Here is a 72,089-nt window from a genome sequence, read left to right on the forward strand (position 1 = left end):
ATTTCTAAGATAACGGAGTTAGTCCACGTGACTTCTTCTCCCAAGTTTCTCTATCTCTATGATTCCAACTCTAAGGAAAAAGCACTTAGCATCCCTGTTGGGAGGCAGACATACTGAATAATATCCTGCAAACTGAGAAGGAACTTTGAGACTGAAAAATGAAGCGAGCAGCTCCATAAAGTGCAATTATGAAGTTTCCTGTGGGTAACTTACATACAGGCATGGTAGATAGGGCAGACAGATAATCCAGAGGCATTCACAGCTGCACTGCACTGCCAAAAAGGGTACAGGGGAATTTAAAGGGGCCAAAACTAAAGTAGAATCTGACTACCAAGAGAGAAGCACGTCTGCACCAACTAGAATAGGAGTTTTTTCCTCTCCCCAGGGGCCTCATGACCATTAACCATCTATGTCAGCAAAAGGCACTCTTCCAGGTTTCATATCAGATGAAGGCAAGGGTAAAAGTTGATAGGGAACTCATCTGGCTTGGACTCACTCCTTGTAAATTAGGCTAAAGCTCAGTCACGTGGAAAGAGGAGGAGTTAGGACTGTGTGGACTAAGATGGAGCTGACAAAATGGAGTCAGTATGGTTCAGCCACACAATCCCCAAAGGCCCTCCTCTGTCCAGATGAGACAGAGGAGGGCCTTTCCCATGTGCCAAATCTGCTGAAGCAGCTTTCCTGCACCCATTTTTTTGGCTGAAAAGTACCCTTGTGCACTTTCATTCCTTAGAAGACCACCAGGAATGAACCACAGGAGCCTATTATAAACATACTGATTATATTTATTATTTTATTGCTCCATTACAAATGAAAATAAACTGTGAGAAGATGCAAAAGCATGCAACTTCATGAAGATTATAAAGCAATAGAGGGAACCATTGTAGAAAGTTAAAAGTGGCTTATCCGGTAGGGGGTGCAAAGACTACAAGCACAAAGGTCATCAACGGTTAGATTATTGACAGCATCTGCCAACTGGAATTTATGCACCAATAGAAGTTTTAAAATGAATGTCAGGGAATGTAGGCTACCCCTGACCTCTTAGCCAGGGATTATGGGTGAGAAGACATCAGAAGATGCCTAAAATCTCTACAAAGTTTTACCAAAAACAAGACACTCAAGCAATGTCGAAATTTGCTCTTGCAAGGAGATCCCCATTTTACGATGTTTGACCACACTCTTTCTCCTGCTGGATAGCTGGGGAAAAAATAAACACAAAGAAATCATTAAGAGGGTAGTTACCTAAGATTAAGTTCAGTTTCTTCCAAAAGAATTCCTTGCCAAGTAATTGGAGGCTGCCATACCTTCTTTAAGTTTAGAATGCCAAGGCACTACCCACAAATCCTTAGTCAGGTATGTGTGTGTGCAAATTAATGAGCTGAACGTTTGTTAGACTCAACTGTGTGTTTCTTTTTCCCCATTTGAGAGGTAGATTTATGCCGTTGCCATTTTTACCATGGATCACTCTGAGACTGGGGGGCATGTGAAGCACTTTCTTCAGATTTATCTATCACTATACAATTAGGAAGTTATGCCATTTCAGACAATTTTGACTAACTTTGGAACTTTCAAATAATGCTACATGACAAAACGTTTCCCTTGGCTTGGGGTTTCTCCTGCAGGCTGTAAGCGGGGAGGGCAAAATTGATCCCTTGAACCCTGGGAGACTTGAGTATACCCTATAACTGAACTGATTAGCTCACCTCATCTTGTCATCAGGTAGAGAAGGCCAAAACCACAGTTTGCATGGCTCATTAGGGATGAGATCAAAGACCCAAATAGCTAGATGCAAAAAAATGCCAAATAACAAAAATCGGACAAAACTAAGATGTTTCTAATGCTATGTCCAATATTCCAAGATTGGTTTCAATGTGGGTTTTAGTATTTTTCCACCAAAAACCAGCTTTTTAAAATTCCCCCATTACTACTGGGGCCTATTTTGTGAGAACTACTTATATAAGCAAAGTAAAAAAGGCAATTATTTGATATTTTTTAATGTTATACATTAAATAATTCATACTCTGGTTATTGCTTCCTTTGTGGTAAAATTTACTAGAAGAGTTTATTTACTGAACCTATTAGTTTTCACCATTGTTTGTCTCAGAAAGTCCCCATGACTTACTTTCCTTTGAGGGAAGAGTGTTTTTTTCTTTAGTGTTAGTTTTCTTCAGTTTTGACTTGTCAAACTTCTCCACTTCAGACAAGTCTGGCTTATCACTCATCTTGACTAAAAGACTAAAAAAAAAAAAAAAACCATAAAAAAAAACTTATCTGGTAGAACTATTATCACACTAAGGAGTAACAGCCAAACTTCTCACATTTAATATCAATGTGTATTTTACCTGCTGATTTTCAACAGGAAAACAGCAACAGATCTTAGAAAAGTCATATTTTTATTAGAATACTTTTATTACCCCACATCATTACCCCATTTTTTTTTTTTTTTTTTTTTGCGGTATGCGGGCCTCTCACTGTTGTGGCCTCTCCCGTTGCGGAGCACAGGCTCCAGACACGCAGGCTCAGCGGCCATGGCTCACGGGCCCAGCCACTCCGCGGCATGTGGGATCCTCCCGGACTGGGGCACGAACCCGTGTCCCCTGCATCGGCAGGCGGACTCTCAACCACTGCGCCACCAGGGAAGCCCATTACCCCATTTTTGATAGACAGCAAATGCCATTGGATCAGGATGCACTAGAAACCAAGATGTTCTAGAAACCGGGAGCCAATATGTCTGACTTTTAAAATCACAGCAAAAGTAAAATGGAGGTGATAGAAACACATGAGCAGATAGGGATAGAAGAAAAAATAAGGACTGGGTTTAACCAGCTAATGAATTTGTAAGGAGACAGCACTATTTGAGCACGTTCACTTTGTATTCAATTACTATGAGAGGGTGGCATTTTTCTTGGGGATTAGGGAGCAGCACACAAAAAGGGGTAGCACAAATTGGACTAGTTTCTTTCCATTTTATCTGCCCAAAGACAGTAGATTAAGGGGCTACAATAAGAGGAGGGACTAAATCCAGTCATAACTAATTACATGTCTCACAATAACTCCTTATGGCACTAGTTTGTAAACGCTGTAAGACGGCACAGCTAATTATGATCAAACCAAGAACTTCAGCAGAATGGGATAAACTAGAGCTCATTTCTATTTCACCATATTTTCCCCTCAAGAGGAGAGGGTAGTAGATGAGGCTAGGAGATGAGGTGCCATGTGATCATTCCGGGTTTGTCCAGAAGAGACAATAGGAGACCCCTGAGCCCGGAAAGCAGAGCTCTCCTGCGCGTGCCTGGCCCCACCCTGGTGGGGTAAGACACGTCTAGTGCCCAAACTAGCACTGAGAGGCCCCCAAGCAGCCAGACGTCCCCAGAATGCCTCCCTTCCGTCGAGGTCACCCTAAGACCTTCCTTTGACAAGCGATCAGCCGCCAATCTCCAGAGGGGGGAAACAGGGACTTCAGATACTAATAACAGGGCTGGGTGCATAGACCAGTTTGTTAGCAGCAATCTGCTTACATTTCAAAATAAATATCATCATCGTCGGGAGCCCAGTCCAACCTAACAGCCACGGGAGGGGAGAGAGCGAAGGGCCAGCCCCAGAGAGCCCATTCCGAGCCCCACATTCCTCATCCCCTCAGCCTCGGACTTGCAGCCACAGCGGACTGGCCGCTCTGGGGGCTCCCCCCTCGGACCTTCCAGGGACAGACCCAGGGAGGATTCCGCATCGCGCGCAGAAGGCGGCGTTGCGAAAACAAAGGCGCGGACTCGCCAGGAGGCGCAGATACTAATCGCCCATCCCAACCCCCGCCCCTCCAATACCAGCAGGCCCAAGACGCCAGCCCCGCGGCCGCCACGCCCTCCTGTCCCCACAGTCCTCTGGCTCTGGCGGGGCCGCACGTCCTCACCCGAAGGCTTGAAGACCAGTGAAAGGTAGACCGCTGAACTGAGACCGCTTGGTACACAGGACGAGGTTAGCCTTCCCATGCGGAACCCCGCAGTTTTAAGCTGCGTGACAGACTCCGCCCCCAGACCCCTCCCCAGTCCTCTCCGATTGACCAAGGGATCCTAGACCCGCCTCCTCGCCCCTCCCACCTATTTAGACTTGCTGACCTCAGTCTACTGTCTCCTCTCCACTCAGGACCTCACCCTCGCAACTGGGTGTTGATAACGTCATACCAGATCCGCCTATCCAGACCCCATCCAAGCCCACTGATTGCCCAAGGGATCAGTGGCTGGCCTACCTGCCCTGCTTCTCCCACTACTTTCATCCTGAGAGTCCACTTCCCTTCCTCCCAAGTATACTCACTCCTCCACAATAATAGGGGCCTCTACAATAAGCAGACATATTTTACCCAGTTAGCTTTGAACGTCCAAAACTCCGAGATCCAAGCTGAAGGAGCCATAATCAGGTACTCTTGGCTTTTTATATTCAAAGGACCCTAAGTATGCGGTGACAACGAGTGATGCTCAATGTCTGTTCTGATCCTTGGCCGGGTGTTGGAGGAGGGGTGCTCATGGAAAGGGTGGGTAGTTCAGGATCATTCACTCCCACAACGGGGCATTTCTGTGACAGTGCTACGCTCCTATGTAAAAGTCACATTTTCTAATTTTTCAGCCACTGAACATGGTAGCAGTGTAATCAGAGGAGAATCTGCTGAGGCTATTCATCTATATATCTCTAATCCCGAGCACCTTGCTTGGTCTACAGTAGACACTTAGATAAATACCCGTCTTTAGATTGAAGTAATAAATCCAGGATAGAGCAGAATTTTTGGACAGCAGCACCACCCAGTGTCTATGTTGGGAGACAAAAAGGAGACTCCAGTAGTTACTTGAAAGAACTAAATATTCAAGGTCATTTTCTGGATACTCACCCAGAACCTTAGAGCATTAAGGTAAAATGGAGATAGCACTGTGTCTTTAGCTTGCACGCCATATTTTCCATACGGCTCATGTATGGTGGTAGAGATCTGCATAGATCAGCAATTACTCTCTCCTCAAGCATTTCTTAGGCCTTCCCCACTTCTCTCCATTTTCTTTTCTATGCTCTTGTAGCACGATGTGCTAACTTGAGAGTTTTGTATGTTCATTGGAGGAACTGTTAATACAGAAAGGCACACTCATTCAACAAATAACATTCACTGAGTAGCTACAACGTCCCAGGCATTAAATATAACAAACACCAGTGTTTCCACCACTCAGATTTGGATGCTGTTATATTTAGGTATATTTACTTTGTCTTTTTTTAAGGAATAAAAACATTACAGAAAAACTGAGGTTTCCTTGACCTTCACCCCATTTCCATTCCCCTCCCACTTCCCCAGGGTTATTCCTATCCTGAATATGATATGTAGTTTCTAGCCCATTTTTCTTTCACTACAGATTTATGTGATCTGTTTCCAGGAGCAACATGGACCATTCTGTGGACCAGTGCTCCAGGTGTAAGACTGAATTTCCATATCTCTTGGGGTTGACAGCAAGCCTCAGACACTCACCTCCCCACACCTAGCTGAAACTTCAAAGTCTATCTTGAATCTATCTGCCTCAAATCCATCAGAACTCATCTCATCAATGTCCAACCCCACTTGTGTCAGTCACCACAAGAACCCCCATATCCCCGTGATACCCCTCAACTCCCACATTCTAACTTCCATAAGGCTGTGACCACATTCTCTCTTTAGCTCACTTCTCACACCCCTTCCTTACTCCTAAAACACAATGCAACCTCAATAATTCCTCCATATCGCCACCCTCTTCTCTGAATGTGCCTTTCATTGTCTTGCCCTAACAGAAACCAGGCTCTTCCCTGAGGACTCTGTGTCCCCTGAAGCCCACTCAAGAGAAGTAGATGATTTTTCTCTCCCATCACCATTGTACCACAGAGCCTGAAGCTCTGGTAAATGTCTTCCTTGCTTCTCACTGCTGCCTTTAGAGCATTCCTCTCCCACAACCCTGAAAACCTCCAGCTTTTGACAGCTGTGTCACCAACTAGACTTCATTGTCATCATCTACCAAACCTCAGTGCTCCTCTCCCTTATTTCTCAAAGATTTTAGCTCCTGGAACTGTGCCATTCCCAACGGTAGTAGTCCTGTCTTAATTCCTGGTGAGCTCAAGAATGATCATTCTGATACACTGGCTCCTTCATTTCTCCTTCACGACATCGACCTTGACCCCAACTCAGCTACTCATTTGCATGGCCATACCCTAGGCCTTGTCACAGCAATTACAGCAATCCCTGCATAATCTCAATTTCAAACATCCCTCTTTATGACCATCACCTCTTTTTCCAACTCATTCCCTTTGGTACCCAGACCCCACTATCATTTTTTTTTTTTTTTTTTTTTTGCGGTACGCGGGCCTCTCACTGTTGTGGCCTCTCCCGTTGCGGAGCACAGGCTCCGGACGCGCAGGCTCAGCGGCCATGGCTCATGGGCCCAGCCGCTCTGCGGCATGTGGAATCTTCCCGGACCGGGGCACGAACCCGTGTCCCCTGCATTGGCAGGCGGACTCTCAACCACTGCACCACCAGGGAAGCTCAGACCCCACTATCCTTTAACCTCACAAAAATCTCCAGTCCATTGGTTTTGCCAGATTTCACCATCTCTCGGTCCCTTATTGTTTTCTCTCCCCTCCTTCCCTAGCTCAAATGTCATGCTCAGTCTTTATAATCACTCATTGGCATATACCCTCCAGTCTCCTGCCCCTCTCTCACTTTGTTTGCTTCCCTGGCAAAATCATAACTCTAGCTAAGTCCAAATACACCTCAAGGAGCCTGAACTCACACAGCTAAACCTGGCTAGAGGAAAATACACAACCACAAACTTTTGAACTTTCCCCGAGCTATCAATATGTGGTATGATACTCTCTTGTGATGCTGGGCAGCAGCAGAGAGCTGCAGCTCCCCGTCAGCCACATGATTATGGGGTAAACAACTCATACTGATATACTTCCAATCATTCTGTACCCATTCAACCATTCTGTTTTTCACTTTCAGTACAATATTCAGTAAATTACATGAGATATTCAACATTTTATTATAAAAGAGGTTTTGTGTTAGATGATTTTGCCCAAATGTAGGCTAATCAATGTAAGTGTTCTGAGCACGTTTCAGGCAGGTTAGGCTAAGCTATGATGTTGGGTAGGTTAGTTGTATTTAATGCATTTTTGACTTATGATATTTTCAATTTACAATGGGTTTATCCAGATGTAGCTCCATCATAAGTTGAGGAAGGTCTTTAGATCTCTTTCTCTCACACCAGTTCAACAATATCACTACCATCTCTCACCCCTTTATCACCACCATCAATGTTGCGCTCTCTACTAGGTTGTTTCTGTCAGGATACCATCATGCTGTTATTTCTTATCTTCACGTAAATACATTCTCATCATTATATATGGAATATATATATATATATATATATATATATATATATATATATATTCTCTTAACTCCACTTTTGCAACTGCTAGCAACCTATTTCTTTGCTGCCCTTTGAGGCACATTTTTCTTTACAGATGTATGTAATATACACCTCCACGTGCAATATTTGAACATGAATATTTGAAGGCATCGTTTGAACCAGTTCTTGGTCTAAGACCACATTCCCCTAGGCTTTCTACCTACATCAATCTGGTGTCAAGAGGGAGCCCCAGACAACTTTCCTTCCATAGCCCCCTACCCTCTCTGCCTGCTCTCCACCTCACTCACTCTGCCACAACCATGGTCTCTCTGCTGTTCCTCAAAAAAGTCACAGTCACTCTTGCCTAGGGCTTTTTCAATGTCCATTCCATCTGTCAGGAACATTCTTCCCTCAGATATCCACTTGGACTACTCCTTCACCCCTTTGTGATAGTTGTCTCTATTCAGTGTTTCCAATTTTTCTCCTCCTTCCTATTCTCATTTGAACACATTCCAATCAGGGGTCCACCTCCACCACTCCACTGAAATTGCCATCCTCAAGGTCACGACTAGTTTCTACATTGATCAATCCAATGGTCAATTCTTAATCCTTACTGGACCTATCAGCAGCACTGGCACAGCTGATGAGCCCCTCCTCCTCAGTTCACTGTCTTCAGTTGGCTTCCAGGACCCCACATTCTCCTGGTTTCCTCTGACCTCACTGGCTGCTTCTTCTCAGTGACCTTTACTGGTTCCTCTTCTCCTCCCAGACCTCTTAAAATGGGAGTGCCCCCAGGCTTGGTCCCTGTTCTTCTCATTTCTATCTACACTCCCTTGGTGATCTCTTCCAGTCCTATGCTGTAAAACACTTTCTATACTGATAACTCTTAAATTCAAGTCTGCAGACCAGATCTGTATTGCTGCCTACTCAGCACCTCCACTCAGATGTCTAATAGACATCTCAAACTCAAAATGTCCCAGATTAAATTCCTAATCATTTCCCCCCAAACCTGCTCCTCCTACAGCCAGCCCCATCTCAATTGATGGCAATTATATCAGTCCATATGCTCAGGCCAAAAGTCTTGACATTATCTTCAATTCCTCCCTTTCTCTTCCACTGTACATCCAACCCATCAGGAAATCATTTTGGTTCTAATTCAGAGTGTACCCAAAATCCAATCATTTCTCACCATCACCATTGCTACATATAAGGTCTAATACACCATCTTCTCTCATCTGAATAACTAAAATAGCCTTCTAAGAGATCTCTCTGTTTTCATTCTTGATCCTCTATGGTTTATTCCCTACACAAAAAAATTAAGTGATCATTTTTAAATATAAATGAAATCCTTGTACTTCTCTGCTCAAAATCCTGAAAAGATAGCCAGTTCCATTCAGAGTGAGAACCAAAGTCCCTACAAAAGCCCTACATTTTCTGCCTCTCCATTATATCTCTAACCTCCCCATCTGCTCTCTTCCTTACTCACTCTGTCCCATCTGTGGCCTCCTTACAGTTCCACTGAAAAGCCAAGCTCACTGTTGCCATAGGGCTTTTGGAGTGCTCTTTTCCAAGTTATCCATTTATTTAAATTCTCTCACCTCCTTCAAGGCTCAAATCTCACCATTTCAATGAAGACTATCTGAACTATCCTATTTAATACTGCAACCTGCCCATCCCTATTCTGTCTTACCCTGCTCTGCTTTCATCATTCTCTAACACACTATACAACTTATTTACTTGCTATGCTTATTGCTTTATTTCAGTCTTCCTGCATTGAAATGTAAAGTCCACGAGGGCAAGATCTCTGTTTTGTTCACTGATTCTAAGTACCTAGAATTGTGCACAAAATGAAGATTTGTTAAGTGAATTGTTTTCTCATGATTTTTGCTTCATGGTAAATTATATCACACTGTGTGTAATCATCTACAACTTGATTTTTTCACCCATTATGCTTTCTAGATTTATCCATGTTCATGCATGTTCATGTTCATATGTACATCCTTTTTAACTGGTATATAATATTCCATTGTATGAATAATTTCCTTATGCGTTTCCATTCTTGTGGACATTTAGGTTGCTTCCTTTTTTTCTATTACAAACAGTGCTTCAATTAATATTCTTGTTATAGCCTCCTATTACTCTATAAATGTGTTTCCTAGAAGTGGAATTGCTAAATGACAGAGTATGTTCATCTTCAACCTCACTGGACATTGGCAAATAGCTTGTCATAGTAATTGCACCAATTTACACACATATCAGCTATAGAAGAGTCCCCATTTCCCCCACATTCTTGCAGATAAGTATTTTAAAATTTCTTTTTACCAATCTAAGAGATGAAGATGAGCATCTCCCTAGTGTTTGAATCTGCCTTTCCCAGATTATTTCATGACATGAGCACTTTTTATAGGTTTTCTGGCCAAACTCATTTCTTCTTCTGTGAATTACCTTTTGATAACTTTTACCCATTTTTCTTTTGTTTGTCCTCTTAATATTGCTTCTTATGGATGCTTTACATATTCTATATTCTAATTATTTGTCTGTAACATGTTTTGCAAAATTTTTTCTGCAATCCTATTTTGTTGGTTTGGTTCACAAACCATTCCTATTTGGTTTACAACAAGTGTAACTGGAATAAACCTGTTTAAGGAAAGAACAACTTTTGGTGAGCATGCAACTCTACTGGTGGGAAAGTATCCTATTAGGCAGGTGTTGAAAAGGTTTTACTTAAGTATAAAATCCATACAGAAAAGTGGACATATCTTAAGTGTGCATCTTGATGAATGTTCACAAAATGAAGACACCCATATAACCAACCCGCAGATCAAGACCATCCTTTATCCATCAATTATCCATCCTTTCTCCACTCTTTTGCAGTGCCACATCCTTCATAAATCAATTTCCTGTATATGCCATTTCCAATTTTGTAATCGATTGTCAAGTTCCACAAAAATAGGCCTGTTAATATTTTGATTGGAACGTTATTGGACTTATGGATTAATTTGAGATGAATTGCTAACTTATTGACATGAAGTCTTCCCATGCATAAATGCAGTATTGTTGGGAGACCCAATCCACCATGGGCCCTGAGCATCCCTGAGTTTTATTGCTGAGTATGCCAAAAATGCAAGTCCCTGAAGACTGTTTATCTGAGCCATTTCTCAGGGTCATGTTTGCAATAAAGGATGAAGAAGTATCTCCCCACAGACAAAGAGCAGGCTTGCTTCTACTTTTCATAAAATCAGTGGAGCTTCCAAACTCATTGTTCCTCTCCTGTAATGCAATCCACTATGTGTGCAGCCATCTATCATGAGTCCTTTACATCATCCTTGTGGGACTTGGGGGAGCATTAGGAACAGATGCAAACCAACATGAAGCTCTGGTTACTGCTTTTGTTGTCAATAATAAAGTTCTTTGTCTCTCACCCAAGAGTCTCATGTCTTATGCCAGAATCCATGAAACTAGGGCAGGCTAATGTCTTAACTTGTATATAGGCAAAATCCCAGACCCTGTGCAGGTCTTGACAAGTATATTTCTTCACTTTCAGATATATTTTAAATGTCCTTTAGTACAATTTTATACTTTTATGCGCAATGGCTTGTTCATATTTGTTAGCTATCTTTTTAGCTGCCTTATAGATTTGGGGGCTACTGTGAATGGGTTATTTTTTCTACTGAATCTTCTAATTGGTTGTTGAATTCTACATCCTTTTTAAACATCACTAGTGTAGCTATTCATATGGAATAATGTATTTTTCCCTCAACAGACTGTTGGCTTCTCTTGAGAGCAGAAACCATGTCTTATTCATGTCTGTATTTTTCCAATGAAATATTTAGTTAAGTTAACATTTATTGAACATCTACTATGTATCAGTTGCTAAATAAGGAGTGAGAGGCATTTAACCATCAATAAAACAGGGTACCTGCTCTCAAGGAGTTTATAAAATGTGAAGAAGACCAAAACATCCACAGACTATTACCATTAAGAAAGTTATATTATGCATGATAGCAGAGATATAAACAAAGTACTATGGAAGTAGGGGCAATTCAATGTGATTTGGAGGATTATAGAAGTTCTCGTACCATATGGTGTATTTGAGTTGAGCCTCACAAGGTAATCAGCATCTGGACTGGTACAGATGGAAAGCAGAGGAAGGGAGATGACTTCTCATACCATGCCTGGCATTCAAAGTCATCCACAATTTAGCCCCAAGCTATTTTTCTGAACCCAGATGTTTAGTCTTCGAGGAGATAGGAACTAGCCTCTTATCTGTTAGCCCTTTCCCAAATTCATAATATTTGAGTTCCACCTGTTGCTTTACATTGTAACACACTGATTAAAAGCAGAAGATTTAGAATCAGATAAACTTGGATTCTGGCCCAGGCTCTATAACTTACTGACTATGAGATCTTGGGCAAATGAAAACTAGTAATGGTGCTTATCTCACAGGATTGTGTGATAGATTAGATAATTCTTGTAAAGCTTTGGTATAGTTCCTGGTACAGAGTATGCACTCAGTATACATTAACTGTTATGAATGGTAAATCTATTTTATCCATCCCTCTGGTATTAATTCTCAAGTCAATCAAAACACACTTATTGGGCTTCCCTGGTGGCGCAGTGGTTGAGAGTCCGCCTGCCGATGCAGGGGACACAGGTTCGTGCCCGGTCCGGGAAGATCCCACATGCCGCGGAGCGGCTGGGCCCGTGAGCCATGGCCACTGAGCCTGCGCGTCCAGAGCCTGTGCTCCGCAATGGGAGAGGCCACAACAGTGAGAGGCCCACATACAGAAAAAAAAAAAAAAAAACACACACACTTATTGTATATCCACAATGTGTAATAGATTGTATTAGATATCATGGAGAACACAAAGATGAATAAGACCCTTCCTCTGCCTTCAGTGACCCGTCAAGTAAAGGATATAAAATGTGTACACAAATAATCATTAGGCAAGGCAAATTAAAAGACCTGGATTTTCTCTCTGGCCCTCCATAGCATGAGGAAGTTGGAACATGATCACCAAGATTACTTCCAAGTCTAACATGATTGTATGACTTCTATGACTGTAAGTGCTACATCAAGGTTACTAAGTACCAGGGGAAAGTGGAAAAGAGGTTAAACCTGATTCTACCTGGGAGAGTCGGGGATGCCTGCAGAGAGGAAATGACATTTGAATTGTGTTATAATACACGGGTATCATTTGGTGAGGGAAGAAATGGGAGGAATGGAATTCTGTGAAGAGAGAAAAATAAGAACAAAGGGAAGTGTAGGGCACACTCAGGGAATACCCAGTAGTCTTGTATGGTTGGAACATTGGGATTCATAATGTTTAAGTAGGGAAAAATATAGTGGAAGTAGTAAACTGGTGTCAGATCATGGAGAACCTTGAATGTCATGTTAAACCATTTGGATTTTATCTATAAGCTGTTCACATTGGAAGCTGTTAAAAAAGAGTTGTGGCAATTGTTCAGGTGTAAAATAAAAAGGGGCTGAACAAGGGCTGCGGGTCTAATAATAGAAAAGAAAGGACAGAAATCTTTCAGCATTTTCTTTTTTTTTTTGGCCGCACTCCGCGGCTTGTGGGATTTTAGTTCCCGGACCGGGGATCAAACCTGGGCTCTCAGCAGTGAGAGAACAGAATCATAACTACTGGACTGCCAGGGAATTCTCTCAGCTTTTTTCATATACTACTTTGTGTGTATTATTGAATAATTTTTAATCAAACATTTCTTCAGGGCAGGAACCATTCATTCAATCTAGAAATATTTATTGAGTACCCACTATATGCAAGCCACTCTTCTGGGCACTTGAAATACAGTGGTGAATGAAAGAGTCAAGGTTCCTATATGTTAAGACTCTTTCTGTTGAAAGTATCAAAAAATGATGATACCACTGGAAGTGAGAAGACTAGGTTCAGGTGGGTAGGGGAAAATAGAAAGTTCAATCTTTGACATATTAACTTTGGGATGCCTACAAAATATCTCAGTGGAAATGTCAAGTAAGCAGTTGGATATAGATACCTTGAGATTTTTCTGTGCTCCATCCCACAGTTTTCTCCATTAACATAGTAATTTGTTTAAGGTGAAATGTTTACTTTTTGAAAACTTGATGAATGATTGGCATCTTTATAGATAATACTATATTATATTAATCAATATATATTATATTACAATGACTATGTCAATATGAGGGAGCAACACATATAAACTGATTTATTAACACAAGATATATATTCTTGCTTAAAACAAAACAGAAGAGCATTACCTATAAGAAACATATTAAAATCCCATTCCTGAGAATCCTCTTTACTGTTAGCAATTTTTTTTAATTCAGCAATTAGTAAAAATCCAACAAAAGATATGTTAGACACTATGAAAAATACTATGAAACTTTGAGAAACATTAAAATTAGAGTCTTAACCATTATTTTTGCTTACATTGAAACTCAACAGTTACTCAAATTAAAACAGTTTGCTCAAATTAAAATCTCAACAATAATTTTTGTAGAAAATAAAATCTCAGCAACTATTTTGGTAGATATTGATAAGAACAGTTAAGAAACTCTTGAAGAACAAAAATGAGGTGCGAAGACTTTCCCTATCAGATAGCAAGACTCATTACAACGTTACAGTAATTAAGGCAATGCCATATTGGCACAAGATTAGACAAATAGATAAGTGGAACAGAACAGAGAGGCCACAAATATTCTGAAGAATATATGAACACTTGATATTTGACAGACTTGGCATTATGAATGAGTGGGGAAAGGAGAGATTTTTCAACAAATGATATGGGGCAATTGGGTATTTGTAAGGAAAAATAATGAAATTGGACATCAATTCTCACACTCCATACAAAAATTAATTTAAAGTATATTAAAGTCCTAAGTGTAAAAGGCAAAATTAGAGAAATTTCAAATGTTAATAAAGGAGAATATTCTCATGATGTTGGGATAGGGAAGGATTTCTTTGAAAAGACACAAAAAGCACTATGGATAAAGAAAAAAAGATTGATAACTTTGAATATAGTATAATTAAGGACTTCTGTTTGTTGAAAGAAACCATCAGGAAAATGACCAAAAAATAAGAGACAAAGTGGGAAAAGATATATGCAACACATATAAAGGACAAAGAAATAAAGTTAGAATATATAAATAACACCTACAAATTAATTTTTAAATGGCACACTACCCAATAGAAAAAAATTGGCAGATGTATTGAATAAATGCTTCAAAAAATAATAAATCCTAACGTCTGATAGGCTTATGAAAAGATGCTCAAGAGAAGAAAAAGAAATAAAAGGAATCCAAATCGGAAAAGAAAAAGCAAAACTGTCACTGTTTGCAGATGACATGACACTATATAGAGAGAATCCTAAAGATGCCACCAGAAAACTACTAGAGCTATTCAATGAATTTCGTAAAGTACCAGGATACAAAATTAACGCACAGAAATCTCTTGCATTCCTATTTCTAACAACAAAAAATCTGAAAGAGAAATTAAGGATACAATCCCATTTACCATTGCAACAAAAAGAATAAAATACCTAGGAATAAACCTACCTAAGGAGACAAAAGACCTGTATACAGAAAACTATAACACACTGATGAAAGAAATTAAAGATGATACACACAGATGGAGAGATGTACCATCTTCTTGGATTAGAAGTATCAACAACGTGAAAATGACTATACTACCTAAAGCAATGTACCGATTAAATGCAATCCCTATCAAACTGCCAATGGCACTTTTCACAGAACTAGAACAAAAAAATTCACAATTTGTATGGAAACACAAAAGACCCCAAATAGCCAAAGCAGTCTTGAGAAAGAAAAACGGAGCTGGAGGAATCAGGCTCTCTGACGTCAGACTACACTACAAAGCTACAGTAATCAAGACAGTATGGTACTGGCACAAAAACAGAAATATAGATCAATGAAACAGGAGAGAAAGCCCAGAGGTAAACCCACACACATAGGGTCACCTTATCTTTGATAAAGGAGGCAAGAATATACAATGGAGAACAGACAGCCTGTTCAACAAATGGTGCTGGGAAAACTGGACAGCCACATGTAAAAGAATGAAATTAGAACACTTCCTAACACCATACACACAAATAAACTTAAAATGGAGTAAAGACCTAAATGTAAGGCAAGACACTATAAAACTCTTAGAGGAAAACATAGGCAGAACACTCTATGATATACATCACAGCAAGATCCTTTTTGACCCACCTCCTAGAGAAATGGAAGTAAAAACAAAAATAAACAAATGGGACCTAATGAAACGTAAAAGGTTTTGCACAGCAAAAGAAACCATAAACAAGATGAAAAGACAACTGTCAGAATGGGAGAAAATATTTGCAAATGAAGCACCTGACAAAGGATTAATCTCCAAAATATACAAGCAGCTCATGCACCTCAGTATCAATAAAACAAACAACCCAATCAAAAATGGGCAGAAGACCTAAATAGACATTTCTCCAAAGAAGATATACAGATTGCCAACAAACACAGGAAAGAATGCTCAACATCACTAATCGTTAGAGAAATGCAAATCAAAACTACAATGAGATATCATCTCACACCAGTCAGAATGGCCATCATCAAAAAAATCTACAAACAATAAATGTTGGAGAGGGTGTGGAGAAAAGGGAACCCTCTTGCACTGTTGGTGAGAATGTAAATTGATACAGCCACTATGGAGAACGGTATGGAGTTTCCTTAAAAAACTAAAATTAGAACTACCATACAACCCAGCAATCCCACTACTGGGCATATACCCTGAGAAAACCATAATTTAAAAAGGGTCATGTACCACAATGTTCATTGCAGCTCTATTTACAATAGTCAGGACATGGAAGCAACTTAAGTGTCCATTGACAGATGAATGGATGAAGAAGATGAGGCACATATATATAATGGAATATTACTCAGCCATAAAAAGAAACAAAACGGAGTTATTTTTAGTGAGGTGGATGGACCTAGAGACTGTCATACAGAGTGAAGTAAGTCAGAAAGAGAAAAACAAATACCGTATGCTAACACATATATATGGAATCTTAAAAAAAAACAGGTTATGAAGAACCTAGGGGCAGGACAGGAATAAAGATGCAGACATAAAAAATGGACTTGAGGACACGGGGAGGGGGAAGTGTAATCTGGGACGAAGTGAGAGAGTGGCATGTACTTATATATACTACCAAATGTAAAATAGATAGCTAGTGAGAAGCAGCCGCATAGCACAGGGAGATCAGCTTGGTGCTTTGTGACCACCTAGAGGGGTGGGATAGGGAGGGTGGGAGGAAGACGCAAAAGGGAGGAGATATGGGGATATATGTATATGTATAGCTGATTCATCTTGTTATAAAGCAGAAACTAACACGATTGTAAAGCAATTATACTCCAATAAAAATCTTAAAAAAAAAAAAGGAATCATGTACCACAATGTTCATTGCAGCACTGTTTACAATAGCCAGGACATGGAAGCAACCTAGGTGTCCATAGATAGATGAATGGATAAAGAAGATGTGGCACATCTATACAACGGAATATTATTCAGTCATAAAAAGAAACAAAATTGAGTTATTTGTAGTGAGGTGGATGGACCTAGTGTCTGTCATACAGAGTTAAGTAAGTCAGAAAGAGAAAAACAAATACTGTATGCTAACACATATATATGGAATCTAAAAAAAAAATGGTTTTGAAGAACATACAGGCAGGACAGGAATAAAGACACAGACGTGGAGAATGGACTTGAGGACACACGGAGGGGGAAGGGTAAGCTGAGATGAAGTGAGAGAGTGGCATTGACATATATACACTACCAAATGTAAAATAGATAGCTAGTTGGAAGCAGCCGCATAGCACAGGGAGATCAGCTCAGTGCTTTGTGACCACCTAGAGGGGTGGGAGGGAGATGCAAGAGGGAGGGGATAATGGGGATATATGTATATATATAGCTGATTCACTTTGTTATACAGCAGAAACTAACACAACATTGTAAAGCAGTTATACGCCAATAAAAATGTTAAAAAAAAGAACAAGAAAAATCATTAAAATCAAATGAGAGGCCATTTTACACCCACCAGGTTGGCAAAAATTTTAAAGTCTGATAATAACAAATGTTGCCAGCAGGTGGAGCAATGGGAACTGCTAGTAAGTGTAAATTGGTACACAGCATTAGGAAAAGTTAGTCATTAGGAAAATTTAGGCATTATCCAGTAACATTGAAAGTCCCCATACCCTATAAACCAACAATTCCACTCTTAGGTAAATATCGTAGAGATGTCTGTAGTTATATACACTACTAAGAATATTCATGGTAGCACTGTTTTGTAACAGTCAAAAACTGGAAACAAGCAGGATGTCCCTAAAAGTTTTCATGGATAAATTGTGGTATATTCACACAATAGTACATACAAAAATAAAAGTGAAATAACCAAACAACAGTGAGATACCACTATACACAAACTTGAATGGCCAAAATTCATAACACTGACAGCATCAAATGCTGGCAAGGATGTGGAGCAGCAGGAATGCTCATTCATTGCTGATGGGAATGCAAAATGGTATAGCCACTTTGGAAGGCAGTTTGGCAGTTTCTTACAAAACTATACCATATGCTTACTATACAATCCAGCAATTGTGCTCCTTAACATTTATCCAGAGGAGTTTAAAACTTACGGCCACATAAAAACCTGCACACGGATGTTTATAACAGCTTTATTCATAACTGCCAAAGCTTAGAAGCAATCCAGATGTCCTTCGGTAGGTGAATGGATAAATAAACTGATAAATCCTGATGATGGAATTATTATTCAGTGCTAAAATGAAATGAGCCACAAAAAGCCATGGAGCAACCTTAAATGCACATTACTAAGTGAAGGAAGCCCATCTGAAAAGGCTACATACTGTATGATTCCAACTATATGACATTCTGGAAAAGGCAAACCTATGGAGATAGTAAAAGGTCAGTGGTTGCCAGAGGTTGGGCGGGGGTCAGAATAGGCAGAGCACAGAGGATTGGGGGGTGCAATGAAACTACTTTGTATGATACTATAATGGTGGATACCTGTCATTATACATTTGTCCAAACCCATACAATATACAGCCCTAAGAGTGAACCCTAAGGTAAACTGGACTTTGGGTGATAATGATGTATCAATATAGATTTGTCAGTTGTAACAAATGTACCACTCTGGTGTGGGAGGGTGATAATTGGTGAGGCTATGTACCTGTGGCAGCAGGGCGTATATGGGAATTCTCCCATACCTTCCTCTCAAATTTGCTGTGAACCTAAAACTTCTCTTTAAAAAATCTTTTTAAAGTAAATTTATCACAGTTTAGAAAAATGAAATAACTACAACTACCTGCAACAATATGGATGAATCTCACAAATAATATGAAAGAAGTAGTCACAATTCCAAGTATATAAAGTATATAGAGTTCAAATATCTGTAAAATAAAACTGTGCTGTTTAGGGATGCTTATACGGAATGTTAGGGAACCGTTGACTGAAACTGCCGTCCCTGGCCAGGCAGGATAATAACTGCTTGCATGAGTTATCTCACAACAGGAGGTCCTGATAAGGAACATAGAACTGACAAGCTACAGCCAGCCAGAAGAATTCAGGAGGGGCCAAAAGGAAGGAGGAAATGCCAGCCCATAATATGTTCTGCCAACCTCCCAGAAACCTTCACGGTGGAATCCATCTTGGCTGAGAGATGCACACGCTACCAGGAAGGACCCTGAGTCAGACTAAATATGGGCACAGACAAGATGACTGGCCAGAGACAACCCGGAAACTAACCCCACCACCATAAACCCTGAGACTGCGAGCCATGTGGCAGAGCAGTTCTCCTGTGTTTCCTTACCCTGCTGCCCAGGTGCTCCTCCCCAGTAAAGTCTTTTGCTTTGTCAGTATATGTGTCTCCTCGGACAATTCATTTCTGAGTGTTAGACAAGAGCCCACTCTTAGGCCCTTGAAGGTGTCCCCCTTCTGGTAACAAGAAGATAAATCTATAAAGAAAAGTAACGAAATGATATCATAATAGTCAGGATAGGAGTTATCTCTAGGATGGGTGGAGGAAGGTCATCAGTGAGGGGCCTGGAATGCAGGAGGACTAGGGGTGGGGGTTATCAAGATGTTGCATTTCTTGTCTTGGATGGTCATTACATGGGCAATAGCTTTATAAATGTTCTTTTAACTGGCAGTTCTCTTCTGAATGCTTCTCTTTTCCTAATGAAATAGAAAGTAAGGTCATGAACTGGGACTGAGGATGGGGGAGGAGGTGTTGAAGATTTGAGGAAAAGGAAGTTGGTATGAAAGAAACAGAGAAGTTGGAGAGTAAACAGAATAGGGAAATACAGTATTTTTTACCTTATTCTTTTAGGAAAACTTTTCACTTTTTTCCTGAGTTATCATGTTTTTTATCTCCTATACAACATTATTTTATTAACTTTAATATACTACACTATATGCAGTTATCCCAAACACATTGTTAAATTATAATGCTGTTTAATGTTTAAAACTAAATGTTAAAAGCAAAATTAAATCTTCATGAACCATATACTTATGATAATAGTTTTAATACATTAGTTACTCATTATTTCACCTTGAGCGTTAGGAAGCTGATGTAGTTTATATTTAGACAAAAATACACAGAGCTCAGACAGGGATTTTTATTCTTTTTCTTTCAACTTTCTGTACCAAGTAGCTTTAGTGTCAACTTCTATATTTTATAAGTTTTAAACAGACGTAGGTTTTTATTACCTCTTTATTTTATTGATCTCAAGTCCAAACGCCATTTTTTAAATGTCAGAAAATATAATATTAACACCACAAAACTAAATATTGATATTTAAAATTACTAGAAAACCATTACACTCTTAAATTTTACTTAGAAGATTTAAATGGGGAAAGTTGATTGGTCTATATAATTTTAGAATTTTACCTAGGTTTTTATATGAATCAATCTGTAAAAATAAACTATTTCAATTATAACATGATTTAGTTGTAAATTCATGTTTATAATTGCATAGCTTCAAGTATTAACACACATAATGTAAAGTATTTAAAAAGGCAAATATAGTAAATTTAAACAATTATCACTAATGTAGCTTTAAAATATGCCATGAGTTTTCATTTTCTAATATTCTGTAATAACTGTGCCAGTGTCATAGAGATAAAGCTCTTAGTCTTTTTAAAAGAATTTGAATCTACAAATACTGAATCTAGAAATATTAAAAATTACAACTCAGATAGTTCAGGAAAAACTACCATGTGTGTGTAGACAGAGAATGAGTTCTCAAATAATAAAGCAAATGGTTTATGGGTATTCTTTAAACTCTACTTATGCTGGCAACTTTTCTAGAAGTTCAAAATTATTTCTAAATAAGAATTTTAAATGAAGAACTGACACATGGACTGACACAGTGACATAAGTGGAAATGGACAGTGTACTTGGAAATAAATGCATCTCTTGAAAGAAAAGTGGGGGAGTACGAGAGTTTATCCCCTTCTTTTCAGCTTAAAAACCAAAGCCATTAGCTAAGTAATGATTTTTGTAAATACTTTTTTTCATTCTGAAAGCTAGCCTTTAAATAGAAATAGCTGCTCTTCTACTTTTCCTTCCCTTGTACAAACTCTGTGTTCCCCATACTTGAATCTGCAAGCAGAGTACTGTCCCACCCCATCTAAGTCTGCACAGGGATCAGACATGGGAACTCATCTGCAGCGATTCTGGACCAGCCATTTTCTGTTGACCTTGCTGGCAAATGCTTTCTGATCTCATATTGCTTATAGCTGTGTCTTTAATTTCTTTGATATTCAGTGAGGAATCCCCACAGCTAGGATCTACAGTCAGATCATTATAAATGGTAATTTTGGTTTGGTAAGGAGGTGCAAGTGGAGATCATTACATGATATCATCTATAAGGGAAAAACTGCAACATATGTCATCTTGGAAATCCTCAAAATTCCAGAGTTAAAATGAATCGGACCATTAGGCAATGTCTCTGTGAAATTTCAGATCCTACAGTGCTGTCAACAACAAACATGTCACCAATAACACAAACTCATCAAATGTCCCAGTTGAAAGTCATCTTTAATTACTGTTGTTACTATTATCATCTGCAGCAGCATCATTATCATTAGCACAAAACTAAATCCACTAATAAAGCAAAAACCACACCCCAAAGGCAGGTCTTAATGACAGTGAATCAATAACATTATCTTCATGTACAAGGGACAGCACCCTGAGGATAAAGACCATATCACAGCTTGATAATCAATTCAATAATTCAGCCAACATTATTGAGCACCTAAGCACAATGGGAGATTTAAAAATGTGTACAAGAATCCCTGCTTTCAAGGAGTTTTACAGTCTAGTAGGAGGTATTGAAGAACATCAAGAACACAGCCCACATGAAATCAGTGACATAATGGAATCAGTGCCACATATGAATATTGGAGAGGGGCATCACACGAGACTAATGTCACATTCAGTTAGGGGCAATCACATTCAGTTAGGGATAATCAGAAAAGGCTCCTTAGAGAAGGTGGCATCTGAGCTGGGCTTTGAGAAACCAGAAGGATTTTGGCAGACTGGCATGTGGAGAATGGGTATTGCAGGTGGAGAAAATAGTGTGGGCCAAAGCATGGCCATGGGAAAGCTAGTGGCATATTTGGGGAGGGAACAATAGTCCAGTTTGGCTAGGATATAGGATCTATGTAAGTGGGAATGGTGTGATAAAATGCTACAAGTTTTATGAGGACCATATTTTGAATGGCTCTGAATGACAGGCTATAATTTCAGATCTTTAACTTATGTCACAGTAACTATATTTATCCACAGCAATAAAATATGCAATTATTTATGAAGAGATATAGTCATTCCAGTTCCAGATTTCTTAGGGAACCTCAAGTGGTTTCTAGGCAATGTTATTGCCTTGCTATCAAAAATGTCCCAGCATTTAACACCAATCAACCTATAGTAGAATTATCTATTCTGCATGCAACTAAACCTATTCCCTCAAAGTCTATTCTTCCCATCCATCCAGGGACCACACTTCTTCCCACTGCCCTCAGTTCTTGTGGCACATGATCAGTTGAGGCAAGTCTAACTCAGGATTTCCAGCCATAACTGCTACCCTGAAACTAGTACCCATAGCCTTGAGAAGTGAGAGTGGTGGTGGCAGGAGTAGTGAACAATGTCATGAAAATGTAGCCATCTGAGAAAGTCTATGGAATCCCCATCCTAAGAGTCAAGCTTAGTTCTCTGAAATTGGAATTCCTGGTCCTCCACTCAGTTTGGTCCAGAGGACAACTGGAGGGGTCCCAGAACTCACAGTGCCTAATTAAGGTCACCTTTTAGAGTTTCCTCTTATTCATATCTTTTAGAGTCAGTGAATTCCTTAAAGGAATGACATTTCATGTGGATTACCAGTTACTTAAAGGCTTCCTGGGTCTGAGCCTGTTGAAGCTGTGGATAGACCGGGGTGAATTTCTTTTGCTAACCAAGGAACACTGTTGGCTTTGTCTTTGCCCAATAGGCTGGTAGTTGGGAACTTCTCGAGTGCAATGACAGTTGAAAGATGCTAAAGAATAGTTGTATTAGGTGACCAAGCTAAAGAAGTAAGCTATTTAAACCAACCCAGGAAAGCTTAGAATAACAAGTTGCCATGGCCACACTGCCTGCAGCTAGTCAGTCTTTCAGCTCTTTCCTGGAACGATACCTCCTCTGGAGGAAGTCATGGATAGCAGTAGTGATGCCCCATGTCACGCTGGACCTTAGGATGACCAGGGAACCTCCACGGTAGATCAGGAACACCTTTCGGCCCCGAGTGTCCCACACGTCCTGGGCAGAGGCCCACAGGCTTGGCATGCTCTGCCAGCCAATATGGGACTGCATATTGGCAACTAGCACAATCAGAGGATACAGAACTAGGCAGGTGATTGTTCCATTGACACTCCCAGACACCAAGGCAGGAACCCAATGGGGCAGGCCTTGCTCTGCCAAGCTATCCTGAATGGGATCCTTGAAGGAGAAATACAGAGCACTCCCCAGGCTGTTCCTGAGAAGGACAGGCCAGAAACCGCGATAGTAACCCAGCGACAGCCGCCCCCAAAGCCCATAAGAGTGGAATTCCTTGAGAATGCTGAAGGTGCTGGGAAAGCGAGCTTGCTTGCGACCATCCTGGAGCACATTTTGCACCCTTTCAAAGGGGCTGAGTGCCACAGCCTCCACTACACCAGACATGAGCCCTGCAGCCCAGCGGTGTCCCAGGGAGTGTGGCCCAACAGGGGAGAGACAATACAGCAGGCTATCATAAGTCCCAAACAGCAGAGTCCCTTGCAACGTCTTGGAGAGAAGAGGCGGGTAGATTCCCCGGTAGAAATATTGAGGGCCTTCATGCCAAAGCTGCCGCACAGCCTCTGACACTGCCACAGCATGGATCTGTTGCCGGAACACAACCTTATAGATAGGAAAGGTCAGAAAAGTAGACATAAAGTTGGAAACGGCCCCAAGGGCGTAGGCCTGGGAGTGCCAGCTTCTCTTTCCCGGAGACTCTGTTCGTGTCCAGTGCTGAAGCTCCTTCCCAGGAGAGTGGTTCTGTTCCCCCATGCTGAAGATAACTGGGTGCAGAGGGAAGAGACTGGCAAGAGTGGAAAAAAAAGAGGTTAGACTGACCAATGAAATCTGTTAGTGAGCATTTTCACTGCTTAGTTAGAAACAGAGTTCCAAGAAACTCAGCTCTAAGGGAACAAGCAACTTGGGGGGCCAGTTTCTGAGAAACAAGGGCATTCTTAAGAAAGAATTCATCCACTTTAAATTAAAACAAAGGCAGTGAGTTTTGCTGAACAGAGACACCTCTACAGTGTTTTTCTGATCCAGCAAATACTCTCATATTCAAAGAAGGTTGAAGGTTGAAGAAAATAAAATTGGGAAAGGAGGGCTCCGAAACGTTACTGCATTCACCACATGAAATCTTGCATTTGATAAACTGTTAAAATAATAAGTTGCTATTCTCTTTCCAAAAAGTGGCACTATCTTGTAGAGACAGAAAGGCATTCAAAAGTTGTAGTCCAGTACTTTCTCTAAAAGTTGGTAGTAAATTGAGGGAGCGGGGAATCTCCTTGCCTCTCTTTCTGCAGATTCCTGACAATGTGGTAGCTGTTTCATGGCAACACCCCGCCCCCCTCTCCCAGTTGAGGAACAGAAAGATTAGCTGTTCCTGGAAGTTTAGCATGAAAAGGCTCCGTATCTGACAGTTTCCAAGCTTAACCTTGTAGATCTGTAGCTATATAACAGTGCAGGGGTTCTCAGCGTACATGCTACTGACATTTGGGGCGAGATAATTCTTTGTCGTAGGTGCCTGCCCTGTGCATCGTGCAATGTTTATCAGCATCCTGGTCTCTACTCACTGGATGCCAGTAGCACAAGTTGTGACCTGCCCAGCTCTGACAGACAAAAATATCTGAAAACATTGCCATATGTCCCCGGTGGGTAGGGAGGAGGTAAAATTGCCCCTGGTTCAGAACCACTAGACTAGATGGAAGAGGCCATTCAAGGATTCCAGAATACTGCTCCTACCCTAGAATGGTCTGGGAGCAGATGGAGTTGTATGAAAGGTAACTGGGGAGCCAGGGTCCATGAAGGAAATTTGGGATAAAGAAGAAATGAATGTTCAGTGCAGGTCTGAGAACCTGAGGGAGTTTGTCAGGAAGGAACTAGGGGTGAGAGGACCGGGTGTGATGTACGGGGGATGGTGTGTGGAGGAGAGGAACAGGAAGCTGTGTGGGTAGGGGAGGCGGGGAGTGGGGGACAGGCATGATGGTCGGGCAGGGGACTCACATCTAGATCGACAGGAAGCCTGGTAGGAACTGCAGACCCAGAAGTTTCACACAGAACCCTGGGCTGTGTGGTCCCAAGAGGAGAGGGGTGTTGAGGCTCTAATTACACTAGCCTGTTCAATAGAAACAAAGGGGGGGTCCCCCAGGCTGAGGCACTGAGGGAGGGCTAGGAGCCACGCACTGCAAGAAGCCCACTGCAGGCTTCCCTGGGCTGCCGCACTCAGAACCTGCCTTGAAGCGCTTCTCCTTCCAGAATCGCCCCCCTTAAGCTCCTCCCTGGTTCTTCCTCCTGCTCTGTCCATGACTCCACAACTGACCTTACAATCCACCTCAGCCACAGTCTCTCTAGGTGGAGGGGGTGGAGCACAGTCTCCTGTGCTCTGCCTCCACCCCTCCCCCACCCCCAGCAGTCCAGATGTGCCTTAAGCCTCAGCTCCTTAACCCTCATGGCCAGAAGGAGGCTGGGAGAGTTCCTCTGCCTTGGACCCTTTAGCTGAGAACTGGCCAGGAGCAAAGGCTCAAGAGGCCCACTCCTTGCATCCCTCTGGGGCACTTCTGGGCCCCTGGCAGCCACCTCCATCTCTCTGGAGCCAAAGGGGACCCCTCCCGCCTGCCTGGGCAGGAGGTAGCTCCAGTCAGGCCCTCAAAGCCACAGGGGCGCCTGATATTACCCAGCATTCCTACCAAGGATTTCTTCCCCAAGTTTTACCTGCACCTACGTAAGGTCAGGCGGTGAGGGAAACGTTTGTCCCCTCTTCTATCTCAGAGTGCAGTAATGTTCCACTTCCTCCCCACATTTTCCTGAGTAACCTGTAAATATGTGTTGATTGACTGTATAGGGAGAGCTGACTTAGCAGAAAGAAAACTGGGCTAGAATTTGGCAGACCAGAATTCTCAGTGCCAGTTCTCTTATCAACTTCTTGTGTGACCTTTAGAAATATATTGACATCTTGGAGTGTAATGCATCTTGGAGTGTAAAATCAGCAGACAGGGAGGAATGCTCTCTAGGCATCCTCGTACTGTGCATGTGGCAGGCGGCTGATGTGGGGGAAATCAGGCCAGTATTTGATAGAGGAATTGTGCTTTTTCCATCACTGGTTCCTTCTGCCATTTTTGCCAGTCATTTTCAGGGATTAAAGCTGAACAATAATTTAGAAACAATTTACCTTAAATATCTGTCATCATTTTATAAATCTAATTCTTCCTGTTTTATGGGGGAGGGGGAGTCTACTTTACTCCCATGTGTTTTTCCGTTAAAATGCCAGCCTTTGGGGGCAGACAGACCTGAGCCTGAATTCTCCCTCCACCACTTGCTTAGTTGTGTGACCTTAGGCAAGACACTTCCTCAGTCTCAGTTTCTTCAGCTACAAACTAAGGACAACAGACCTCCCTCAAAAGGTTGTTGCAAAGATCAACAAAATAAAATGAGATAAAGTGGTTGACCATCCATGGCATGGTGGCCTCAGTAAACAATATTTTTTTTACAAAAGATGCTTCCCGACCTCATCGTCTGTGAGGATGCTGCAGACACTCCTGCAGGATACTCAGAACAAGATGAAGTGGTATCTTGTGTTCACATGAGAGGCAAGGAAGATCTTTCTTCTGTGAATGCAAAGGTGTTATATAAACCATCCAGGACAGCCTGGTCCCTTAAACAAGAATTTCTAAATAGAGGCCACAGAATGAGTCTGGAGTCAGCCTACAGCAGTTACCCCCTGGACCCCATAATGTGTCTCCTATGTTTACAGCCTAGTAAAGTGAGCCAAGGGGATTCTAGACTCCCCTGGCCAGTCTAGCCCAGATGCACGGCTTGCATGACTGCGCCAAGATCCAGCCCTACATTTCTCTGTTCATTCCGGCATCCTTCAGCCATTCCTTTGGCCAGCTCACAAACACATATTGATCATCTACGAAATCACTGTAGGTAAGTCACTGTGGAGCCAGAGGTGAACAGGACTTGGTACCTGCCCTCGAGGGCTTGGGAATCTAGTGGGGGAGACAGGTCAACCATGAGCTAAACTATACTGGGAGGTAAAATAAAGCGTACACTAATCAAGGTCAGAGCAAAACGTAAGAGCAATTTATTTCACCTAGGATAGGAAGCAGCCAAAAATTTCTCTGAGGAGGGGCAGCTGACTTGATCCTTAACCAGTGAGCAGGCACTTGTTAGGTGGAGGAGTGACAGCAGGAGTTCTAGGCTGAGGAAGAGGCCTAAGGCACAGATGCCTAAAACATGAGTGGTACCTGGCTCTGGATACAGGCTGTGGGAAGAAGAGAGATCTGTGGGTGACAGAGGCAAGCTGATGTAAAATGAGGGCCTTGTTTTCCCCACTGCAGTGCATTATAGCATAAAGATACAGCCTCTGGAGTCAGACAGCCCCGGGTTTGAATTTCTCTGTGCCACTTCCTAGCTTTATGACCCTTGCCAAATCTCTTCCACTCTCTGAGCCTCAGTATCCTTATCTGTAAAATGATTGTCATGAAGGTTTCATGTTATGAAGTATATAAAATGCTTAGTGCATTACCCGGTATACAAGTTGGTCCATAAATTATATTAGTAGCTTGATTTTTAAAAATGAGATCCCAGGGTTTCCCTGGTGGCGCAGTGGTTGAGAGTCCACCTGCCGATGCAGGGGACGCGGGTTCGTGCCCCGGTCTGGGAAGATCCCACATGCCGCGGAGCGGCTGGGCCCGTGAGCCATGGCCGCTGAGCCTGCGCGTCCGGAGCCTCCGCAACGGGAGAGGCCACAACAGTGAGAGGTCCGCGTACCGCAAAAAAAAAAAAAAAAAAAAAAAATGAGATCCCAGTAATATAAGTAAGATTACAACAACATTGTTTTAAAGGCTGAAATCAGTCTAATGCACTGGGTCATCTGCAGAGTACATTCTGAATTGTTTGTTTGAAATGAACCTATCTGTGAAACTGAAACAGAATTACGGACATAGAGAACAGATTGGTGGTTGTCAAGGGGGTGGGGATTGGGAGAGGGATGGCGTGGGAGGTTGGGGTGAGCAGATGTGAGCTTTTATATATAGAATGGATACACAACAAGGTGCTACTGTACAGCACAGAGAACTATATTCAATATCCTATGATAAACCATCATGGAAAAGAATATATAAAAAAGAATGCATATATATGTATAACTGAATTACTTTGCTGTACAGCAGAAATTAACACACCATGGTAAATCAACTATACTTCAATTAAAAAATATTGATAAAAAATAAAATGAAGGAAGATTTTTTTTTTCATTTCTTGTTTGTAAGACAACAGAGAAGCGTCCTTCATGGGCTTTGCAAAATGGGATAACAATGCCTGTCTCAACAGTGTTGCTGAGAAACTTAAATAAGATAACAGATGGAAAGTTCCTGGCACAGAGGAGCCAGGCAGCCAAGGGCAGCTATTGTTGCTTCAACTAATAGCTTTACCTCTCTAACCTTCAGGCTTTTTAGGTTTCTTTGTCGAAATTGGAAAATGTGGTCTCATTAGAGCCATGAATTAGAACACACTCCCACACACGAGGCCAGAGATCAGGGATGCCCTATATCTAATAGGAGCTAGCTTAGCAAATCCTCCTCCCAGTCTTGCAGGAAGAGACCCTCACTTTGTTCTAATGGCCCAATCCAGGCACCTGTACACAATCTGTTTCCTTCCACTATTTTTTGTCAGAGCTATAAGATCTATTCTTTGTCCTGTTTGATCCCACACCCACCAGGTCCAACTGCAGATCACCTACTTTGGCGATGAAGCCAATTTAAACACAGAACAAGAATCTGCAAGAGACCCAGGGTCAGATGTCATGATATTGGGGAGCAGAAGCAAGAGTCTGAAGGAAACCCTAGAGCTGCTGCTAGCATCACCCCTGATTGTGTGAAGCGAGTCTTCTCTTTACTTCCTACACCCTCCACCCTCCAACTCCCCACACTCTTCCATCCACGAACAAGCCCACAGTCCTCAGATGGAAGGTGCTTCATCTCCAAATGTTCATTGTTTACTCCAAGGAATTCTAGGTATTGAGGTAGTCAATAAGAAAGCAGAAAGGAGAAGGTGAAGTATGCAGGTTGAAGACAACCCAACAGCAGTCGAAGGGTATCAGATTGTTCACTTGCTTCAATGCATCAGGAGTCAAGAACAAGCCCTGAAAGGGGCCTCCTAACCACAATCTACCTAAGGGAAGTAAGACCTGCTCTTCAAGAACCAGAAATCATGGAAAATGGTACAGATTTCTCTGCCACTGATTTCACAGCCCATTCACTCTGGACAGCCCTGCATGCCGTTTCCATGGAGTTGCTCCTTCTCTGGGGCCAGTGATGCCAAATCCAGCAAAGGAGAGGTCCTCTCAAGAGCTCACAGAAGGGCAACCTAGCAACGTGTCCTCAAGCCAAGAAATGAAAGAGCTATTATCAGCGGCAGAGAGCTGTAGTTCGGGGGTTAGGTCAAATTGTGTTTCATTTCTCACACTTCTTCCTCAAGTACAAGTTGAGAGAGAAAATGTTAGGAAGAAAGATTGTAGGGGAGTGGTCCTTAACCATTTCTGGGCCACAGACTCATTTGAAAATCTACAAAGCTAAGACTCAGAAGAATATACAGAGTCCAACTTCTACTCTTTGCAAACAATTTCAGGAAGGACCCTAGATAGGAAACTCTGCTCTGGAGTTACATTTCACGACAGATATGGTATAGACAGATACATTGGCCACAGCCCCATTTACTTATTACCACCAGCATAACGTGGTGTCTCCAGCAGTTGTTCACAACCTCTCTACACCTCAGAATTAACTACAGCACTGGTTAAAAATATAAATCATCCTCCCCAGCCCTAGTCCTAGTAAATCCGAATCCCCCAGAGGTAGAGCTTAGGAATCTACATTTCTAACAAGCTTTTCAAAATGATTCTGAGGCAGCCAGCCTTGTACCCATACTTTGGTTAACAGCATGGATTCTGGTGTCAGGGAGACGGGATACAAGCTTTGGCTTCACCTTGTAATTTCAGGCAAGTCATTTCACCTCTCTGAGTCTTATCTCCTTTGGGGGTCATAAGATGTAAAAATAACTTTTTACTTAAAGAAAAAGCAGGCAGCTTGTTGTAGTGTAAAAATGAGAAAGAAAAGTGCTTCAGTTTCCTCTTCTGTACAATAGGTACCATAAAAGTTCCCTACCTCTTCCCCACTGCCCTCTTCCCACTGCCTCCCCAAGCCCTCTCTCAGCACTACCAGCACACCAAGACTGCTGTTGAGCTGGTTTAAGACCACCCGCTTAAAAATGCCCCCAAGGCAGCTAAGCGGGGCAAATCGTTGGCATCTGGAGAACAGACTTGGGTGTAAAACCGGATGCTGATACTTACTTGCTGTATGATGTCGGGCAAGACGCCTAACCTTTCTATGACTGTTTCCTCATTTGCAAAATGGAGATGATAGTCCTTGCTCACCAGTTCTATATAGTAGTTCCAAGTGGGCCTTCCCATCTCCACTTTGGCTTTGGCTTTTCTCAACTAACCCTCAATCTGAGAGTAGAGAGGAGTGTTTACAAGGGGCAGCCTTTGAAATCAGTCAAGTCGACTTGGGTGTGAGCTCGTAGCTCTGCATTTCCTAACCATAGTGACTGGATGTTTAAGTCCCCTCTCTGTTAAATGGGCATACTGCTACTCCTTCACAAGGCTGCTGAGACGAATAAATGAGATGTCCGTGCAAGCGCGTTTGCACGCAGAAAGCGCTCAGTAAATGATTTTCATCCCTTCCCCCTATACAAAGGTGAGGAACTCTTATTGTTCACTTGATTTCTGTCCCACCTCGTGTTGAAGGCATCCGGTCTCAAAGCGCGGAGGACCACAGAGGTGTAAGGGGAGAAGGAGAAAGGAAACGAGGGGGAAGCAGCAAACTCACGGGTAAAATGCAAATCGGCCCAGTCCGAGAGTCCGAGCTGGACTTGACACCGCACCGGCTCCCGCGCCTGTGTGCCGCAGCCCCAGCCGGCCGTCTCCCCCCTTTTGCTAGCAATGGCCTCGGGCAGGAGGCTGCGCGGGGAGGCCGCCCCCTCGCCCCGTTGATTGGCCGCGCCGCCCGACTCATCTTGCTCTTTTGTCTCAATGGGCAGAGGCTAAAAGAAGCGGCGGCTGCTGGGAGGGCTCAGCGGGTGGGCGGGGGCGGCCGCTGCTGCCTTGGGAACCGCGCTGCCTCGACTCGGCTACCCTTAGCTGGGCGAAGCGGCTCCGTCTGGCGGCTCCGGGTCGCTTAGCTGCTTAGGAGGCGTCATCTTTTTCCCCTGCAGGGCCACGGTGACCGGCAGGCGGCATCCACAGCTGTCCACGCCGGAGCATGGGCTGTCCACCAGCCCAACACAGGTAAAGAAAAGGGGCGCGATTGCCAGGCCCGGAGAGAGGAGAGTAAAGCCCCATCAGGACTGGGCGGCTCCCCGTTTGTGGAATCGGGGACTGCGAGGCAGGGGAAGGAGCACTGCCGCGGCCCCGCTGCGCTGAGGAAGGAGGTGGGTTCCACTGGATGCTGCCGAATGGGTAGGATTTGCCGGGATTGGCGGGAGGGCGTTTTCAGGGGGTAGTAATGGGGCGGGAAGGGTGGGGGGAATCGCAAGCTGTCTGCCTTGAACCCTCTTTGCATCTCCTGGTCCCTTCCTGGTGAAGGATATGTGGGTGTGTGTGTCCAACTCCCATTCCCTTTCTCCGTGGCAGGCCATCAAAGCCGAATCCGAACTTGAATTCTGTGCGGCTGATTGCGGAGCTGGTAGGCCAACGATTTCCCGGAATGGGGTGTGGGGAAGTCGCTTTGGCTTGTATTCACAAGGTGGGAGAGGGAATTTTCCGTCTGGCTACAGCAGAGGAGGGGTCGAGGGAGCAGGATGAGGGGTGAGACTGCTTCTTCCCTTCCCTTCCCTGCCCTCCGTGATGGTCCTGAGGACTGGGATCTGCAACCTCATATGGACAGAGGTAGACCTACCTCGGAATCGAGCTTTCTCACGGAGGCACCTGTTGCAGAGACTGAACGTGAAATGAAGGCGCGCACTTGTTTCTGAGCTCATATAAGAATCTTGAGAAATAACAGGGCAAACTTTGAGAAGGGAATGTGGTTGAGACGTGAGACCATGAATTTAATGGAGATCTTACTTGCTACCACAAATCTGTGAGACTTAGACCATTGCACTCTATTTTGAGAGCCCAATATCGGCTCCACACACTGACTATTTCACCTAGAATTCTAAGCAACAGTTGCTCTCCCACCTGGAGGCCTGGCAGGAGGGGATGGTTGTAGCTCTGAAAAGCACTCTGCTAGCACGGGGACACCCATTAGCTCCTGAAGGTTGTAATTGCCGGTTTCCTGCAGGATATTTTCCAGGCAGTGGACAAATGGAAAATGTACCTCAGGGCGTTCAGGAAGGTAAAGAAAGCGACCGCAGACTGCTTTCCTGCAGTCTACTACCTTACTGACCTTTCCCACCCCCTTTTCTTTACAGTTCCTACTGAGATAGAAGGAAGGCAGAGCCCAGAAACTTTGCTTTGGGGATTTCTCCTGCAGATTAGGCTTTTCTAAAAAGCCTGAGCATTTTGTTATATTCAGATAGACGATCATCGTCCATCATGGCTAGCATCATTGCACGTGTGGGTAATAGCCGGCGGCAGAACACACCCTTGCCACCTTGGGCCCATTCCATATTGAAGTCCCTAGGGAGGAGTCTTGGTCCTTTAAGGGTCAATATGGCAGAAAGAAACATGAAGTTGTTCTCGGGGAGGGTGGTGCCAGCCCAAGGGGAAGAAACCTTTGAAAACTGGCTGATCCAAGTCAATGGGGCCCTGCCAGATTGGAATATGTCTGAGGAGGAAAAACTCAAGCGCTTGATGAAAACCCTTAGGGGCCCCACGCGGGAGGTCATGCGTTTGCTGCAGGTGGCCAACCCCAACCTAAGTGTGGCAGATTTCTTGCGCACCATGAAATTGGTGTTTGGGGATTCTGAAAGCAGTGTCACTGCCCATGGTAAATTTTTTAACACTTTGCAGGCACAAGGGGAGAAAACCTGCCTTTATGTGATCCATTTAGAGATGCAGCTCCAGAATGCTATTCAGGCAGGGATCATAGCTGAGAAAGATACGAACCAGACTCGCCTGCATCAGCTCCTTTTAGGGGCTGAGTTGAATGGGGACCTGCGCTTCAGGCTGAAGCATCTTCTCAGGATGTATGCAAATGATCTGGAGCGGCTTCCCAATTTCCTGGAGTTAATCAACATGATAAGGGAGGAAGAGGATTGGGATGACACTTTTATGAAACGGAAGCGGCCCAAAAGATCTGAGCTAATCATGGAGAGGGCAGCAAGCCCTGTGGCATTTCAGGGCTCCCAGCCAATAGCCATCAGCACTGCTGATTGCGACGTGATAGAGGTAGATGATACCCTCAATGACTCAGATGAGTATGTGATCCTGGTGGAGTCTCAGAACCCTCCACTTACATCCATAGGTGCCCCTCCCCTCAGAGTCAGGGCCAGACTTCAGGCTCAAATACTGGTCATCAATTCCCTAAACAGTTCTCAGGCTCAATCTCCTTCTACCAGTGGTGGTTCTGCATATAAGAATGATGGTCCTGGAGATATACGTAGAGGCAGGAAGAGAAAATACACAGTCCGCTGTTCATACTGTGGTGAGGAGGGCCACTCAAAGGAAACCTGTGACAATGAGAGCAACAAGGTCCAGCTGTTTGAGAATGTGATCATCACCCTGCAGGATCTGACACATACAGAGGAGAAGAAGTCGAAAGAGGTCCCTGGTGAACACAGTGACCTCTCTGAGCCACAATAAGGAGCTAGATCCTGCCCTAAGTGAACCCTTAACTGTATTCAGAGACTGGTGATGGGGAAAACAGGGGAGGGGGTGGGGGAGGATTCTAGGTGCATGAATTAATCCACAAAGTGACTTTCATTGGGGAAGAAGAGGTTGTGAATAACAGCAAAATGGAGAGGACAGCCTGACCTCTGTCCCTGCTCCCCCCTCCATCTGCCTAAGGATCTATTCTGTGTGTGTGTCTATTTCCTTGATGACTTTATTCTTTTTGTGAAAGGAATATAAGTCATTGTTAAACCTTCAAAAAGTGAATGAAAATACAAAACTAAAGTAAAAATTACCTGAAACTCTCCATCCTTGTATAACCATTGTCAGTCCTTGGATAAATGTCCTTCTCGATATTTCCCTATTCCTGTGTACCAAGATAGATAATAGATAAAAGTGATCAAATGTAAGTGCTTTTCTATTCTGTGTATTTTTTCATCAAACTATGTTGTGGATTTTTATGTCAATTAATATATATAATCATCAAGTTTACTGTCTCTATGTGTGATATTACTTTTAGGAACATAGAAGGAAAATAATAAGAAAACTACATATAGAAACTATAAATGGGGGAAGCTCATACTGTGAAGTGGTGGTTTATCAACCTCATTTCAAGATGAGGAAAAGAGAAGCTGAAAGGAGCTATCTCGCAAAGAGTCCCTTATCACAACTGACCTTTCCCCTATATCACAGAGTCAAATTTGCACCCACTAGTTAATAATGCCCCAATGCTTTCTTAGCTAATGCATCTTGAGAAATCTGATGACAGGACAGGGGTGGGAGCAAAAATGAGAAATGGGTATTTCAGGGGCTCCATTCCTGTTCACTTTGGAAAGGGGTGGCTCTCCCTTCCCTGTGCAGATTCCCTAGATTGCTGCTACTACTGCTTCTGGACACCACCTGGTAGCAACAAGACTGTCCTTTGGGTTGACACTACCCTCTGGCTCCTCTCCAATTACAGAGAAAGCAGCTACTTATGAGAGTTCAGTACCAGGAGGCTTGGCACGGCCCAAGCCTTACCCTAGCTACATGCTAGGGGACACCAGAAGCCCAAGGACTCCCAGCTAACCTCCCTCTGACCTAAGAAATGGGAATCACCAGGGAAAGATGAAAAGCAATCTGGATGCCAGGGCATGTGAAAACAGGGGAATTAGAAAGCCAGAAAGCCCACATAGCCTTTCAGAACTGAGGGCATTAATAGGGGAGACACCTTCCTGGACACCTGATCCTGCCCCATCTCATGGCTTCAGATTGGAGATGATTTTTAAAAATGACTGAAATGACCTCAGTCCTTGAGGGTCCCATGTTCTTTGTAGATATATCATTAGTTCCTATCCTTGTGAACAGGACAAGTTGGTAGGGGGATGATTTCATTTAAGTCAGGGTGTGGAGTGAAATGAATGCAGACCTGAGGGAGTTTGTTAGGAAGGAACTAGGGGTGAGAGGACAGGGTGTGCTGTGCGGGGGATGGTGTGTGGAAGGGAGGAACAGGAAACTGTGTGGGTAGGGGAGGCGGGGAGAGGGGGACAGGGCATGATGGTTGGGACTCACATCTAGATCGACAGGAAGCCTGGTAGGAACTGCAGACCCAGAAGTTTCACACAGAACCCTGGGCTGTGTGGTCCCAAGAGGAGAGGGGTGTTGAGGCTCTAATTACACTAGCCTGTTCAATAGAAACAAAGGGGGGGTCCCCCAGGCTGAGGCACTGAGGGAGGGCTAGGAGCCACACACTGCAAGAAGCCCACTGCAGGCTTCCCTGGGCTGCCGCACTCAGAACCTGCCTTGAAGCGCTTCTCCTTCCAGAATCGCCCCCCTTAAGCTCCTCCCTGGTTCTTCCTCCTGCTCTGTCCATGACTCCACAACTGACCTTACAATCCACCTCAGCCACAGTCTCTCTAGGTGGAGGGGGTGGAGCACAGTCTCCTGTGCTCTGCCTCCACCCCTCCCCCACCCCCAGCAGTCCAGGTGTGCCTTAAGCCTCAGCTCCTTAACCCTCATGGCCAGAAGGAGGCTGGGAGAGTTCCTCTGCCTTGGACCCTTTAGCTGAGAACTGGCCAGGAGCAAAGGCTCAAGAGGCCCACTCCTTGCATCCCTCTGGGGCACTTCTGGGCGCCTGGCAGCCACCTCCATCTCTCTGGAGCCAAAGGGGACCCCTCCCGCCTGCCTGGGCAGGAGGTAGCTCCAGTCAGGCCCCCAAAGCCACAGGGGCGCCCAACATTCTCTGACTCTTGCAGGTTTGTAGCCTCCTTTGTAACCTTCTCTAAATCTACCCTTGGAGGGAATCTGCCCACTCATTTATCCTAGATTAAAATATTACTCTTTCCACTCACCTTTTCTCAATTTTACCCTATAAACACTTGTTGAATGATTTACCCAAATAAAGTTTATGCTGTCATAATTTCTTTCTGGGACCAGGTAGAGTAAAAAGAAAAATAAATAAATGCTACACCTACCAGGGCCTTCCTTTTCACTGGAGTTAGCTCGGGGGTTCAGTATAGACCACTGCTTTGAAATCCTCTAATTCATTCCTTTTTCTTCCCGCCCCAGTCCTTCTCTATGTCATATAAACTTGAAGTTGTCTAAATTTTTATTTCACAAAATGATGCATACCCGATATTTTATTTCACTTTGTGTGACATTGGCTTTTCCTTATTTGGGAAGTATGTATTTTCCCTATTTGGAAGAGATGGGAGACCTGGGCATTCAGATCAGTCTGAGGGCTATAGCCAAAAGAAAGCTTTTAAATAATTTTGTGTCTGATAGCCTTCATTTAAGATTATGGGTTTTCTCCCTTCCTTTTTCCCTTCTGTCTCATTAGACGCTAAGAGATGAAATGAGTCTTTTGTCAGGAGAAACTAGCCATTGAATGACCTTCTTTTGCATTATCTCCCTCCTTCTAGATACTATCTTTCCTTGGTTTCCATGACACCTGTCTCACAGCTCCCCCCCAAGATCTTTTTTTTTTTTTGTGGTACGCGGGCCTCTCACTGTTGTGGCCTCTCCCGTTGTGGAGCACAGGCTTTGGACGCGCAGGCTCAGCGGCCATGGCTCACGGGCCCAGCCGCTCTGCAGCATGTGGGATCCTCCCGGACCGCGACACGAACCCGTGCCCCCTGCATCTGCAGGCGGACTCGCAACCACTGCGCCACCAGGGAAGCCCTGAACAGTTTTATGTCTTGACTGTGGTGGTTGTTACACAAATCTATACATGGGGTAAAACTGTATAGAGCTACATGCAGTCATGAAAATGAATGCGTGTAAAAAGTGATGACAACTGAATATGGTCTGTAGTCCAGTTAACAATACTGTACCAATATCAATTTCCTGGACTTGATATTTTATGGTAATTACATAAGATACTGTCATTGGGGGAAGCTTGGTGACAGGCAGTTGAGCCTCTCAGCACTGCTTCTGCAACTTCCTGTGAGGCCATAATTATTTGAAAACAAAAAGGGACACTTTGCTGGTGGTCCAGTGGTTAAGACTCCAGGCTTCTAATGCAGGGGGCGTGGGTTCAATCCTTGGTCAGGGAACTAAGATCCCACATGCCTCGTGGCCAGGAAATAATAATAATAAATAAAAGTATATAAAATGTAGCATTAAAATGTTTTAAAAAAATAAATAAAAACAAAAAGGTTTCTTTAAAAAGCTACTGTGGGATTTCCAGAGTTTCAAAAAGTAGCCTTGGTGACTTTAATTACTAGAATCATTCTGTGCTAGTTCCTTTTCATGCATAGCTGGAGTAGTTTAAAAATTCCTTTTCCTTTTGGCAAGTTTTGCAAACATGTGCTCAAAGGAAGTGCACTAGTGCTTCTTTTTAAAATTCTGACAGTTTTTTTATAATACAGTTTAAAATAAAATTACATGCACATGGTAAAAAAAGATCCTACTAAAAAAAAAAAAAGATCACTACTATGTTTTTAGACCCTAAAGACTTTTGCTTATATAGGTTATAGATCTACCAATGTTTACTATATTCAAAATCAAAACTGAAAATATCTAAAAACATTTAGTAATTCATTAAATAATAATAAACCCACATGTTAACATAAACAACATATTTTATTAAAATAACTATTTTCCAAAACAAAAACTAATTTAGAAATATTTTATATTTTTGAAAATCCCTGTAATGTCTGCCATAATACAAGACAGCTAGACTCTCGTATTTGCTTCATCATTGTGTTATGATTGTGGTTATTTTGGTTGATGTGTATGAAGAAAATCCAACCTTATGGAGATATGTAGTGGGAAAAAGGAGGATTTCCCAGAACTTTGAATGCGTCTCAGGTGTCAGGTGTCTTCAGGGTCCCTAGACCACATCACACTTGGAGAACCACTGTGCTGGAGATACATACTGAAATATTTACAAAGGAAATGTTAGGATGTCTGAAATTTGCATTAAAATACTCCAACACACACACATACACATATACACGTCAATTCTTGTTATACATGGTAGTCATGTTTAATAAAATTACCTTGAGCAGTGAACTAGCAAATGCTGAGTCACTGCTCCTAGCAGACAGGGTAAGTTTCCTGCAAGCCCCTGGTCACATTCTCATCAACCAATCAACATATAACCTTGTTTCACTTGTGTTTCTGTTTAAAGACACCTTATTTTATATTTCTTAAAATAGTTATATGCACTGTTTTTTAAAAAAATTTATTTATTTATTTATCACTGCATTGGATCTTCATTGCTGCACGTGGGCTTTCTCTAGTTGCGACAAGTGGGGGCTACTCTTCATTGCAGTGCACGGTCTTCTCATTGCAGTGGCTTCTCTTGTGGTGGAGCACGGGCTCTAGGCACATGGGCTTTGGTAGTTGTGGCACACGGGCTCAGTATTTGTGGCTCACGGGCTCTAGAGCACAGGCTCAGTAGTTGGGGCACAGGAGCTTAGCTGCTCCGCAGCATGTGGGATCTTCCCGGACCAGGTCTCGAGCCCGTGTACCCTGCATTGGCAGGTGGGTTCCTAACCACTGTGTCACCAGGGAAGTCCCTGCACTGTTTCTTTATAATACCAAGAAGGGTCTAACATTTTCCTGACCCAGGTAACATGACCTTAAATTTCTTTGGCTCTCAGCCTCACAAAAATGTCGTTTACTATGCTTTGTAAAGTTTGGCTGTCATCTTATGAACCTACAAATTTAGCTGCTTTTCCATCTTTGCCATAGCTTCATCGCACACAAATGGTATTTTAGTGATTTCTGGAGTGGCGTCACATATAGGTCAGCAAATTTCCTCTTCCCTTTTCTGGATGTACCGTATTGTTAAATCAATAAATTGAACTCACAGTCAACATCACTAACTCATGCCTGAATGAAGCTTATCCAATGCATGCATTTTCTCTGTAAGGTACATCACAGCCTTCTTGCTGTGTCAGCTTCTGAACTCTGTTCACTCCCTTATATTCATTGAGGGTTATGGCATCCCAATTAATTTCTTCTTTTCCACCCCTAAGTTTTTCCATTACCTAAAGTAATTTCAAGTTCCATGTTTTTACTCATCCAACACCCTGGCCTGTCACTCCCTTGATCATCTTGTCTCCAATGACCTTCTTTCATGGTCATACCCTGAACTTTGTGATCACCTAGAATTCTTTAAACAGTGAACTTTAGTTTACTCCTGTCTCTCCAGCTCATTCTCTCTCTTATCCCCACTGCACTAACTCTTCAACCTTATCAAGACTTCCTTGATCCATCCATTTCCTCCCAGCATGGCTTCCCATTTCCTTGTTTTTTACTCTATATCTCACAATCAATCGCTTCTATCTCTCTGACCAATATTCTCATCAAATCTTGCCCCCCAAGATATCAGCTCTGAATCCACACAAGGATTGTCTTTTCTATCTTATGCCATGTATTCTAAGAACTGATAATGAAAATATCATGGGTATAATGATCAGTACACTCTCATTTTGGTGGTTTTTCAATCCAATACCACCTGGAAATCCTCCCACAAAACTTCAGTCAGTTCCTGCTCTCACTTCTCACAATAGCTCTTCCAAATCTTCATCACTATCCTCAAGCCCAATACCTATTCCTGCTCCCAACAGTCTCAGTACACAGAATAAACTCTTTGTTAACAGGAAAAATAGAACTAAGGATATGAATTCTAGTCACTTCCTGGTCTAGGTAAAGTGAGTAAGCAAAAGAAAGTACCACAGTCAACCAATTCTTGCGAGATCCATTACTGTCCAACCAACCTTCATATACTCTCTTATGTCCAGTACATGGGAAAGCCTGAGATTTTTAAAGATCCAGAGGAGGGAATACATCTCCTGTTTTAGAGATTGAAGTGCCCCACTACCCTTATGTCTAACATCAGCTCCTCTATTGGAGTTTTGGATCTCATCCCTTCCTTTCTCAGAAATCTCATGCCTCAGTCATCACCTCTCTCTTCTGTATCTTCAACCTTCTCTGTCTCCTAGCTCCTGCCCCATTAGCTGTAAACATTCTCAAGTCCCTACTATCTTTGAAAAAATCCTACCACAATCTTATGAGACCTTCCAGCTGCCATCTGATCTTTCCCTTTCCAAGCTTATTGGAAGTATAACATGCATTTACAATCTCTATTACTTCAATGCCCAACGTTCCAGTTATACATTGCTGTGTAATAAACCACCCGCAAACTTGGGACTGAAAACAATAATCATTTTATTATTGCAATGAATGGGTGGGTGAGAAATTTGGGCAAGGCTTACTGGACAGATTTTCTGCCCCACGTGGCATCTACTGGAGCCACTCAGCGGCATCCAGCTGGTGGCTAGGTTGATCTGGTGGAGCCAAGATGGTTCTGGTTTCCTTCATGCTTGGCGTCTTGGTGGGGATTTCTGGAACCCTGGGTGCAGCTGGACTTCTCTCTCTCTCTCCATGTCGTCTCACAATTTTTCCATGTGGTCTCTCTAGTAGGGTGATCAGACTTCTTAAATGATTGCTCGGAGCTCCAAAAGACCAAGGCAAAAGTTACAAGGCTTCTTATGACCTACTCTCATAAGTCAAGCACCATCACTTCCCTGCATTCTATCAGTTAAACTTATTTAGAGACTTTACCAGATTCAAGACTAGGGGACTATACAGGAGTATGATTACTGGAAGGAATGGTTAACAGAAAACACATGTTAAAGTCTACCACACCCATGCACTCCTCAAACTGCAATCTGGCAACACTCCTTGCCACTCCACCGAAATTGCAATTTCTGAGGTAAAGACCTCTTAGTTGTTAAATCCAATGCCTGTTTTTCAGTACTTGCTTTGCTTGCTTTTTCTGCTGAACTGGACCCTACTGACCACTAACTCCTTCATGAAATTCTCCTCCCCTGACTTTTGTATACCACCTTTCCTTGTTTGTCTTTAATTTTTCTGTTTCTCAGTTTCCTAAAGTGACTCATTTCTTATGCTCTCCCCTTAACTACTGGGCTTCGTTATCAGTTCTCTTCTCACCCTGTACATGCTATTTGATTACATTATCTAGACCTATGGCCTCATCTATCACTTATCCACTGGAGATTCTCCATCATACATCTCCATCCCAGATCTCTCTCCAATCCTCAGACTCAGATGTACTCTGACTGGATGTCCCACAGGTACCTCAAACATGGCCAAAGCTGAATTCATCTTCCCCCTTAAACTTGCTCTCTTTCTTACATCCTCTATTTTGTATTGACCATCCTTCCAGATGCCCAAGGCAGAAATTTGGAAGTCATCCTTAACTCTACCCTCTAATTCCACCTCATATACTTTGTCACCAATCCCCAACTATTCAACCTGCTAAAAAGTTTTGCAATTTATCCACTCTTCTCCATCCCAGATACTAGATCTGGCAGAGGACTGGGTAGGGGCCTTGGCCTCTCATTCTGATCTATGAATTATATAGAAGTTACATTTATTACAATAAACTCAGATAATTTTTTTAAAGATGAGGTGACTAAGAGATATCAGGACAGGGGATATTTAAAAAGTGAATCTCCTTATGGAAACAGGCACTCAGGTTTGTGGCAGCAGGACCCTGCCTGTCCAGAGTGAACTCATTTTAGCTCATGGGAAAGCCCAGGTGGGGGCTTATCAAGCTTCTCATACCTCCAAACCTGTCATCCTGAAACTTCATCACATTTAGCTTATCTGGTTACAAAATTGCCTTTTTCAAGTCACATCATTGAGAGCTAAAATCTGGTTATAATCTGGGTATAATTTCTTATTACCTGACTAGAAGAGTCTTGCTACATTGGCCACAGGTTATACAATAGTGACCAGGCAGGTTCTGGCTTCCAGTAAATGACCGAGTAGCTTCTATCAAGCCGCCTTTCCTTCAGATATAACAATATACTCTGGACAAAATATTTAAAAACAACTACCTGAAAGTACTGACAAACAACCTGAAGCATGCAGAAACTGGAAAAGAAACTACAGTTAAAGGATAGGATTAGAACTAGGTGAGATTCCCAATTTTTAAGGCTTTTAGCCACAGAGCAGGCCCCAATCAGTCACCGGATAGGTGGTAAAACTGAGTCTTTACCGGAAGACAGAATTCAGGATTTCAGCAGCTGGAGCCTATGGAGGCAAAATACTGGAATGGAGAGATCTTGACAGGTGGAGCCCTAAATTCTGTGTATAAACTCTGGCCAACTCTCTGGCCAACCTCTGAACCATGCACGCACAGGGCAGTCTCCAAATAGCTCAGATAAAACTAAAAGAACTAAATAGAAATTTCAGCTGGTACTTACTGCAGGGGAAATTGAGTATGGAGTTTGAGTTCTGTCAAGTTGACCACCTGCTAAAACAAAAAAATCAATACTCTTCAGAGGGACACAATGGAATCCAGATTCTCTACAACATGTCCTCTGACAAATCCAAATGACTGGGCATATCGGAAACAGAAAAATGTGACCCATACCGAAGAAAAAAGGTAATCAATGAAGACTAGCCCCCAAGATGACGTAGATGTTGGAATTAACAGAGAGGAGTTTTTAAGCAGCTATTATACCTATGTCCAAGGATACAGAGGAAAACATGCTCAAAATGAACAGCAACCTGTTGCATTCCATCCAGGTAGAGATGATCAATATGTAGATATGGGCAACTGATTCAAGGTGTAGAAGAGACATGGCAAGACTGGCCAGGAGCTACAGTACCCACTGACATCCCCTTAGTTCAGATTCTCATTGTTTCTCATGTAGACTATTAAAACAGTCTCATAAATTATCTTTCTGCTTCTGGTTACTATTTACTATGACCCCCCCCACAAACCCTAAGCACATCTACATTGATTCCAGAATTAACTTTTAGAATACAGCTTTAATCAGGACTTTATTGGTTGCAAGTGACAGAAACACAACTTTGACTTGAACACAAGAAGGAATTTATTGGAAGTCTCACATAATCATACAAAGGACAAGGATGTGGATGGGCCTCAAGGACAAGACCAGAGACTTGAACACTAATAGGAATTTACAGCTCATCCTGCATGCTGACTGCATTTTCTCAGACAAGCTTCCTCCCTGGAGTTGTAAAAGGGCCACCAATAGGTCCTGGCCACACATCTCCAAGCTGTGCCACAAAAGTGGGACACAATACTTTCCCCCATTTAAGTTGGTTTAAAAAAAATTGAAGCGAAGGATTCTGATAGTTCTGATCTAGATCACATGCCCATATGCCAACCAATCAAATCAACTGAGACTGGGGAGATGATAGGGTACTTGGAATGGAAACACCAACTAGAACTCCATGGCTGGACAGGAGAGGAGCAGCACTCCCCCTGAAAAAATAGGGTTTTGTTTCCAAGGGAAGGGAAAGACCCTGGGTAAACAAACAAAAATAATAAAGGTCCAACAGGTTTCCTGTACTCTCTACCTCAACTCCTGGTAACCCCATCCTCCTTGCAATCACCCATGGCAGAGTTCTGGAACTTCTCTTATAGCAGAGACTACCAGTTGTCCCAAGTATCTGTTCTTTCCTTCTCTCTACCCAGCATTTTGCTGCTTAGAACATGAACGTGATGACTAAAGCTCTATCTTGTACCATGGGGACAAGTGTCACACTGTGGAGATGACAGGCCATTAAGCCTTCTAGGGTTTAATGAATTTCTTTCTTTAATGAAAGAGAAATGAATTTCTATCCTGTTTAATCCACTGTTATTTTGGATGTCTGATAGCTCACAGCTGAACCTAATCCTAACACCCTCACTCCCCACATCTAATCAAGGCAAAACAATCTAGAAGTTAAGAGTGGCATTCAGAGAAACAGGTTAGAGTGGGTTAGAACCAACCACCTGGACTTAAATCTAGGCTCTGTGGTTTACCCGCTCCATGATCCTCCACAAGTTGCTTTATCTCTCTGTATCTCAGTTTCCTCAGGCATAAAATGAGGTCAATAATGTTATCTACCCCATAGATTGGTTGTGAGAATTACGTGAGATAATTCACATAAGCACTGAGAGTAGCGCCTGGCACATAATAAAAGCTCAGTGAGTGTTAGCTACCGTTTTCAATGCCTGCCAATTTTACCTACTAAAAGTCCTGGAAGACAGTCCATACCTCCACTGCCTAAGTGCCACTTTATTCCACTCCAAGGAGCCCTGCCTCCAGTCCTATTCCTCCACAGCATCCTCCACACTGCCTCAGCCTGATTTTTCTAGAGCACCCCGATCTGACCAGGTCACTCCTTTTTGAAACCTCTTGATGACTCCCCATTAGCTACAGAATGAAGTCTTAACTCCACAGCTGGGTGACCAAGGCCTTTTTGGATGAGGGACCAACTGGCCTTTCTAGGCTCACCACCTGCCACTCTTCCACCACCGACCACACCCTGGCTGTAGCACTGAGCTATCCTCTACCACTACTTCCTTACCTGCCTCAAGAGTGTCAACCACTCCCTCTCCCTCTCTCCTGAACTCTTTCCTCTCTTGGCTTCTGTGGCACCACACTGTCCTGATTTTTTTCCAGTCTCCCCAGCTGTTCCTTTTTCATCTCTCTCACGGGCTTCTCATTTTCCACTCCCTTGGTAAGTGTCAGGGTTCCCTCCTTAGTCCACTCCCTGTTTCACTGCATGTCCTCTCCCGAGTGATGACATCTACCGTCAGGCTTTCAAGCTCCACCTACACGCTGTGATCCCCTGATCTTCACTCCTGACCGCCGACCTGGGCTCTGGTCTCACACATCCTCCTGAAGATCACATGGACACAACCTTAGCATGTCCAAAGTGGAGCTCATCTTCCACCCCAAACTCGCTTCTCCTCTTTGCACTGAATCTACTGGTGGCACCACCATTACCCAAGCCAGAAACGTTCATTCTCTACATCTAAGAAATTACCAAATACTGCCAAATTCACATCCTCAGTAACTCTCCAGTCTGTCTTCTCCTCTCCATACTCACCGTCATTGCTTTAGTCTGGCACTCCTCCTCTGTAGCATGAACTCAGCAATAGCCCCTTCTCTGCCTCCAATCCAAATGATGACGTGTGTCACCTACCTACAGTGATAACCTTATCATGTCACTGCCCTGCCTGAAACTCTTCACTGGTTCCCACTGCCCAGTCAGACAAAATTATTCCTTTCCCCATAGTTGTTAAATATCTACTATGTACCAGGGACTACGTTAAGTATTGGGTTGGCCAAAAAGTTCATTCGGGTTTTTCCGTAAGATGTTACAGATTACAATGTTGACTATGAACTGGCCCCTGCCTTCTAAGGAATTTGCCACCTATCTGGGAAGACAGATACACAACCACATACTAATAACATAGTGTATTAAGTCTTGTGATAGATATATTCACAGAGCATTACAGGAGCATAAGACTGAGTTCCTTGAAGCAGAGACTTGGGTCTTCCTAATCTTTGTATCCCCAACATCTGGTACCAGGTCTGATTCAATAGAGAATTGTTTTTAAATACTGAACTGATGATCCTCTCTGATCCTCAGTTTCCCTCTATGTAAAATGGCTCACAGCTCATATATCAAATGAATTAAATCTATGAACTTTGATTGAATCCAGATTTGAATGAAACAAATACAGTTTTAAAAATGAGACAACTAGGTAAATTTGAATACTTGGTATATATTTGATAATGTTAGGATATTATTGCTTGGGTTTTTTTAAAGTGTTATAATGATACTGTGGTGTGTTTAAAAGTCCTTACCTTTTAGAGGAATGTAAGAAAGTATTTAAAAACGAAATTATGCAGTGAAAAATTATCTGGGATTTGCCTGAAAATAATCCAGTGGTGTTGGATGGGGGGGTATAGCTGAAACAAGCCTGGCCACGCCTATGTTAATAATTGCTGAAGCAAGATGATGGACAAAATAAATTACAAAATTAATCTCTCAGGGTTCTGTGGCAATTCAACAACATGATTATATTAAGTTTCTGATACAGTGCCTGCTGTCTCAAAAAATGTTAGTTTTGCTTCTCACCTCACTCTTTTAATTCCATCCAGGGCATAGCAGGAGAAACAAGTTGGTGGTGTGGGAGTTAGAAGCCCAACATGCAAAGAACTGGAAATATACTCAGCATGGTTTCTCTCCTCTGCCTGGTAAAGACAGAGCGGCTTGAGCGCCAGATGACTCCCAAGCAGCCTTGGGTAGGAATAGCAGTGCTCCAAAACCAGCAGAACAAAGGGGAAGAAATCATGGCTTGAATTTCTGTGGAGAGGAGAGAAAAACAGCGTCAGACATAAACATGAACTCTTGGCTGGAAAGGGCTCCTCTTTTCCTCTTCTACCTGAATCCCTGTGCAGTACTGCCACCTGGTGACTCTCTAGCATCACTTTACCTAGTTCCTGGATGCTGTTGGCTCTCATAGATCTGACTGCACTGAAAATTCTAGAAGGGAACAGCCCCTCTCAACCAAATGTTCCCTGAATTGCTCAAAGTTGAGCATAACATATCATATCCCTCATGTCCTGCAAAGTGCCTTGTACTCAAGCTCTGTTATAGTACCTCTCACTACATTAGGATTGTTTACCAGTGAACATGCATTCACCTAACAAAATTACTAGGCATGGGAGATACAGAGTGAACAGTTGAATTCTGTTTAATTGAGCATATAAACAGAGTTAAACATGTAAACAGAAAATTAAAATAATCACCTTCCCACCCACTATAAAATTAGTTACATTTAACATTTGTTGAACATTTACTATATGCCAGGAACTTGTCTAAGTCCTTTATGTACACATGTATTAACTCATTTAACTCTTACAGTAATTCTATGAGACAGATATTATCCTGCAGAGGCACAGAAAGGTTAGGCAAATTGCCCAAGGTCACAGAGCTAGGAAATGTTAGGGCTCAGATTCAAGCCTGACCTGGGTCCAGAGCCCCTGCTCTAGTTAAAAAAAACTACCACTGTGCCTCCACCCTCCCCAGTGCCTGTTTGATGAGTGAATAAATAAAAATCTTGGACCTCTGAAACCCAAAGAGAGAAAAGCTCAGGTAGTAGAATCTACTCCCAGGAGGTTAAGCTGATCAAGGACTTGATTCCATCCCTCTGAATCTCACCTAGGCCCTGGGGGTTCTCTCTGTGGGATTCCTGCCTCTATTGCAGTGCCCTGTTTAACGTTCTGTCTCTCAAACATAAAACAAAAAACACTCCATACAATTCTTCCTAACATATGGAAACATGCTGGCATTTTCAATAATATGTTACCAAATTCTAAAGGTGAACTGAACAGAAATAAACAAAGCAATTGCAGGAAGCATTTAAAAACAATTTCAATTCTGACCATACCGACATGGTTTCCAGCTTTGTGCATTTGGTATCTGGATTCGTGGCTGGACTCAGATTAAAAATCTGGCTGCCTTAGGGATATAATGTACAACATGATAAATACATTTAACACTGCTCTATGTTATATATGAAAGTTGTCAAAGAGAGTAAATCCTAAGCCTTCTCATCACAAAGAAAACTGCTTTTTTCCTATTTCTTTAATTCTGTACCTATATGAGATGACAGATGTTCACTAAACTTATTATGATAATCACTTCATGATATACGTATATCAAATCATTATACTGTGTACCTTAAACTTATACAGCAGTATATGTCAATTATACCTCAAAACTGGAAGAAAAAATTATATGGATGTCTTTTGGTGAGCACTTACTCTGTGCAAGGCATTGTATTTTGCACTATTGATGCATTATCCCATTTAATCTTCTCACCAAACCTGTGAGGCAGGAAAAAGGGGGACCCTATTTCACAGATAAATAGGGTCAGAGAGGTTAAATTGCCCAGGATCATACAGCTAATAAGCATATAAGCAGAAAGTCTGGGATTTGAACTTAAGCAGTCTGACATCAGAACCTGAATTCTTGACCATTATGATATACTGCCTCCCCCATTTTTTTGATCATTGCCTAGTCTCTGGCTTTCTCCCAGGGATAAGCCTGGGATATATTCTTACAGTGGCTCAGTGAGGGGAATTAATTACAGATATCTCAATTGGTTGCATTAAATTTAACTGCTTTCCTACTCACCACACATTTTCTTCAACTAACCAACATGCACCCATTCTTGCAGGATCAGATCAAACCCGTGCCTCCTTCAGGAAGCCTTCCCTGATCTCTCCAGCCCACTACTCATTGGTTCATTCAGTAAGTGTTTGTTTCCCCCTTTTTAATATTATTCTCTCCCAAATTCCTTCTCAAGGAAAGGTCCAAGTCCAATAAACTTTCTGGGGAATGTGGTGAACAGTAAAGGGGAATTGGTGGCCCATCTCTGCAGAAGTTTGGCTCAAACATATCTCCAGGTTTTCAGATGCCTATGAGCACAGAAAGAAACAACCTAGTTGGGGAAAAAACAACATTATCTCACTGGCTGCCCATAGTTTTCACCCACTGTCCTACTCATGATCGTAGCCCAGCCTCAGTCCAGGACAGTCTTTTAGAGTCCTGAAGACACAGAAAGAGGCCATCTTCAGCATTTTCATTGTTAGTCCAAATCCTGCCCACTGCTAAGAAGTTCTGACCCAAATATCCATACAAGATTGTTATTTTAGATGGAGATCTGATTGTACCCTAAACAGAATAAAAATCTGTGAGGAAGAGCTTTCAGAATGGCACAGTAGGAACCTCTGAAGATCCATTCTTGCAAAACAGCAATGAGAACACTGGCAAAAAGTGTTAAAATCAACTTTTTCAGAACTATGGACATGATTCAAAAGTTTGCAGACAATCTGAGGAGCATTTATTCAAGAAAACTACTTAGTCTTGCTAAGAACACTGATCTTTGGGGCCTTTTAACTTGCCCTATTTCAACCCCCTCTCTCCTGTTCAGTGGTAGCCTTGAAAACCAGCAGCCTCACACCCATGGTAAAAGGCCATGAAAGCCAGCTGCCTAACAGTCACTGGTGGGGGCAGAACAGCCTGGAGCTCCTCAAAAACTCCCATCCTCAGAGCACTATGACTATTTGATCTGTCAGCTCCCTGAAAAAGCCTCTTTCCCATGGCTTGTAGTTATTTGACATGACTCAGCAGGGCGTGAGAGAGTGGGAAAAGCCCTATTTACAGGGCATTTGCCAAACATTATCAGTGGCAATTGTTTAACATCACAGCTGCCTAGGCCATGATACCTGTTGGGAAAAACGAAAGACTGACCATAAAACTTAAAAGGAAGATCTGGAGAATGAGATGTCCAAAAAGGTCTTTGAAAAGCTACAATACATTCCTGAGGATCTAAAAGTACACACACATTAAGGGCTGTGCACATGCCCAGGAAAGACATTAGAAGGCTCCCATGTCTCACCTCTGGCTAACCTTGAGAGTCTGTGAAAACAGGAAGTGAAGGCTAAGGCATAATTGTGAACCGCTTACCAGAGCACTGACGGTGTACCACAATACACGCAGAGCCTTTCTGCAAAAAGTGGGAGGGTTACTGGTTCAAGACACTTTAGAAAACCTCTGACCAATTATTAGCTGACAACTAAGCCACAGTGATATAACCGGGCAAGACTTCAGTGGCTACACACAACAGGAAATACAGACTTTACAGAATTAGTCCAAGAAAGACACTAAACAAAGAGCAACAACAAAAAACAGCAACAACAACAAACCCTTGCAGTGTGAATGTGATTTCCAGAGTTGCCACAGTATTCAAAATGTCCACGTTTTTTTTTTTTTTTTTTGCAGTACGCGGGCCTCTCACTGTTGTGGCCTTTCCCATTGCGGAGCACAGGCTCCGGACGCGCAGGCTCAGCAGCCATGGCTCACGGGCCTAGCCGCTCCGCGGCATCTGGGATCTTCCTGGACCGGGGCATGAACCCGTGTCCCCTGCATCAGCAGGCGGACTCTCAACCACTGCGCCACCAGGGAAGCCCCCAAAATGTCCACTTTTAAACAAAAAAATATGAGACACACGAAAGAAAGAAAGAAAGAAAAGAAAGAAAAAGAAAGAAAGAAAGAGAGAGAGAGAGAGAAAGGGAGGGAGGGAGGGAGGGAGGAAGGAAGGCCCAAATACAGGAAAAAAATCAGTCAATAGAAACTCCCTGAGGAAGCTGAGACATTAGACTTACTAGACAAATGCTTCATATAACCTATTATAAGTATGTTGAAAGAACTAATTAAATCAAACCATGTACAGAGACTTAAAGTATGATAAGGATGTTTCACCATACAGAGAATATCAATAAAGAGACAGAAATTATTAAAAAGAGCCAAACAGAAATTCTGGAGGTGAAAAGTACAATAAATAAAATATTCACTGGAGGGGCTCAACAGCAGACTTGAGCTGGCAGAAAAAGGAATCATCAAAATTGAGGACAAGTCAATTGAGATTGGCCAGACTGAGGAACAGGAAGAAAAAAGAATGAAGAAAAATGCACAGAGCTTCAGAGACCTTTGAGCATACCAACACACATATAATGAGTCCCAGAAGGAGAGGAAAAAGAGAAAGGGACAGAAAGTATTTTTGAAGAAAATATGCTTGAAATTCTCCAAATTTGATGAAAAACATTAATCTATACATCCGTGAAGCTCAACAAATTCCAAGATAAACTCAAATGAATTCACACCTAGACACATCATAAGACCAGAAACAAGACAAGGATTTCCATTCTTGCCACTTCTATTCCACATTGTGCTGGAGGTTCTAGCCAGGGCAATGAAGGGAGAAAAAGATATAAAAAGCATCCATGTTGGAAAGAAGTATTCGTAGGTGGCATGATCTTTTACATATAAAATCCAAAGGATTCACAAAAATACTATTATAATTAATAAAATCAGCAAGGTTGCAGGTCAACATACAAAAATCCAATACATTTATATACAGTAGCGATGAACACTCCAAACAGGAAATTAATAAAACAATTCCGTTTATAATAGCATAAAAATTACTTAGGAACTAATTTAACAAAAGAAGTGCAAGACTTGTATACTGAAAACTACAAAACAATTTTTAAATAAATACAAACAATCCCGTGCCCATGGATCAGAAGACTTAATATTGTTAATATGGCAATACTCCATAAATTGTTCTACAGATTCAATGCAATCCCTATCAAACTCCTTGCTGTCTTGCAGAAATGGATGAGATGATCCTAAAATCACATGAAAATTCAAAGGGTCCAAACAGCCAAAACAATCTTGAAAAAAAAAAAGGAAGAAGTAAGTAATAGGACTCAGAATTCATGCTTTCAAAAATTACCCCAAAGCTATAGTAATTAAGACTGGTACTGGCGGAGGATTAACATACAGATCAGTGGAATAGAATTGAGAGTCCAGAAATAAACTCAGACCTTTATTTTCAACAAGGGTGCCAAGATCATTCAATAAGAAAGAATAGTCTTTTCAACAGATGGTGCTGGAACAACTAGGTATTAACAGGCAAAAGAATGAAGTTGGACTCCTACTTCACGTTATATGCAAAAAGTAACTCAAAATTGATCAAAGACCTAAATGTAAGAGACTAAAATATAAAACTAGAGGAAAACATAGGTGTCAATCTTCCCAATCTTAGATTAGGCAGTTGTGTCTTAGACATGATTCCAAAAGCACAAGCGATGGCTTGTAACTGAGATTTGTTTTTAGTAAAAGATTAAAACAACCAAAATAAAACTCCTGAAAACACTCTCTTAGATATAGCTCCTTAATTCTTTGGGTCTGTTCAGCATGTTTGGCTTCCCTAACACCTATTTATTACATATGTGGGGTGCCACTCACGTCTCCCCTTAGGCTTCTGATGGTACATACACACAAGGGTCTGTTTTAATAATTTTAATAATAATAATAATGACAGATATAACACTTAACATTTAAACAGCACTTACTGTTTAAACATGGATGAATCTAGACATTATCATACTAAGTGAAGTCAGAGAAAGACAAATATCATATATCACTTATATGTGGAATCTAAAAAAAAATGATACAAATGAACTTATTTACAAAACAGAAACAGGGAATTCCCTGGTGGTCCAGTGGTTAGGACTCTGTGCTTCCACTGCAGGGGGCACAGGTTCGATTCCTGGTTGGGGAACTAAGATCCTGCATGCCGCGCTGCACAGCCAAAACCAAACAAACAAACAACCCAAAACAAAACAGAAACAGACTCACAGACTTCGAAAACAAACTTATAGTTACCAAAGGGGAAAGGTGGGGGAGGGATATATTAGGAGTTTGGGATTAACATATACACACTACTATATATAAAGTACATAATCAACAAGGACCTACTGTATAGCACAGGGAGCTCTACTCAATATACTGTAATAACCTATATGGGAAAAGAACCTGAAAAAGAATGGATATATGTATATGTATAACTGAATCCCTTTTCTGTATACCTGAAACTAACACAACATTGTAAATCAACTATACTCTAATACAAAAAAATAATAAAATAAACAGCACTTACTGTTTGCCAGGCACCATCCTAAGTGCTTCACCTATATTAACTCTACAAATCCCCCTAACAACTCTCTATTTTACAGATAAGAAAACTACAACACAGAGAGGTTTAATACCTTGCCCAGAGTCATCAAAGCCTATGGGGTGTGGAGCCCAAACTGCAACACAGGCAATCTTCCTCCAGAGTCTGTGCTCTTCATCTGGGCAAGCTCCCTTAACTCCTCAGATGGAGAGTTTTTTATAAACCATGTGGCTTAGGACTAGACTGAGGCCAAAGTGCATTTCCTACTCCCACTGCCCCAGATTTTAAATCTTACAAACTGTACCTTCAGGTACCACAGATAAGGAGATACTTTTCCTATATAAATTTAGTCAAAATCACTTTGGCCCTGGGTGTGGGAATCAGGAAGAAGAAAGATTGGAGTAGAGCTAAGGAAAAGATACCTTTTTCAGAACCGAATAAGCAAAGGCAAGGAAACAAAAGATCACTATGTCAAAGGAGGAAGAATTCAGATTGGGAAGGGAAAGCATATGGGATTTTCCTTAGTGAGATTTGAGGTAGGAGTTATCGGGATGATGACCACAGGCCAGTAAGTACAGGGGCTAAAATGTATATGGTTTTATCCATCCTATTTCCTGTTTTTCAGCCACACCTATGGCCTCCATTACCTGGGGTCAGCTCTACTGAGAGAGCAGGACCTCTTGGGCAACCATAGACTCCAGCCACATTGTCCCACTGTGATGCCCCCAGCAAGGCCAATAAAAGGCAGCCATTAGTAATGAGCTCTGCTTTTTTTTTGCTTTTAAAGAAATACTAACTTTCCCAAGGTTTTTACATAAAATGACATTTTGTGCCCAGTGCATCATATTTTTCTTTTATCAGAACATTAATGCAAGAGTTCAGTGGGAGCTGTCTCAGATTCCTCAGAATTGCTACCAGGGAAAGATAAGTGGTGCAAGAGAGCAGTGGAAAAATACAAGCGCAGGAAAAGCTGGGGTTTTCTGGCTTTGTGTTTCTCCTTTCATGCATCAAAGCAATGCATGAGATAAGAACTTGTGATAAGTAAAAAATACCCATGCCCCCTAAGGTCATTGTTATCATCCTTGTACATGAATGCTTATTTACCCCAATTGCTTATTATTTCAGTAAATATTTACTGAGTGCCTACTATGTGCCAGGCACTGCTCTAGGCACTGGGGAATGCATTAGTGAATGAAACAGATACCAAAGGTTTGCGCTCATGAAGCATACTACTTCCTCCTGCTTTTCCTCTCCCCCGCTTCCTCTTCTTCTCCTTCATCTAGTGGAAAACATCAAGCTGTGAATTAGGAGACCCGGGTTCTGGCCCTAGCTCTGCCACTGATTGGATATATGATGTTCATTAGCATCTCCAGGCTCAGGTGTCCTCTCTGCAGATCCTAAAGATGAACAAAACATCCCTCTTGGAGCTGTGAGGAACCCCCAAATCAATCTAATATAGATTCTGTTTTCCAGGGGCTCACAGACTGGTAGGAGGGCCAGACACATGCCCAGATAACTATAATGCAAACTGAAGGTGGCAGGAAAGAGAAACAAGGAAAGGTTATGAAGAGGAGAACATGAGATCTAGGTTTCCAAACAAGTGGCGCTCACTGACTTTGGGCCTTGAGTGTGTGAACAGACAGGAATACTTTTCGAGGAAGAATGTAGAGGGAATAAGAAGAACCAGCAGTAGGAGAGGGGTGATCAAGGTTCAAATGGGGGAGTTCAGTGTGGCTGGAACACATTGAAAGAGCCAAACACCAAATTCACAGGAATTTTTACAAGGAAACAAGAGACTGAGACATTCTGTACTTGGCCAATAACCATGAGGTCAGTTGGTGGTTGTACTCAACATTTATAACCAATACCTTTTGAGTGCTCACCGATTACACAATTCCAATAATAGTACTAGGACTTCTATTCTAACTTACAGATTGAATGTCTTACCCAGCAAGAGCTATTCGTGTGTGTAAAATATAGACACATATGGAGGCTTTAAAAGTGAACCATATTCTGCCAGATTAAAATAATAAAACTTCTATACATGTCATTGGAAATAACACTGTGATTTCCTCCAACCTCGTACAATGATATAGAGGAGAGTATCGTCCCTCACCCTCTGGTTATTAAATACTGTTAATTAGGGTCACTACTTGTTTCCTTATGGAAAAAAAACCCCACATACTTCTGTTAATCAAGATGTTCAATTAAAGAAATAACTAAATAGTTCCAGATCTTATTTTAAAAGGAGGTGCAATTATCTACAGAAGTTTCATTTAGTGTACTGGATAACTTCCCTTTCCATTCTTCCCTCTTCTGTCCACTCTGGAATCAAAGAGCTCAGCAGCAGCAGGAGCAACAGCAAAGCGAAATGCTTTGTCCCTAGCCTGTTTTCCCTCTTACAATTACTTGCCTTCCTTGCTCCTTTCACTCCATTTCTTCTGTGTTAACCAACATTTCTACCTCTGTTTGGGTTACTATTGCTTTGTGCTAAACCAATCCAAAACTCAGTGGTGCAAAACAATCATTTTATTTTGTTCTCGGAATCTGTTCAGGAACTCAGTATACAGCAGGGATGTCTTGCTTCTACTCCGTGATGTCTGGAGCCTCAGTTGGGAAGACTCAACAGCTGGGGGCCTTAATCATCTAGATGTGTCTTCATTAACAGGTCTCCTGGTTGATGTTTGCTATCAGCTGGGATTGCTGACCAGAGGACCTGTAGGTGGCCTCACCATGAACTTGGGCTTTCTCAAAGCATGGCAGTCTCAGGGTAGTCAGACTTCTTACATGGCAGCTCAGGACTCTAAAGGTCAATGTCCCTGCAGATAAGGCACAAGCCACACTGCCTCTTACGGCCTAGCCTCAGAAGTCACAGAGTCTCATTTCTCCCTATTCTATTGATTTAGACAATCAAAGTCTGCCTAGATTCAAAGCAGAGGGGATGTCAACCCGACTTCTCAATGGAAGGGTGGCAAGGTCACATTATAGAAGAGAGCATGGGATGAGAGGTACTGTTATGGCCATCTTTGAAAAATATAATCTGCTATATTCTCCCATCCACTTACCTTGCTTAAGTATACTCTTATGATTTTTTTAAAGGGAAACAATCTCAGGAGACTGCTATTTCTCACTGAGGCTCCTAAGTTCTGTTAGAGGGTAACCAGATGCTTTAATCCACACCCAGCCCTCAGTCTTTCCTGTTCAACACATCTAACCATTTCTCTGCTACATATGGCTCCTGGCAGAAAGGGAATTTGGTCTCCTACAGGCTGCTGGACCTGGCACTGATCACTCTGAGGAGAAAAGCAGCCACTGACATATGGGAGCTGTCCTGGCCCTCACAGCGAGGCCTTGTTGTTCTCCTGATGAGCGTAACCAATTTCACAGACCATCAACATCAGACAAGGCCACTCTGTGACAAAAGCAAGACTACTGCATAGTCATGTCTGAAAAGAGACAAAACATGAACTTTGACCAAACCACAAAATAAGCAGACGTCCTCCTATCCTGGCTAATAGCTGCTACTTTACAAATTGGCCTCCTTCTAGTCTATCCTCCTAGATAAGATTCATTAAGATACCCAATCATGGGGCTTCCCTAGTGGCGCAGTGGTTGAGAGACCGCCTGCCGATGCAGGGGACACGGGTTCGTGCCCCAGTCCGGGAAGATCCCACATGCCGCGGAGTGGCTGGGCCCGTGAGCCATGGCCACTGGGCCTGTGCGTCCGGAGCCTGTGCTCCACAACGAGCGAGGCCACAACAGCGAGAGGTCTGCGTACCGCAAAAAAAAAAAAAAAAAAAAAAAAAAAAAAAGATACCCAATCATGGAATTACCCCTATGTACAGTCTGTTACTTCCTAACAGAATCCAATCCAGAGCAAAGCCTCGCTTCTTTAAATCCTCCCCCAAATCACCTAACACAAGTCCAAATCCTATAATAAGTCCTTTCTAACACCCTCTGAGACATTTCATCAGTTCCCCGTGGTGTGCATTCTCCCTCAACTCACTAACTAATCAACCCAACTTGTTAAACCATAGATATGTTCCTGGTGGACTTTGGCTGCAGGGCACTGGAACTCCTCTAAGGACCTTGAAATTAGAAAACACATTTCTGATCTCCTGAACTCCAGCTTTCAGTAAGACTTTGGATTTGGCTCTTTTACATGCAGTTTTGGAAGACAATTATATGAATTCCTTGGATCTCCAGAGGCTATTAAAATGCTTCCATAGTTTTAAAAAATACATATTTATACGAGATTAGGTTATCAGGGTTTCTCCATTGCCTTATCAAGTGCAGAAAAGTTATGATAAATAGCGGCAATAGCTACCCTGTCCCCAACAGATCACAGGACCTAAGGGGAACCTGGCTGCAGGCACATGGGTGTTTAGGCCTCTATTGTGGGAAAAGCAATAAGTTATACACCCAGCAACTGGCTCATCAGTTGCAGATTCCAGATTCTAGAATATACTTCTGCCTCTTCTTCCTCCTAGTGAGTTCTTCACTTTTATCTAATCTTATTTTGCAAAGAAACGTGATATTAATTATGATAATTACCCTTCTCCCCTCTACTTTATAGTTCTCACTCACTTGATGTAAGAACTCTCATCCTCAGAAGAACCATTCCAAACAAAACAATGACATCCATAGCCTTGTGGTTAAGTGCCAGACCTAAAACCCCACTCCACTCCAGGTGAGAGATACACACTGATTTAAAGTTGTTTAGGGAATCAGCTGTAACAAGCAAGAAGTCTGAATCTGCTGAAACAGATTCAGGACTGCAAACAATCCTGTCTGAATCTGAATTCTGGAGTAATCATGTGTTTGCTGCTCTGACACAGATGGCCCCAAATTCTCTTCAGCATCCATCTGTCTGCTCACAGGGTCCATAAGCTATTGAGTGTTCAAGCAACAAAATTAAATCATTCCTACTTAGGAATCACTTAGGACACAGTGATACATAGTTCAAAATCATAGGTTTATTTTATTCCTTTTTATCTCCTCATATTTCATAGAAAATTATACTGTCTGTAAGACTAAGTGCGAATTAGGCAGAGATGAGGACTGGTGAGGAGGGGAGGAGTCAGTGCACAAGTATAACTGAAAGGCTCACCAACCATAAGTGAAATTTAATTGATATTCAAGAGTCGTGTGTGTGACTGCCGACAAGGTTCAGAACACGCTACCCCAAAATATGGCACCGTAGCACACTGAATATTTTAAAGCTGAAGGAATTTGAGTAAATGGCAGAAACAAGGACACTTGACCTCTTGCCCCTCTTCTCCCCTGAGACAGGTCATAAAACCCTCATGTGAGAGGTTCCCTCCCTATATCCAGAGGAAAGGAGAATCTTTATCTCCAAAAATACAAAGGGATGTAGAGAAAAATCCTAACAAACAGGACTTGTTAAGTCTCCCCCAGTTTACTACACTTCCCTCATACTCCTTAATTTGTCATATTTCTCCATGACTTCCCAATCTTCGTCAAACCTAGCATAAAATACTCAGCTCTGTTTCTCTGGGTCTTCATTTCCCTATGCCGGCTCCTGTGTCATGGAAAACTTACATTAAATACATTTGTATGCTTCTCTCTTGTTAATCTGTCTTTGTCAGTTTAATTTTCAGACCCAGCCAGGGACCCTAAAAGAGCCAAGGAAAACTTTTTCTTCCCCTACAGTGTCCTGCTGACTCCCTTGCAATGTGGATATGACAGACCCTTAGATTTCTGAAACATCCAGGGTACTGGTCATCCTAGCATCTTGCTGGCCCCTGAAAAGGCTCACAATAGACCAAGGCCAGTTTATTTGGACTTTTTTGTGTGTTTTATGTGGGTCTGCATGTTTGGTTTTGGGGCTTGGTTTGGTTTTGTAACTGGCCTGTGGGGAAATTTGGGATCCAACACTGACAGGTCTAGAATGAGTGACATTTCTAAAAATCTGTCCTGGCCTTTTTCAGGCTCATGGGAGGGTATGGAGGGTAGGCAGAACTGAGGACTGCCACCCTCCAGTAGGCTGTTTAGGTCAGTCCCTCAAGGAAGGTTTCAAGTTAATCTCTGGCACAGTAAGAATTCTGGTCCCTTCTGTGCTTTACAGTGAATAAACTGATTATTTCTTCTGAAGAGGAAGGGGTTTCATTGAGGGTGGAAAAATAAATAAAACTACTTATCACACCATCTCAATTCTGGCTGCTTATACAAATCTTTGTGTTGAGTAGATTGTCCCAACTGTCTTTTCATGTTTTAACTTCAAACATAATTTATTACCAGAAGTTAGAACACCTCATTTGGGGGGGGGTGATGACACAAGCAGGGGTGTGAGTTCTGTAAATAACTAGCTACTTGAATATAACTCAGAAAGGGATCTGAAAAGGAAATAACTACTTTGTTTTTTAAACAATTTAAGGAACTCTGAACCCCATGAGTGAAGAAAAAGCTGATGCAAACCTTACTTTGTTTAGTTCAGGAAGATTCATCTTTGCTCTTCCATTCAAAACATACAAATGAACAACAAAAACACATCCGTTTTATTTCATATCTACCATGACTTATTTCAGACTTGTCTAACCTTTAGAACTGTGCCCAGTCTTCCCTAGAGATGTCCTTTCTGGTTTACTAATCTCAGTTCTGTTGAGACCAGTACTTCTCCAAGTGTGGTCCCGGAACCAGCAGTATCAGCATCTCCTGGGAACTTGCTAGAAATGTAAATTTGGGGGCCTACCCCAGACCCACTGAATCAGCAACTCTGTGGTGGAATCCAGTAATCTGTGTTTTAACAAGCCTCCCAGCTGATTCTGATGCACAGGAAAGTTTGAGAACCATTGACTTGGACTGTCTGCTATACTGTTTTTTCTCTGGTAAACAAAGCAGCAGGTTTGATGATTCAAACTTTTAAAAAGATTGCTTAGGATTCCAGGTAAATTCACAATTCCCTGCTATGAACTGAGTATGCTAGAAAACCAAAGAGCTGGCACAGAAGTGTTTCATATGGTTAAGGCAGAGAGCCCTTGAGTTCTGCACTCTGGTCCTACCCAGAGCTTGCAGGCTATGCGTGCAAGGGGAGGCCTTGATCTCAAGTTAAGAGTGACTCTCCAGCAGGGGTCCTGGAAGTGCCACTGTGATGGACAAATGCTCTCACCAGGAATAAACGAGTTTGGGCCTTAAGTGCTACTCAGTCCTCCAGGTAGCTGCACCTGAGCTAAACAGGGAGGGAACACGCTTGGAGAAATTGCACATAGTTTTTCCCTGCTTATTTTATCTTTAAAATGTATGTCAAATCACCACATCAAAGATCATCCCAGATGGCAACCTCAGGAGAGTCTGTGGCACCCAGTAGGTTATCAAAACACTTGGGGTATCTCTATCTCCTTGTATTGTAATTGCCTGTCTCCAAATGCATATAGTAACTGACAGGCTGTAAGTGTCGAGGATAAAAGCTAATTCCTTTCCTCATACAGAACTTCTAGTACAGTACCCAGCACAGAGCAAGTACTTGGTAATTTGTTAAAGGGAGTCAAGCCATCAAAAGTAGAATCTGAAACCAGGAGCCCAATAAAATCACTCCAAAGTCATCCCATATAGGTACGATTCATATGTGCTGGTGTCCCGCCAACAACACGTTTTCACCCTGCTGATTTTACCCTCCATTCGTCTATCCGCCACCTCTCCCATCCCAAAAGATTCACACAACTCATCACCTACGTAACATATTTACACGCCCCCTTCCGACACCCACGCCCTCAATTTTCGCCGCCGGGTCCGTCACTCTGTCAGTTCCCCCGTCTCCTCACCCCCTCTCACTTCCGTTCCCCTGTCCCAGCGCGGCTGGAGGCAGGACATGCCTACGCCTTCAGCCCAAAACAAGTGCTACAAACCTCCGCCTCGTCCGCCCTCCCGGTGGCGGCCGACGGCCCATGCCTTCCGGCCTCTGAGAGCAGCTGCGCCGGCAGTGGCCAGACCCAGCCTGCCGATGGCCCTTACTTAGGGTCGGTCATAATAGAAACGCGCACTGGATATTTCCCAGGCGCCCTGGGGCGACGTACAACGGAGCTCCCAAAATCCTCTTCGCCTCCGCTCGGTCCACCCCCAAACTCCGGTATTAACCCCTTCACGTCTATGTTCATTGGCCCATCGACGCCCCTGGCACGCAGATTGCTTCGTGGAGATTTCGGACACTTAATTGGTAAAATACATAAAAGACCGGGCCTGTCCCTTAGTTATAGTTATCTATTGAAGATTTTCTCAACTTGCTTGTAAGTTGACTTGTAAACTTACTAACTCATTTTTAAATAGGAGCTTAACTTGTTGACGACATGAACGGTTTATAATGATGCGTTTAAGCTTCCGGACCTACCGAAACTCTCAATTTCCTGTTTCTAACTGTTCACCTTGAACCTGTGCCTTTTCTACCCTCCATTCCCCATCTCTTTTTGGTTCTTGACTGATTATTTAACTGCATACCTCAATGGTTAAGGGCACAGGCTTTGTAAACCTGACTTTCTGGGTTTGAATCTCCATTCTACCACTATGCAACCGTGGAATCTTGGGCAAGGGATTTAAGCACGCTATTCCTTGGCTTCCTCATCTGTAGAATGGTTATGATAGTAGGTTGTAGTGAGAATTTTAAAAGTCACATGCAAGCAGCACCTAAAACATTGCCTAGCACAGAGTTAAGCGGTATATTGAAATAGAAATTATAATTATTGACGCTAATGGATATGTCTTCTCAGCTAAGACCTTCTCGCTGATAAATAATAAACAGCAATCATGGTTAACGTTTGAGCGTCTGTGGACCAGGTACTATGTTAAGTGCTTTACACCCATTTTTGTTGTTGTTGTTTAATCCTCATGATCATTGGCGGTAGTTGTAAGTACTGTCCTTCTCTCTCCTCTTTGTTTTTCTAAGCAAATAAGAAAATTCAGGCCAGGAGCTTCCCTGGTGACGCAGTGGTTAAGAATCCACCTGCCAATGCAGGGGACACGGTTTCGAGCCCTGGTCCGGGAAGATCCCACATAACGCGGAATAACTAAGCCCGTGCGCCACAACTACAGAGCCTGCGTGCCACACCTACTGAGCCCGTGTGCCACAACTACTGAAGCCCGTGCACCTAGAGCCCGTGCTCCACAACAAGAGAAGCCACTGCAATGAGAAGCCAGTGCACTGCAATGAAGAGTAGCCCCTGCTTGCTGCAGCTAAAGAAAGCCCACGTGCAGCAACAAGGACTCAACACAGCCAAAAATTAATTAATTTTTTAAAAAGGAACATAAGGGTTCATATATCTTAAAAAAAAAGAGAGAGAGAAAATTCAGGCCAGTGAGATAGCAGATAACTCAATAACTTGCCCACGGTCACAGAGCTAATAACAAATAGAGCCGAGACTTAAACTCAGAGATGTCTTGGCCCTTCTCAAATATCACTGAGAAAATGGCCATAAATTCTTTTGGAGTGTTCTTCTTTTCCCTAAGAGTTGCCTCAATATCCATGCAGGTCAGGAAGGCTAGGTTCTCTTCAGAGACAGAAGGGACAGCAGGCGATAAAGCAAGGATCTCTCCTTTGAAGGCTGACAGCAAAGATGACTAAAATAGCAAGTCAGAGTGAGCTCAATTATTGTGCCCTATTGTGCCCCACAGGCCCCATTACTGCCCAAGGCCACCGGAGATAAAATGTGCAGGATCCGCAACTCACCCCATCAGTCTCTAAAACTTGGGTATTATAAAAGATTTTGCTTGTTTTAAGACATCACCAAGAGACTCTTTAATATACTATTCTGACTCCAGATAAAGTGGTAGTAATTTCCACATTAGCAGCAGGTAGAATAAGGTATTTCTACCTCAGCCCAAGAGCACAGGGAAATCTCCTCTTTCCCAGATAAAAGCAAAAAAGGAATACCCTCCTTTCCCTCAGAGCCTACAGTACCCAGGGTCTTGTTACTCTTTCTCCACATTTTTCAGGAGAAATACTGGTGATGATAAAGGGACTGGTGAAGGAGAAGAAGGTAAGTCCCTAAATTTGCTGAAGGTAAACCAAGTACTGCTTTGTCCCCACTCCTGTACCACTTTTGTAGCTCCCTGACCTTCTTTACTCCTTTATGGCACTTCAGAACACATTACCCTGCACACCCAGGAAAGCCTCTGGGCTTGAATTGCAGAAGAATCAACTTGCCTTTCTCTCTTCACAACACCCAACAATAGCACACGTGTCTGGGCTTGGTTTTCTACTTAAAGTGGGTCAACTGTACTCCAATAAATTTTTTTTAAGTGGCTAAGTTTAAAAAGAAAAAGGAGAGATAGCATGAGAAAGCTTTTAACTTAATTTCCTCCATTATTTATAGTGTCAAACTATTAGAAAATGTCAGCATAAGGGTAAGGCTGAGAGAAGTCCAGTTCCAGAGGCCTGGTGCAAAGCAAAAGTGTTGACAGAGGGAAAACAAACAGACAAGGGTGTCTCTAGGGCCAGTAGAAATAAACAAAGCAGAGAGGTTGGGTGCAGATCTCAGACACAAACAAGAGACCCTACCCTTACAGCTCCTTTCACCCTAAACCACATATCCCCATTCCAGAGACTTCATCTGCTTTAAATTCTCCCAACCAACTCTGTTCTTTCACTGCTGGGCATCTTGCCCTGATCACAGAAGCCACCACCAGCTGCTATTGCTTAGCAAAGAGAGTAGGTAAGGGGAGAGGATATTCCTAAATCGAATGTTAGAAAGGGAGATGTGTTCCCATCATCTCATCCCAGTTTTTCTCATAACATAATTTTAGAAAGTGTCATACATAGTTTGTGTTCAAGTTCTGCAGTACTTTCTGTGGTATTTTTCAGTTATATGTTTCTTAAGGGCTGATCTGGGGTCCTGATACACATATGACAGTGTTTCTATAGTGTACACACACTGCTGGTGCCCAGTTCAGGCCCCCTTTGCAAGGCAGATGGACGCACCCCCAGAAGCTGTGGGTGTTAGCAGCTAACTACACCCGCTTCCTTTTCTGGATAATTGTACTCTGCAGAATAAGAGCTTCAGTACTCTACAAGACTCCTACTCCCCACACACCCCTGCATCCTGCAGTCAATGACTGATGATGAGAGTACATAATGCCAGACTTTGCCTCAAGGTAGACCAATTTTGTGGTGCAAAATCTATCCCAGCACTCCTTGTGGGGTCAGGTTGAAGCTGGTTTCCAGCTGGCTTAAGTTTTTTCTCCCTGCTGTATCCTGCTTCCTTCACTCCCCTGCACTTGAGAGCACTCCCCTGATAAATCACATGAAGAACCCCCCTCCCCGCACCTCAGTCTCAGGCTTTGCTTCAGGCAACCCTCCCTAAGACTTTTTTTTTTTTTAACTGAAATATAGTTGATTCACAATGTTGTGTTAGTTTGGTATACAGCAAAGTGATTCAGATATATATAGATGTATATTCATTTTCATATTATTTTCCATTATGGCTTATTACAGGATATTGAATATAGTTCCCTGTGCTATACAGTAGGACCTTGTTGTTTATCCGTTTTATATCTAATAGTTTGTATCTGCTAATCCCAAATTCCTAATTTATCCCTCCCCCACCCCCTGTCCCTTTGGTAACCGTAAGTTTGTTTTCTGTGTCTTTGAGTCTCTCTCTGTTTTGTAAGTTCATTTGTATCATTTTTTTAGATTCCACATACAGCTCATATCATATATTTGTCTTTCTCTGTCTGACTTACTTCACTTAGTATGATAATCTCTAGTTCCATCCATGTTGCTGCAAATGGCATTATTTCATTCTTTTTTATGGCTGAGTAGTATTCCATTGTGTATATATACACCACATCTTTATCCATTCATCTGTCAATGGACATTTAGGTTGCTTCCATGTCTTGGCTATTGTTAAGTAGTGCTGCTGTGAACATTGGGGTGCATGTATCTTTTCAAATTAGAGTTTTCTCTGCATATGTGCCCAGGAGTGGGATTGCTGGATCATATGGCAACTCTATTTTTAGTTTTTTGAGCAACCTCTATATATACTATTTTCCATAGTGGCTGTACCAATTTACATTCCTACCAACAGTGTAGGAGGGTTTCCTTTCCTAAGACTTTATTTTATCTCATGTTTATCAGAGGACTAAGCAAGCAAGGCCCTCTGTAGGCCCCCCATTGTAGGCAGAACAGTCGTAACCATCTCTGGGGAAGCCAGGGGTGAGTTAAGGTGCAACTAGATAGGGACCCTCAAATTAAACTTGGATACATGACCTAACAAATGAAAATGAGGCTCAGCCTATTCATAACATCTCTTGTCTTGCTGACATTAACAGACTACATTCACTGAAATTAGAAATAAAAGTAAATTCTTTCATGCTTCATTGTAGTTCTTTTTCAATACAGAATCTGAAAAAAATCTTATAATTGTTAGAAAAAGCTATGTGACACTCCTTAAAAATTTGGTTAGATTGTAATTATTTTGTGATAGATATTCTTGCTCTAATAACACGCATCTTAAATTTATCAGTTGTTGGTTGTTTCATTTCTGTTAACTGTAAACCGTTACTGAAGATGGCCAAAGAACAAGCCCAAGGTTGGATACCCGATAAGGATGCTCTTATTAATCTAGAAGTGTTAAAAAAAAACAGGCCAGATTACCAGTTTGCAAATAATAAAAATATATCCTAATTTAATAATTCTGCTATGACTCAGAAGACATATTGGGGTCATTATTATAAACCTTGATCATAATATTGTAGAAGTATATAGGTATTGGTTGAGTAGGGTTCAGGTTGAAAAAGGGTTTAGGTTGAAAATGACCAGATTTTTAAAATTACATTTGCAGACATACAAAGTCCTTAACTTCTGGCATCACATTCAGTTTTTTTCCTCCAACACATAAATCCTATTATATATCCTTTGTAAAGCCACCCATACCAAAACAGTTAACTAAATATCACTCTTCTGGCTTAAAATAAAAGAGCCAAGGCAATTCTTTTCACTGGGATTATCCTCTCAATTAACTTCCATCTAAATTAAGACCTAAACATATCTGAAAACTTATTTCTGTATATTTGAATATATTCCTTTTAGTGTGACCTCTCATCATTAATTCCCTTTTTTATTTATTATTTTTATTTATTTACATGTATTTATTTGTATGTTATGTTATTATTTATTTCAATTCCTTTTTATTTGTTATTTAGCGAAATATATTGATTGTATCCTCCCTTGAAAAAAGTCAGGTTATGGAGGGTCTTTTAAGTGGTTGTTTTTGATTTGGTAACTGAAATAAGCATTTCCTATTTCATAAGAATAAAATATCATTATTAAAAAATTTATACTAATCTGAGAAATATTGGTTGTTTCTGAAAAGCCCTTTCTACATTAGTCAAATAAATCTCAATGTTTATAGGTCTTATGTATTATTTTAGTTCTGTACAAGATTTTCAGTATAGCATAGGAAAGAATACTATTTTAACTTGCATAACACAGGTATACTGAAGAGGAGAGATGACTTTCCTAACTTGTAATAATGGTTAAATGAAGTCTTGGTAAGAGCAATTGAAGAATGGAGAATTACTCATTAAAAATTTTAAAGTGCTAAAACATTGGAATGGATAGAATTATACAGGGGAATAATATATCTTATTTCCTTTTCAGAAATAATAAGAAAATTATATGAGGGCAGATATGTACATTTTATTACAATAGTACCCTCTGTTGGTATTTCTCAAACATTTTCTGGCCACCAACCCTTAAGGGTTTCCATGATTGTATATGATTAATATCACATCATCCATTTCTAATAAAAAACATTTGCTAAGTCCTTCATCTTTCAACATTCACCAGTTTCACCACAAAAATTATATGAAATTTCAGTGTCACTGTTTGATCCAAAATGCCCATCTTTCCTGGCCTAGTTGACAGATACTCATATTCTAAAATCCCAGGCCAAGTGTCACTCCCTCTGTGAAGACCTTCCCAGTCTCCTTTTTCCTATGCAGAATTCATCCTTTCCTTAAATGTGCACTCATAGGTCTTTATACATACCTCTTTTAAACCTTACATCTTACTATATTATAATTATATGTTGTATCAATTAGCAATTGTGTTTGCCTGTCATTAAGAAACCCATTATTTTTCTATCACATAAAAGAAATCTGAAGGTAGGCAGTTCAATATTTACAGCAGCTCCTTTGATCTTTTTGCTGTGTTTTCCAAGCTCAAGCTCTGCCTTCCTAACTCAAAGTTTCCTCAGTGTAACAATATGGTTGCTGTAGTTCCAGCCATCACACCCGTGTCCTAGGCAAGAATGAGTAAAAAGGTAATGCCTCCCAGCTTAGCAACTTCATAAGCATCATCACTCCTCCTCCCCTACCCCAGTGCATGTATGTGCACACACACATACACATGGACAAAATTATGAAGCTTTCTAGGAAGCCCCACCCAACAACTTCCACCTATGTACCATTGACCTATATTTAGTCACATGGGCACCCCTATCTGAATGGAAGGCTGAGAAATTACATTATTTCCCATTTGGGTACATAGCCACCCCCCAACAAAACCACATTTTATCACTTAGAAAGAATGGGGAGAAAGGTATGTGATAGACAACTAGCAATCTCTGTCACATTTTTTTCACTTTTTAAAAAATCATATATGTTTCCTTACCTAGATTGTAAAATCTTGGATGGTTTAGAGTATGTCATATTTATTTTGTATTTCCAGGGCCTAGCATAGTGCAAGACACTGTTCACTGTTTATTTCCTTCACCTACAATATGAAGGGTTATTCTATGTAATCTGCCTAGATAAAAAAGATTTCATGTTTTACCAGAATAATTTTCCGTGCTTTGTATTGACTTTATCATGTCCTTGATTATTTAAGAAAACAAAGTTTCCTCACTTATGAAAGAGCTAATGTTCTTGATAGTCATATTACTTCTGTTTATTTTTAAGTGCTTTATTGTTCCTTTCACATGAATAGCCAAATATTGTTTCTTTTCACCAACTCTCCTATTTTAAGTATCCAAATCTCCTGACTTTTGATTCTGTTTCCTTCCTAAGATTGACTCCTAAATGTAAAATGAAATAAAATAACTTTCAGGATATATTTTCTACCAGGCCCCTGGACAATCAAAAACTTGTTCTTTCACCTTAGAAAAAGATGCTAGAAACTATTATGTTTATTCAATATTACTATTGATGAGATGCATGGGAAGAGTTTTCTAATCAGAAGAGATGCTCAGCCTTCTCCAGGTTAAATTTGTATGGGCAAAATGTTATTAACATAAAAATTTCAAAATTGTATGCTAAATGGGAAGCACCTAGAGATTTCTCAAGGCCCTTGGTCTCCATGATGTTTCTATTTGTCAGAGTCCTGGTGATTCTTTGCCTGAGAATATTAGGCAATAGCAGTATAGCATGATCAGTTATAATTTCAGTTACTATTTTAAACTGCTTCTTGGCCACAACCTTCTTATTAATTTGAATCTAGCATCTTCAAGGCCAGTGGTTTTTAAATGAGGATGTGCATCAGACTAACCTGTGGATTTCCATTAAAATAAAGTTTTTTTGGTAACTACTCCAGATTTACTGAATCTCTTTAGTTGGTATTCTTGATATCCTGTCAATATATATTCTTCCTGTATGTTTGGTATGTTCATGGTATAGAATGTACATTATATCTCTATTATTACTTTTCTTACAGTTTTTTCCTCTAAAAAAACTATGTTCATCTCTTTTTGTAAATCATATGTAACATTTACTGTCTGATGAAAATAAGCTCAATCATTATCCTTATAGATATTTTGTCTAAAACTTTGGGAATTGGCTTTATTATTGGGATTGTCTCTTATATCATACATTTTGGCCCATTGGTTTGTCTTCTAGGAAAAAGGATAAGCAGATAATTTAATTCAAGAAAGAAAAAAAGGGAGGGGGACTCTGACTAGAGAACTGAAGCCCTAACTACTTTTGGGGAATTCTGGATTTCTTTTTCCTCTCCTCAGACCTCTTAATTTCATGCTTTATAAGAGGCCCAGAAAGTAGAGGAAATCTTACATGCTGTGGTTCAGGGAATATCAAGCGATTTAGACAATGCCACTGCAGTGGGCTGAATGGTAACCCCCTGAAACATATTTCCACTTCCTAATCCATGAAATCTTTGAATATTACAATATATGGTAAGCAAAAAAAAAAAAAAAAAAGATAAATTTAAGGATTTTGAGAGGAGACCTCATCCTAGATTATCCAGGTGGGCCCTACATCCAAAGACAAGTGTCATTATAAAAGTGAGGCAGAGGAAGATTTGACAGACACACAAAGAAGGCAGTGTGATGAAGGCAGATGTTGAAGAAATGAAGCTACAAGCGCATTAATGCCAGGGCAGCTACAAGAAGCTGAAAGAAGCAGGGAACCACTTCTCCCCTAGGGCCTCCAGAGTGAGTGTGGTCCTGCCAGATTTCAGATTTCTAGCCTTCACAACTGTGCAAGAATAAATTTCTGTTGTTTTAAGCCACCAAGTTTGTGGCAATTTGTTATAACAGCTTTAAGAAACTAATACAGCCACTAAGATGATAGAACTTCTTGCCTCAGAAGTTCATAAAATTGAGCAGGCCATGGTTCAGAATTGAACTGTCTTAGATATGATTGGCTTCTTGAGGGAGAATGTGAGCTACTTTAACAGTAGAATGTTGTGCTTACATCCCTGCAGACTTCTTTGAGATCTGTGATACTACTAAAAATGCAGGAAGTAAACCAAGAAATCAGAATTTGGGTAATCTGGAGAATGACCTCATAGCTGGTTCAGCAGACTCTTCAGATCAGGGATGGGATATATTCCCTTGGTTTAATATAGGCACTCTTGGCTCCTGACTGAGAAGTGTACCACAAACTCTGATCATAATCAAACATACATACAAGGATCATAATCCTTCTTTTAGTATTTAGTATTGTTTGTTTTGCAGTTTCAGATTGATGATCTCCGTCACAGCTGTTGTTCCATCAAACAATTGAGCAAATGATTATATAGCAGAAAGAGCAGAAAAACCTGATACAGAGATATAAACCACTGTGGGAAACTTGGAGACTGGAACAACCATAGACAGAAACTTGACATATGATTGTGACACCTCAAGCAACAGTGAAAATCCAGAATGATCACACCTTAGACATTAATGATGTATTTAAGGAAAAACTGAGAGCCCAAACTAGCCCCACACTCAGCCTGGACTCTGAGAATCAAAACTATGCTTTACTGCCTATATTAATATAACTTTGCTGTTCCTCTGTCTTCATGAGCATCTCTTTATTTTCAGGACTGTCCTGCCCAGGCAAATGGTTTGATTGCTCATCCCAAGAACTTCCCCAGGATACAAGGTTAATATACAAAAGTGTCACTTTCCTGTATACCAGCAATGAACAAGTGGAATTTGAAATTAAAAACACAGTACTGGGGCTTCCCTGGTGGCGCGGTGGTTGGGAGTCCGCCTGCCGATGCAGGGGACACGGGTTCGTGCCCCGGTCCGGGAGGATCCCACATGCCACGGAGCGGCTGGGCCCGTGGGCCATGGCCGCTGGGCCTGCACGTCCAGAGCCTGTGCTCCGCAGCAGGAGAGGCCACGGCAGTGAGAGGTCCGTGTACCGCAAAAAAAAAACCCCAAAACAAAAACAAAAACAAAACCCCCCACAGTACTATTTACATTAGCACCCCCAAAATGAAATACTTAGGTGTAAATCTAACAAGATATATATAATATCTATATAAGGAAAACTAAAATTCTAATGAAAGAAATCAAACATGAACTAAATAAATGGAGAGATGCTTCACATTCATGGACAGGAAGACTCAATATTGTCAAGATGTCAGTTCTTTCCAAATTGATCTATAGATTCAATGCAATCCCAGTCAAAATCCCAACAAATTATTTTGTGGATATCGACAAACTGATTCTAAAGTTTATATGGAAAAGCAAAAGACCCAGAATAGCCAACGCAATGTTGAAGAAGAACAAAGTCAGAGAACTGACACTACCTGACCTGAAAACCTACTATAAAAGCTACAGTAATCAAAACAGTGTGGTATTGGCAAAAGACTAGACAAATAGATCAGTGGAACAGCACAAAGAGTCCCAGTTTAGACCCACATAAAATAATCTTTAACAAAGGTGTAAAGGCAGTACAATGGAGAAAAGATACCCTTTTCAGCAAATAGTGCTGGAACAACTGGACATCCACATGCAAAAAAATTAGTCTAGACACAGACTGTATACCCTTCATAAGAATTTCCCCAAAGACTCACCAATTCTTCACTGGAAAGCATCAACAAAGTTTGCACCCTAAGTTTCTCTGAATTTCTTACCTCAATTCTTGCCTTGCTGCTTCCACCACTCTTGGACTGTTGTATCATGATTCTGAATCCTAATTGAGTCTCCACACTGAAATCTCTACTTTAAACCAAACTTCCAATTTTAATGAATTCTATCCTTACCTCTTCCCTCTGAGACACTGCCAAATCTTTGTGGAATAGATGTGCTCCCTTGCTGTGATAAGTAATATCCTCAAGCTTTGTTTTTCAGGTTGTGTTGGTGATATTTGGGGAGCTGATTTTATATATATATATATATAAAATATATTATTATTTAATATATATAGATGTAGACATAGATGTAAGTACATACACACTCATACGTTGCATCCATCAATCACATGAAAAAATTATAAGGGTTAGATCATAGATCATTGGGTCAAGTTCAATATTTTTCTATCCAATAGTAACTACAGCGATAAAGATTGGTTGGCAATTCTCAATCCTGTTCAGTCTCTCACAACTCTCTTGCAGTTCATCAACTATCTGGGTACTAAGTTATGCATCTGAGGAAGGTAGATCACTCCAGAGTTTCCTTCCAGGCCCAGACCCTCAAAGAAGGTAGGGAACTAATACATACATATTAGAATTATTCCATTCCATTATAATGGAAGGGAGGGACGAATTGGGTAAATGCATTCAGACTAGGTACACCCAAGGGACAAACCAAACAAATTGAAGTGGGGCAAGAAGGGAGGATGCACAACAGTTATCAACTCCTAGTGGCTAAGAGCATAGTAAAGATGTATTAGTACGTAATTACCACGTATTTAAGTAAACATTACACACAGTGCACATACTCTATGTACTGTCATTATATCACTGTTT

The 72,089-nt window shown here is 41.9% G+C and overlaps 3 protein-coding genes and 1 long non-coding RNA gene across 5 annotated transcripts; 1 reads left to right on the forward strand and 3 right to left on the reverse strand.

Annotated features, from left to right (window-relative positions):
* Positions 1–773: 773 nt before the first annotated feature.
* Positions 774–31,207, reverse strand: TMSB15C (thymosin beta 15C). Of its 2 annotated transcripts, none has more exons than XM_082680787.1 (3): positions 31,142–31,207; positions 2,123–2,235; positions 774–1,197 (listed from the first exon to the last, which is right to left on the reverse strand). In XM_082680787.1, the coding sequence occupies exons 2-3, from the start codon at positions 2,220–2,222 to the stop codon at positions 1,160–1,162; spliced, it is 138 nt and encodes a 45-aa protein (XP_082536913.1). In that variant the 5' UTR covers positions 2,223–2,235; positions 31,142–31,207; the 3' UTR covers positions 774–1,159. The 2 variants fall into 2 exon arrangements, with proteins under 2 accessions (XP_082536913.1, XP_082536912.1); XM_082680786.1 differs by lacking the exon at positions 31,142–31,207 and adding an exon at positions 3,908–4,011.
* SLC25A53 (solute carrier family 25 member 53) lies at positions 23,106–25,835 on the reverse strand (the record flags this gene model as incomplete). The annotated part of the gene is made up of 2 exons (XM_082680935.1): positions 23,106–24,037; positions 25,742–25,835. The coding sequence occupies 2 exons, from the start codon at positions 25,833–25,835 to the stop codon at positions 23,106–23,108; spliced, it is 1,026 nt and encodes a 341-aa protein (XP_082537061.1).
* A 1,640-nt stretch (positions 31,208–32,847) lies between the features above and the next one.
* ZCCHC18 (zinc finger CCHC-type containing 18) lies at positions 32,848–34,449 on the forward strand (the record flags this gene model as incomplete). Its single annotated transcript, XM_082681975.1, has 1 exon — positions 32,848–34,449. The coding sequence occupies one exon, from the start codon at positions 32,848–32,850 to the stop codon at positions 34,054–34,056; it is 1,209 nt and encodes a 402-aa protein (XP_082538101.1). The 3' UTR covers positions 34,057–34,449.
* Positions 34,450–40,766: 6,317 nt separating this feature from the next.
* LOC309839655 lies at positions 40,767–60,969 on the reverse strand. The gene is made up of 4 exons (XR_014298523.1): positions 60,811–60,969; positions 46,495–46,722; positions 42,810–42,859; positions 40,767–41,030 (listed from the first exon to the last, which is right to left on the reverse strand). It is a non-coding gene; the product is annotated as an uncharacterized lncRNA (long non-coding RNA).
* Between the last annotated feature and the right edge of the window lie 11,120 nt (positions 60,970–72,089).

The sequence above is a fragment of the Grampus griseus genome (assembly GCF_964374135.1).
Source record: "Grampus griseus genome assembly, chromosome: X".
Lineage (NCBI taxonomy): Eukaryota > Metazoa > Chordata > Mammalia > Artiodactyla > Delphinidae > Grampus > Grampus griseus.

Bases quoted from the DNA above. Each gene is read 5' to 3' on its own strand.
- TMSB15C (XM_082680787.1), bottom strand. From the start codon at position 2,222: ATGAGTGATAAGCCAGACTTGTCTGAAGTGGAGAAGTTTGACAAGTCA. The intron at 1,198-2,122 runs GTAAGTCATGGG...TTTTTTCCCCAG, and splicing joins CACTCTTCCCTCAAAGGAAA to CTATCCAGCAGGAGAAAGAG.